Genomic DNA, 72,089 nt, shown 5'->3' on the forward strand with positions numbered 1-72,089 from the left:
GGTTTGGGACTTAACTGATCATTTAGTTCAATTCCCTTGTTTTGTAAATGAAAAATCTGAGGCCCAGAGAATTTAAATAAAATGTCACAGCTTTTAAGTATCAGGGCAGGATCCAGCTGTTTGAACTTTAAATCCAGTGTACTTTTCCACATTCAGAGACATTGTGATACCATATCCTGCCTTGCCCTGACCTGCCTTGCCTTGTCCTGAGGGATGGAAGGAGTTGTGAAGAGTGATAGGTAGAAATATCTGGTAGTGATATGATATATAATATGACTTAGGTTTTTTGGTTTTTAGGGCAAAATCTGGTACCTAACCCTAGGGGAGGGGCATGTTAAACATTTATTGAGCACCCATTAAGTACAAGCTACAGTGAGTAACTCAGGGTATCAGAAAGCAGAGGTAAAAGCTAGGAGCAAGGTGGATTTAGAGGAAGACTCAGGAAAAGATTTCCATTGTTTCTGTCCCGAAGCCTATCTCTTATCCCAGCTTCTGAAGAACTGGAAAATAGGGATGCTTGAAAATGCACTTGGAGATGGTTTGGAGAGAAAAAGGATAAGACAGGAAGAGAAGCTCAATGCGAGTGGGGACCTAGGCAGAGGCTAGCATGAAGATGCCAGGGAGAGTTACACGGTAGCCCAAAACAGGGCATGCCAAGGCCTTGTGGCCTCTGGAAAGGAGAGGGCCCAGATGGCAGGCTTGGGCCTATAGGCCAGAGGGAATGACTTCAGTCAATCAGTCAACAAGCATTTATTGAGTACTTACTATGTGATGGACACTATGCTAACCATGCCAAAGAAAGGCAAATAATATAGTCTTTGTCCTCAAGGACTATAGTGGAGGAGACAGCACACATACAACTATGTACATATAAGATATATATATATATGTGTGTGTGTGTGTGTATGTATATGCATATACACACATATTATTTATATATTATATATAAATATATAATATACACATTACACATATAATACATATGTTATTATACAATAATTATTATATAAATATTATATATTAGTTTATTATATATATATATATATATATGAATGGGAGGTAATCTTAAGGGAAAGGCACTAGAGTGAGGGTTGGGGTGCAGGGAGACTGGGAAAGATCTCCCCGTAGAGGAGGTACCAGCTGCTGTTGAATGTACTTCAGGTAAGCCAAAATAAATATATGCATATGTGTGTGTGTCTGCTGTCTAAGTATATAGATTCAGCTCACTGGTGGCATGGATAAGTATGATCTGAGAGCAGTACCTGTATCACCAACAGCCTAGTTGGGGGGTGAGGGACGAGTGTGAAGAAAGGGGCAGAGGGACAGGAGGATCTAAGACAGCATAAGTTTCCTCTTTCCTCTCTTCAGTCAGAGTATTAGATTGGAATGATACCCATCTGCCACCCCTTCAAATATCTTTAGTCTAGGGGTACAGTTTTAGGAGTTCGTAAAGAAAGGCTGCCTTCTTTCCTGCATACTTTAGCTTATGCTCACCAGTTTAGCCTCCTCCCACCAAAAGACCATCACAAACAGTGAATATTGAGTAAACCAAAACAGCAAACAGAAATCAGATGTTCTTATTGCTTTCAGAGTTTTTATTTTTATGATGTTGTTGTTATTACATAAATCGTTTGCATTCTAATTTGGTTTGGTTTATTTCCTTTTTCAGTTTACACAAGTCTAAAATTGTTCATTTTTGTAACATTGATGTAATAGTATAAATTGTCCTGGTTCTGCTCACTTGACTCTGCATCAGTTCTTATACGTTTGAAATCATATGCAGCACAGGGCTATCTTTCAGGGCACTACCCAAAGTGGGTGTTACATTATTCAGAGAGCAAGAACTGAACTTTCCCAAATCCCTGGCCTGAAGCTGAACAGGGAGGAAAGTGTTTAACTTCTTTATACCTTGCAAACCCAGGAGAAAAATTCTGCTGAAAGGGTGGTAGAGAGGTGGTTAGTAAAGGCTCGATGGAGTTAGACCTTAGTCTTTTTATGCCTGCATATGGTGCTGCCCCAAAGTATACATTACATATGGCCATATATATTATCTATCAAAAATAAATTGTGATTTTTATTTACCACGCATTGATCTATGAATTTGTTATACTATATACAATTGTAGTTTCTACACTAGGTAGTGCTTACCTCCATGTAACTCACGATCTTGGGTTAATGTACCCATAACTCTGCAATATGCAAATTAAGAAATATTTGAGGTACATATATAAATTGTACTTGTGTACCTGATGTGATTTGCAAATTTTACCGTGGAGAAAATAAAGGAACGGCCTTTGCGCCTATAGCTGGAATACTGGACAAAGATACCTCCCCATCAATACCTCCCAAAGTGCCTCCCAAAAGCTTTTTGAAGTTTCAAGATAATTTTCATGGTCCTGAAAACTAGATGTCAGGGTTAAAAGGGAATTTACTAGCCCTAAACTAATCAGGAAGGAAAGATGGGATAGTTTCTCTTGAGAAGGGGTAATTAAATTCAGAAAAGGGTCTTTTCCATCACCCGAAGGGGGCCTTCTGTGCGCTATTCAGATGTGATATGTGCTGGATTTACCAAAGACCTAACAACGTAGTGATTATAACAACACTCCCTCAGAAGAACGGCAGATGTAGACTCTGGCTAATGGTAGCTCTCAAGGCAGAGAGGAATCTCAGCTATGAAGGGGGTCTAAGCAGCAATGGCAGGTGTAATTAATAATCATATGAACAGGACTCTAGAAATGTGAAGAGTAATGGGAAATTGTCCCCTAACATACACGGGGAGGTGGAGAATGATTCTACTATTTGATTTTCCCTTAGCTTTCCTGTTATGTCCTCATTAAATACTTTTCTCTTCGGTATCTGTCTCTTGCCTGATTTGTTGGTAGAGAACACACTGGCTGGGGACCAATGTGTGTCTGCACAACCATTGCAACCTAAAATTCCCTACACTGTTTCTGGGGTCACGAGGGCTTCCAAAACCATGTAAGACAATGAATATATTAATTCTATTCTGAGCTACTTTTAATTGGAAATTTTTTAAAAAAATGACACATAGCTTACAAAAACAACTGAGCACAACATAATTTTATTTGGAGTATCTAAAAAGTTCAGGAGGACAGAAAAAGATCAAGAACATTTCAGAATTGTGTAACAGATTATATACCTTCTAATTGAATCAATTTTAAGTATCACTTTGATTATGTTCATATGAAGAATAAAAAAAAATTACTAATTAAATTCAACATTATCATGTAGCAATGAAATTTAAATGTATCATTTTAAAACTATAAAGTGCTACATAAATTTGTTAGGTGTTTACTATTCATGTCCAAGCTCAGTGTAACTAGGAAGAGGCTTCTTTTCCATTGTTACAATGCAGAAATCACAAGCTCCAGCCTCCATCAATGATGACTTCATTACCAGTCATGTAGGCAGACTGCAACGATAAAAACAGGGGATAAAAAGGATTAAACAGATTTGTTACCTGGTGTTTCTCTCTCTCTGTCTCTTTCTTGCTCTAACACACACACATTCAAAATTACTCAAAACACTCTCAGCAATTAAAACCCAAGAATTAACGTCAGTAACTCAACAAGTGACTTTCTGAGTCAATCCCTTGTTGCTAAGGTCTCATGTTTGGGTGAGCCTTGGTATTTACAGATTTTTTTTACTTGAAGTCACTACAACTTTCCCTGAAAATTTCCTATAAAGATAAAATGCTTTCTTTCCATCATGAAACCCAAGCTACTTCAGAACTAGCTGACAGCAAGCTTTTGCACCTATGTGGTTTTGCACAATAATCAGGAATTCCTAAATTCTGCTTGGCGCCCATAATTTTCAAAGACAGTTTATGTTTACTTTGGTTCATGCACTTTGCCCAATGAATTGGGGGTGCCAGGTAGGGTAAAAGGAGGTGCAGCATCATCTGTAGATTCGTGAATAAAGAAATTCGGAAAAGTGAGATGATCAGGACTGATTAGAGGTGGTATAAGGAACAGTCATGGAGTCTCGAAACTATAAGGCCTAGGTTGACAGATTTGGCTGCCGTGACAAATCCAGTATAAAAGAGGAAATAAGCCATCTTGGCAATGGTACTATAGCAACAGCATTAGACCCCTTTAACATTAATTGGAGTGCTCTTTTTGCCAAAAGCAGAGCATATGCTAACTTACTGACTTGCCTTGGTAATAACTCCATTCTTTATAGAATCAACAAGGGGAAATTGTATTCTGGGCCTGGTCCTTACCTACAAGAGGGAAGTAATTGCTGGGATAGAAATTATAGGAATTTTGAGGGGAAGTGACTGCTCCTTCCTTGAGTTTGTGATAGAGAAGTAGGGGAAAGTGAGGCAGAGTTAGTCACGCACCTTAGATTTTGGGAGAGATTTCAGAGGGGTCGAAGAATAGATAGGCAAGGTCCTATAAACTATAATTCTATAGGAAAAACCAGGGAAACTCTCAAAAAAGAAATTCTTAAGAAACAAGGAAAAGCAATTTTCATAAGATGTTTCTAGAGAAGAACAGATGCAGGCTAGAAAGCATAATCAGGTGAATTTGGAGGTGATTAAATGGTCAAACTCATACACACACACACTATACATTATATGTAATATATAATATAATTACATAATTATTATGTATTATGTAATATTATATATGAAACACATACATTTTATCACTAATATAGACGGTAGACAATGAAAGCACACGAGTGAGCGTAGGATCCGAATTTGACTCCAACCTCCAACTCTTACATCCTGTGTGACGGTGACCAAGTCACTTAACCTCTCTCGTTTCAGTTTCCTCATCTATAAAGTGAAGGGGTTGGCCTAGCTGGCCTAGGAAATCCCTTCGAGCTCTTGATCTATGATGCTGTGAGTGCTGAGTGCCACAGTTAAGATATTAATAAGCTGTAGAAGATCCAGGAAGGCAACCAAAAAGGGAAAATCTCTTAAATCTATTATATCAAATAAAGATCAGTTAAAGGAACTAGAGATGTTTAGCCTAGAAGAGAGAAGACTTTGCAGGAATACAACAGGTGTCTATAAGGAGTTTAATAGTTGTCATTTGCAAGAGGGATTAGACTTACCTTATTTGTGTCCAGAGGACAGAAGTAGGAGGATGGAAAGTTACAAAAAGTTTAAACTCAAGAAATCTTCCTAATAATTGTAATTATCCAAAAGTGGAATAGTATCTGGGGCTAGAGGCTTCTCCTTCATGGGAGGTTTTCAAGGAAAGGTGATGATTCATTGGGCGTGCTGTAGTGGGGATTCTTTTTTTTTTTTTTTTTGATACGAGTTGGATTTGATGGCTGCCAAGGTCCTTCCAACCTTGAAAATCTGTGATTTTGTAAAAACCTATGGCTTCATATGTTTATATACAAATGTAGAAAATTTGAGACAGGCTCTCATTAATTCAGAATGTATGATAATCAGCACATGAATGGAATGTTTTATCTCTGCTTAGCAAACTCTTCCGGGAGTACAGATGTATTTAATGACTTAATCACATATAAAGTACTTTGTAAACCCTAAAGGGCTATATAAATGCTAGCTATTACTATTAATAAATGTTAACAGAGGCATTCTAGTGCAAGGTGACAAATCTGAGTTCACAAGTATCATTGAGACTTGAAAAGATGGTACTCGGTAACACAGTTCTGGAAGGTTCATCTTATTCAATAGATAAGGAGAGGAGAGTAATCGAATAATTTTATATTGGGAATACATGTATACATACCTACACACACATGTAGATGTACATGTGCATAGGTCTATTTCAAGTACATACAATAACTCATCCTACGCTCACAAAGCATTATGTCATAAGCATCTTCATCTGAAAATACATGGGTTGCACTTCATGGTATCTAAGTATCTTCTCAGCTCTAGGTCAGGGATCTATGAGATGACCACTTTATTGTTTTCAATCCTTGATTTCATGATTTAAAATGAGAATATTAAGTGATTTGTATGTAAATGGATCTTTCAAGGCCCCGAGAATATGTAAAAAGGTTGACCTCTTAAATTTACACTTAACTTACTTTTATTACTAGTTTGTACTCATCAAAAAATTTGCTAAGTAATGGTAAAACATTTCATTTATATCTTGATTGTCACTTAACTTCTCAATGGGCCAGGCAACTCTCTAAATTATAAGTTGCAGAGAAAGTGCTTACATGCACTGGTAGAGGGAGTATCCTTATCTGGAGGTTATCTATAATAATGAAATCACAAATCCAGGCCCTATCCCTATATGAACAGGCTCTTAAGTCTAAAAATATTTTTATACAATTTCTTTAAGAAAATAGATTTTACAATGCCATACATTATATATTATATTTATTATATAATATAGAATGTTATATATAATATGAATATATATTTAAGAAAATATAATTTCTTTAAGACACATATCAGGAGAAAGACACAAATGAAATGTAAACAAGCTAGATTCTTTTTTTCTACTCTCCCTCAAAGGCCTGCTGTATTGTAGACGCAATTCAACTGCTGCCCAATTTTCAAAATGTTCTTTTAGATCTATCTTAAAGGAAAGCCAGACGTACTGGCAGCATCCAGCTTTCCATTCTCCATGCAGCTCCCACTGTACCTTCTAGTAATGAAGTAGTCATTCATTTTTATATAGTCTGTGAAGAAGTGACCTTATGCTAGCCGCCTTCTCTGATGCCTCCCTGTGACGTGGAGGTGACCCTAGAGGTTCAGAGTAGAATCTAATCCTGGAAGTCCTACTCATCTGGAAAGTCTTTAAGGTTGGGTTTGGTGATAGACTTGTCTGAGACCTGCCTAATTAAGGTTGGACACAGCACCGGATTGTCTGTGGGGTGATCAATTTTTGAGCCCTAACAGCTTACTAAGACTTTCTACTTAGTCAAAGAAGAGTAGTGATTTACATCAATGGAGGCAATACTCACACTATTGAAGTCACAGGTCACTGAAGTACTGAAGAGGTGGAGGAAATCTCCAAAGTGCCTATTCCATTTATAATTTTGTAAGGAATCTGTCTAATCACTCCCTTTCATATCTAAGTTTCGGAGATAATATAAGGATCACAGGATCATATATTTAGTTCTGAAAAGGACTTTAGAGGCTCCCTAAATTCTCTAAATCTAACCCCTTCATTTTGCAGATGACAAAATTGAGGCCTAGAGGTCAACAACTTGTCCAGTATCCCATACCAATTTTCAGAATGGTGAATGTGAACCCAAATCCTCTGCCTTCAGAGTCAACACTCTTTCTACAATACCAGATGACCTCTTCTTTTTCACTTAAATCAGTTTTAGGTCTTTCTGATAAGCAAATAGTATAAGGTAATTCCTTGCCATGAGGCACTAATTCTACAATCCCACCATCCCCTCAAGCCTACTTTTCCTTTCCTATGTCTCGCTCCTTGACCATTGAGTTAGTATGTGTTCTCTTATCACTTAACAATAAAACATGTAACATAAAGAGGGACAGAATCTTTTAGAGTCTTATAAGATTCTTTTCTTCTTCCTAGTTCCACACCACTTAAGAAATGAATACTAGTTATTAAGGAAAAAATGGACAGGAAACAGTCAATGTAGAGTGGAAGAAAAATAGTAGTCATTTCCGTACATGATGACACACCGGTCGGAATTCATGAAAACCGAATGGTGGAATTTTCCTAAACAAAGTACTCCCTTCACTACACCCCGATCCCCCAAGCTGTAAATCTTCTGAGCCAAAACTATCCTCTGGGCATAACTAAAATGGCTCTCTCAAACTGGCTAACCCCAAAGTCCTCATTACACAAGAGGTTAATTGGTATGGCTTACATAATTGTGTAATTTTTGCTATTTGTCATGTGAGGCAGCTTGGTGGTATACTGGTTAAAGCACTGGAGGTAGGAGTAGCAAGATCTGAATTCAAGTCCTATTATTTACTAACTGTGCGACCCTGGACAAGTTGCTTAAACTTTCTGAATCTCAGTTTCCTCATCTGCAAATGAGTTTAGACTTGATGACCCAGCTCTAAATCTGGAGTATTGTGTGATGACCTCCTTATTGTTTTCAACCCTCAATTTCACTTCGTGAAAAGCAGTGAGGAAGGGGTAAAGACCTGAATCAAAAGAAGGAGTTCACTGGCTTTTCCTTGAACAAATTATATTGTGACTTGGCCTTTTTGGGTTGCTACGGCACCATGAAGTTTGCAAGTTCCCTAAAAATGTCGTTTTTGGTGGGCAGATTGCCGGGGACGCAGGACACATCGTCCAGGAGGAGGAAACACTCACTTCATCAGAGGCCAAGTACACACACAACAGGGCCACTTCTTCTGCAGTTGCTATTCTTCCCATCTTCTGTCTCTTTAAGAAATCATCCATTGCCTGTGGACACAGATCATTTGCAGGAATGATCAACAACCCAAACCGAAACATGTACATGCACTTTGTATCATGTCAAAGCAAGCATAGTAAAAGGAATCTATACGTGGTCTCATGGCAGTGATCAATGATGCATGATACAGAAAGGCACTGTTAGCCCTAAGCTCCATGACACTTTTTATTCCAAGCCGCTAAACTGGATTATTCAGCCACTGCTAACAAGGGCAGCAGGGATTCAGGAAAAGGGCTAGATTTTACCAAGATACATAAAACAAAAATTATTGAGAAAAGCATAATTACCTTTTTGGGGTCTGGACTAGCCTGGATTCTGTCATGCAGAGAAGGCGTATCAACAGTTCCTAAAAGGTGAAAAGATTCAGCTGAGCCCTATACTGACAAACAATATTCGTAAACGTAAGTTCAATACATTGTTAGCCATTTAAAGCCCTGAAGTCCTTTTCCACTGGTGAGGATCAAAGCCTTTACAAGGCCTAGTGGAGAAAAGACTATACAAGGATTCAGGCTCCACTCCCCCTTAATATATCTGTTTCAGCAAGTAACACCTTAATATTTTTTTAAGGCTGGAAGAAGGGGGAGGGCTGAATAGTGGAAAGATCCAAAGGTGAGACTTCAGGAGAGGTTGCATGTGGGAAATAAGAAACAGAGGGTCTGTGAGTTGGAGGTGTTTATGTCAGTCGGAGTCAGGAACTTTACTTTTTTTTTTTGCTTGTTTGCTTTTTGGTGAGGCAATTGGGGTTAAGTGACTTGCCCAGGGTCACACAGCTAATGTCAATTGTCTGAGGCCACATTTGAACTCAGGTCCTCCTGATTTCAAGGCCGGACCTCTATCCACTGTACCACCTAGCTGCCCTGGGAACTTTACTTTTTACCAAAAGTCTTTTGCCTTGATAGGGATGGAATCTCCTCTTGTGGTCTTCAGTTGGCAGCGATGCAGACAGCTCCCTTCAGGTTCTTTCCCACTATGGGCTCCTTTCAGTTCCAAGGCTTCTTTAAGCTCCTGAAGCAGCCACAGAGGTGGTGACTTTGGATCTGGAGGGTGAAATATTCTTCACCCATTAGCTTCTTTTTAAACTTGGGGGGTGCTACCAGGGATGTGGGAAATGTACACTTATTGCTTTAAGAAGATGGCTGTGGGTTGGGACCTCTCTTCTTGTGGAAATTTTCCTGTTCTGTCTGAAGGTATCTTCCAGGGCAGGCATATACATGTACTTCAAAGCTCTGACGTTCAAGGTACTGAATGCTGGCGTCTTCCAGGATTACAATGGGGAGGATCGGGTACCAGTTCATGGCCCCCCCCCCCCCAATCAGGAACTGCTAAAGCTCTGTCTCTAAATCAATGGTCCTTTAGGCTCAGTTACCCTCTAGGACCAAATCTTCAACTCTTTCTGCCATATAGTCTGTTAAATAATCCATTTAGTCTGCATGTCTCTATTATCTCCACAAAAATAGCATGGAAGATGTAGGGATTCTGCTGGGGATGGAGATCAAAAATATCTATTCTCAGCAAACAATGACCATGGCTCAACACAGGTCATCCAACCTGGGAGATAGTAAGGGATCCATGAGAATCATGTGGGGATCTGTGGGGACTTGCCTGGGATATTTTTTAAATTGAGTCAGCCTGATTAGAGTTTTGGGTCAAACCAAGATTATCTAGTCTAGCACTGCAAAGATCCATAGAATATTTTTAATTTTCTTTCTTTTTTTTTTTTTTGGTAAGTCATAATTTTACATCAAAATTTCCTAATAAAAACTCTTATAATCTAGACTACTTGATTAAATGAAGCTATAGTGATATGTCTGAAATTTTGCTGGTCATTTCTGAAGTGACATTATGAAACTGTTCCTGTACACTATACATAGCAATCTGGTTATTGTAGAACTGATGCTTATAGGTGGGAAGCAAACCTCATAAAGGACATTTTGGTTTCAGACCTATTGACTGGGAGGATGACCTTGTAAGGCTCTGCATTGGACATTTCAAAATAAAGTAAAATACTAGATAAAAAAGAAAGAAATTTGGAACCATGCCCCAAAAGTTACTACACTGCAATCCAACAAGAGATGAAAGGAAAAAGAAAAAGGCCCATATGTGCAAAAATATTTATAGCAACTCTTTTTGTGGTGGCAAAGAACTGGAAACTAAAGGGGTGCCTATCAATTGGGGAATGGCTGAACAAATTATGATGAAGGAATAGACAAAACATTATTGAGAAAGGAATGTTTAGAAAGAGAAATCTAGGAAGATTTGTATGAACTGATGCAGAGTAAAGTGAGTAAAACTAGGCGAACAATTTATACTATAACAACAACATTGAAAAAAAAACTTTGAAAAAATTTAAGATCAGTGTAGTGATCAACCTTGATTCCAGAGGACCAATGGCCAATATGGTAATTTGTTTTGCTTGATTCTGTGTATTTGTTACAGGATTTTGTTTTTCTCTTTTTACAGTGAAGAGAGAAAGTAAATAAATACTTGATAACTGAAAAAAAAAAATTAATTTAGAAAACTACACAAAAGACCAGTTCTCGTTGAAGCCATACATGCTACCTTTTTTTGTGATTGCTTCCTTTTCTAGACATGTCTAAGTATTTTTTTCATAATTAATAGGTATTAGAATTTGTCCAGAATCAAAATCAAGTTCACTGGCCTATCATTTTCCAATTCTACCTCCTTCCCTTTTATAAGAGTTAGGTATTTTCTCCTCTCCACTCCTGTGGCCCTCTCTCCCATTCTCCACATTTGTCCTTTTTAAGATCATTGACAATGGCTCAGCCATCACGTTTATTAGTTCAGGGATTCTTAACTTGATATGCATAGATTTCAAGGGAGTCCAGAAAAAATGACATTTTTATTTTCACTAACCTCTAATTGAAATTTAGCATTTCCTTCAATTTATAATTTTAAAAATCCATTATTCTGAAAGGTGGTCCATAGATTTAACCAGAATGCCAAAGGAGTCTACAATAAAAGAAAATTTAAGAAGCCCTGCACTAATTCTTTTTCTGTTTGTTTGTTTGTTTGTCTTGTTTTGTTTTTCCTACACTAATTCTTTCTGTGCCCTAGGACATACTTCATTTAGTTTGGTGACAGGAATTCATCAGGGTGGCTGGATAATTCCTTACTATCTCCCCCCACTTACCTTCAGGCTCAATTTCTTTCCAGTACAAAGACAATTTTCCTTGGCAGGAGCAAAAAACAAATAAAATTCTTTCTTTTGTCCATTATCAGCATCCCATCTACTCAGAGGCATATTTCTATGCCTTTTGAAATTTTCTTCTTTTTCCCTAATGTAACTAAAAATTCCCTCCCCCCCCTTTTTTTGTCTTCCACATTCTTAGCTAGATATTCTGAACTTCAATACACCTGACATCATTCTTATAGGACCACACCATACTTGTAAACATCCTTTCATCCTCTTTCTTAAAGTCTTCTGAGGATGTATTTAAAAAAAAAAATAAGTTGACATGATTTTCCTGTCTCTTTAGGTCAGGGTTTCTTACTCTGAGATTTATAAACCTCTTTTTAAAAAAAAAAATATTTTGATAACATTTAAATATAATTGCTTTCCCTTGTAATCTTATCTATCTTATTTTGCATATTTAAAAACATGACTCTGAAAAGGGGTCCCATAGGCTTCAACAGACTGCCAAAGGGGTCCATGACATAAGAAAAGTGAAGATCTCCTGATCTCCATCATTACAATTTTTTCACTCCTCATCAGAATTCTTTTTTTGCACGGTTTCCAAACCTTCCTGGGTTGACTTTCCCCAGAGATATGCACTAAGTAGGATTAGTTATGAATGATATGATACTTGCAGATCATGGTAATTATAGGAATTAAACATTAACAGTGCTACTGAGTTAGCAGTAGTCATATTCATTATATTGCTCCTTTCCTGTGACCCCAATAATCCAGATGGACTACATGACCCCCAAATTTCTTTCCAACTTGAAGTTTCTAGAAATCATTCTACTTTCACAAATCCAAGAACCAATTTCTTACCCAATGTTTCATAATCCTTAGAAATACTTTGTAGATTTCTTTGGGCATTATTGTTTGTGATTTCATGACTCCTCATAAGTGGATAGTAGTCATCCAGTTGGACAAGTCTTGGGAGATTCTGATACATGTTGGATACAGACCTCAATTGTTAATGTCAGGTCAATCTGCTGCCTCCACTTGTCTCTGCAGGGTCATCATCTCTTGACAACACCTTTGGATCGGATCCATATCTCCTCCCCTGGAAGACAGACTCACCTAATACTTTGAAATGACCAGTTCAAATCCTACCTCACAAACTCTTTTTTAGCGGTATGACCCTAAGTCAATGAACCTGCCTCAGCTTCAGTTTCCTTATCTATAAAATGAGGAAAATAATAGCACCTACCCTACGGGATTGTTGTGAGAATCAATGAGATAACCTTAAAGCATTCTATAAATGTTAACCATTATTATCATTACTATTACTATTCCCTTTCTCCTCTATTTCATTCTTCTATCCTCTCATTCCCTCACAAAGGTCAGTATTGCCTTCTCCCTCTTCAGATCTTTTTTCAACTTTGTTTTTATATTAAGGGATATATCACTTCCCTGAACCTCTTTACCTTCTCTTCTAGGAGAGGCTAGCCTTCATTTTGACCACAGCAGCAGTTACTTGGCTATGACAAAGAAAAACATACTACACAGCTCTCTGTAAACTTTACCCTGCTCTACCTTTCTGGTAACTGGATACCAAGACATTTGTTATGATTATGATTATGATTAGGAGTACTGGAGAACAATTAAGTGGAAAGTTTTTTTTAAGGCTTTGCCTTTCTTTCCTATAAAACTTCACTAATTAAAACTACTTGGGAAGAAGTTGATGTTTGAGTCAGTTAAAAAAAGAATTGAATGAATCATAGATCTAAAAAAACCCATTTAGTTTACACTTGAAAGTTTTGAAGCCTTGGTCCCATCCTAGCTGGGTGAGTGGCTTGGTCCCTTGGTAAAGAGAGTGGCTGCCACCGGCTGGAGGAGAGCCTAATTGTAGAAACAGTAAAGGAGAGGGGCTAGGGAACAAGAAAGATGATTTAAGGATCATCACCTGAGGGGAGTGGAAAAGAATGGTTAGAGGTAAACAAAGGAGGAGAGAGAGAGATGACACAGAGGCAAACACTGAAGCCAGTGGCACTGGGCTTCTACCTAGAATATTAGTCTAAGTCATAAAGACCATAAAGACCACAGGTTTCACCAGGTAGAGAAGGGAGGTGCTTACTGAGGGGTACAATTACTTTCTATGGACTAATATACAAGTTCCATTAACTTATAAATAAAACTCTACATTTCAAAAAAGTAAAGGGGAAGCAGTGTGGCACTATGGAAAAGAGAAGAGCTGTGAAGTCAAGAATTTGGTCCTGGGTCCAAATCCTCCTGTTTAACCTTCAGGAAACCACCTCTCCCAGGCCTCAGTTTCATCATCTCCAAAATTAGAAGGTTGAATCAGAGTAGGAATTAACCTGAGACTCATGAACTTGTTTTTCAAAAACATTTTAGTAGGGGCAGCTAGGTGGCACAGTGGATAGAGCACTGGCCCTGGACTCAGGAAGACCTGAATTCAAATCCGGCCTCAGACACATAACACTTACTAGCTGTGTGATCCTGGGCAAGTCAGTTAACCCCCATTGCCCAACAACAACAACAACAAAAAAGTTAAAAAAAAAAGAAGAAAAACATTTTGGTGGTATATAAATGTAATGGAATACTATTGTGCTATAAGAAATGATGAGCAAGTGGATTTCAGAAAAACCTGGAAGGAATTGTATGGGCTGATGCTGAGTGTAGAGAGCAGAACAAGGGGAATGTTGTACACAGTAACAACCACGTTGTGTGATGACTAACTTTGATAGACTTGGCTTTTAAAGACTTGTATGGACTGATGCTAAGTGAAGTGAGCAAAAGCAGGAGAACACTGTACACAGTAACAGCCACATTGTGTGATGACTAACTTTGATAGACTTGGCTTTTTTTTTTCAGCAATGCAAGGATATAAGACTTCTCCAAAAGTCTCATGATGGAAAATGCTATCCGCATCCAGAGAAAGAACTATGGAGTTTGAATGCAGATTGAAGCACATTGTTTGCTCTTTTTTTTAAATTCTGTTTTGTTTTGTTTCTTCTTTCTTGTGGTTCCTCCTATTGGTTCTAATTCTTCTTTATAACATGACTAATGTGAAAATATATTTAATAGGAATGTACACGTAGAGCCTATATCAGATGGCATGCCATCTTGGGGAGGGAGGCGGAGAAAATATAAAACTCAAAAGCTTATGGAAGTGAATACTGAAAACTAAAAATAAATTAATAAAAAAATTGAAAAAAAATATTTTGATAAATATTTCAATACAATTGGTTTAATTTAGAATCCTGTTTTATTTTATGCATTTAAAAACATTCTGAGAAGGAACCCACAGTTTTCACCAGACTGAGAAAAGATCTGTAACACACAAAAAGGTTAAGAACTCCTTAACGAAGTAGTTTCTGTGGTCCCTTTCAACTCTCAAGCTAGAAACTTTGATTTTTTTTTTCACTCCTATAAAAATAAGTTTTTCCAAAAAATTTTTTAACCACATTTAAGTACTTTCAACAATAAAAGGTAGATTAACTGATGCATTTAATAACCCATCCATGCAGCTTTTGTTCATGTCCTCCTCCCAAAAGTTCATCACAAGGTGGGCGTCAGAGTATAACTCAACATGCTCAATTTATCTTGACATTGAGACTCTACCACTGGAGCACATGGTCTACCCATGGGCTATCCCTCACTCATGCAACCTAACCACCCCTTCTTTTTGCTGATACATTTCTTTGATAATAATGATGATGCATTATACAGTGCTTTAAAATTTGCAAAGAGCTTTACATATTATTATTTCATTTGGTTCTAACAGCAACCCTGGGAGGTAGATGTAGATATTATCACGCCCATTTCATAGTGAGGAAACTGGGGCTGAAAGCGTTTGAATACTTGCCCAAAGGCCAAACACAGAGTCCGAGGTGTTCTATCCACTATGCCACCCAACTGCTGATGATATCCTTTACTCTGGGGCCTAATAAATGTTTATTCACTGACTGCTTCTCCTTTGCAATTCCCTGTTTATAATCTATTGTTGTTGCCTACTAGGTGGTACTTACTTCCATTTCTTCAGAGACCATAGCGTTTCAAGCCTTAAAACTATAAAACTTGTTAAAAGAGTATTGGTATTAAAAAGATGTGCCTTTGTTAAGGCTTATTAGGATTGCAGTCAACATCTTTTTTTTTTTTGGGGGGTTAGGCAATGGAGTTAAGTGACTTGCTCAGGGCCACACAGCTAGTAAGTGTTTTGTGTGTGAGACCGGATTTGAATTCAGGTCCTCCTGAATCGAGGGCCGGTGCTCTAATCACTGTACCACCTAGCTGACCCTTGTTTTGTTTTGTTTTGTTTTTGCATTTTTTTTTGGTAGTCAAAATCTTAAGATCAGAAGTGTCAAAATCAAATAGAAATGAGGCCACTAACCACTTAAGGATTCCTGCAAGCAACATATTGAGGTTTAAAGTGTACTGTTACTTATGTTTTATTGTATTTTGATTGATTTTGTTAACTGTTTCCCAATTCCATTTTAATCTGGATCAGCTGGCTTGGGAGGTCATGTGTTTGGCTCCTCTGGCAAAGATGACCTTGACATTTTTCCACTTGATTTCTCCCATTCAACTCTAGGTTTAATTTATTGCCCATTTGTAGTCTCCAACAAGAACACCTGGATGTCTCCACCACCAACACACCTGATTTCAAATCCTTCTTATTTCCTAACTGTGTGACCAGCCCAATGTAAGTTGCTTAACCTCTTTCAGCCTTATTTACCTGATCTATAAAACGGTGATAATAATAGCATTTACCTCACAGGGGTGTTGTGGGGATCAAATAGCACTGTATTAATGCTAATTATTATGCCATGAGCTCCTTTAGTAGTCTGGTGAAACCTATGACCCCTTCACAGAATGATGTTTTAAATGCGTAAAATAAAATACATAAAATTACCAAGGAAACCAATTATATCAAAATAGTGTTTATTTACACACACACACACACACACACACACACACACACACACTAAAGTTCGTGGGCTCCAGATTAAGAATCCCTGAATAAGAAATCTATCTTTCACTTTCCTCATACACTGGATCCCCTCTGTGACCGTGGCAATCAGCTTTGGAGAGTACACAACTCCTTTTTTTAATGCCTTGACAGATAGTAGTTATCAGTAGATCATCAAATTTGTTACCTATCTGTTTTTAGATCTTTCAAGGAATCTTGTATAATGTTGACACATATACTGGAAACACCTTGTGAGAGGAAAAGACTATAAAGTGTTGCACTAAGCCAAGGCCCTGGGTTTATAAAGATGAAAAATAAGTCAAAAACAAGGTAGTAAGCCTGTTATAAGAAGTCTAAACAAACTATAACTGACATTCACAGAGCAAACTGAATGTCTCAACCATCCTCTAAGATAGGTATTGAAAATATTATTATCCTACTTTACAGGTAAAGAAACTGACAAAGAAAGAAATTATGTGATTTACCCATGATCACAAACTAAGGATCTGAGTCAGGATTCCAACCCAGCTCCTGCTTCCATATATGGTACATATACATTTACCATACACATACTCCATACCATTCTCTAATATATCTGAGAAGAGTTCCTTTACAGCTGGTAGGAAAAGGTTTAGAAGGTTTAGAAGAACAAGTTTAGAAAAGGGAAATCAGAGGAGAATTTTTTGGCCCCAGAGAACCAACTATTAGAATAGACTCTATGGAGATCAAAGATAGAAAAATATCCCATATATACCAACAGATAAAAACTTTGAAACAAAGTAACCATCAATTAGGGAATGGCTAACAAATTGTGGTACATAAATGGATCAGAATATTGCTCACCATGATATAATGAATATGAAGAATTCAAAGAAATATGGAAGATTTTTTGCCTTGTAGACAATAAACAATAAGCCATATGCAGTGGGGATACTATTTTCTGAACCTTTTAATCAATTGTGTAAAGATAGTAAATGGTAAAGATGAGGCTTACTTCGGAATATTCCTTGAGCTTTGTCTGTTCCCTTCAAATACACTTATTAGGGATGTCCTCCCTGTATGTGCAGATAATTTTCATAAAATTTTTATAGAGATGGGAAAATCAGCTCATAGGGCAGTATTTAATAATATTCTCTACATAATATTCTATCAGTAGCTTTTTTATTTTTCTAAACATAGTAATAAAGTCTAAGATGTTTTTCCATGCCTTTGTTATCCTTCAGATACTATGACAACCCCTCAATACCTTTAAATGCTTTTAAAATGTCTAACATATAAATAATGGAAATGTTAATTAAAATCTTAATTATTTGAGAGGTTCTCAAACAATTATGAAAACTTAATACTTCAAAAACAGAAACATAAAACCATGGGATTTCAAAGCTGGAAAAGATCTTAAAGCCCATCTAGTCCAGCTCATCTCCAAAGGAACTTCTAAGACGAAGGCATCAACCAATTGCCAAGGCAAACCGTTCCACTTTGGGATTTCTGATTATTAGGAAGCCTAACTCCGCCTCCTTGCAACTTTCACACAATACTTTTGGTTCTGCCCTTTGGGGCCAAACAGAGCATATCTATTCCTCTTCTGCCTTGTCCCCCTCAGTCTTCTCTTTTTCACACTAAGCATGCTCAGTTCCTTTAACCCAATGACAAGGGTTCAAAGCCCTTCAGCATCCTGGTTGCCCTCCCCGGACACTCTTTTCAATGTCATTAAACCAAAGTGTCCAGAATTGAGCACAGAATCTCTGAGACACACTTCTTCACACTGAACATGCTCATGTCCTTTAACCAAATGACAAGGTTTCAAAGTCCTTAAATGTTGGTAATCTAGTTTGCAAATCTGTACTCCCGTTAAAGAAAACAGTTTGCTATGTAAAAACCCCACAACAAGTTTAGTTATCATGAATTTGACTCTAATGGCGTCCACATTAGAGGTTTAACTACATTTTTACCATATCAGTTCAGTTCCTGCCACTGTGTTCAATTTCATTACCATTTGAAATTGAATACAATTTTAGATCTTAGAGCCAGAAATAATCAGACTTGGAAAAAGGAAGATTTTAAATAAAATTGGAAGATGTGACTCATAGCGTGAACCATTGTTCTTATAAGACTAAGGCTATAATTCACCCTTGTGAGGGCAGGACTTTGGCAAGGGTCAGCTGAAGAGGAGTGAACAAATGTAATCTGATTTTAGAGACAATAGTTTCTCTTTTTTCTTTGGATCAGACCTGAGATTTCAAAAGTGTAGGGAATTCTCCTTGAAGAAACTTCCTCTCCCAATGTAGAATAGCACTTGGTTGACATTTTACCATCTTAGAGAAGTGTCTGGGGTGCTAAGAAGCAAAGGGACTTGTCCACAGCATATTGTAGGGGGCTCGAGGACGATCTTCTGAGTGCAGCCTTGCTCTCTATCACAACGCCAAGCTTTCCCAGTGGGAAAATTCATGAATTGGCTACGTAATATGTACCGTTAAGGCAATATCACAGAACTGTTCTAAAACTTATCATCTGTCTTGAATCAGGGTGGGAAGAGGGACATCAAAACTCCTACTACTACTGACTACTGCTATACTATCTGGACTACTGACTACTGACTACTACTGTACTAGCTACTCCACACTGGAATTAACTTTCATAGTTGGACCATGAAAGCTCAGACCCAGGAACCTGCTGTGTTGGATCTGGAGTTAGGAGATGGGTTTTCAGTCTCCCAATAAACCCAGGGCCTTAAGTGGTCACTTATGCCAAAAGAAATACTAAACAACTCTCATTTATATAACACTTTAAGGATTATAAAACTCACAGCAACCTCGGGACTTAGGGATTGCAAATATCCTTGGAACTGAGACTTAAGGAGGTTAAATGATTTGCTCATAGTCAAACAGCCGGCCGAGTGTCAAAGCAGGATAAAGACTTGCCTAGGGATATGCTGGTAAATATTTGACAGCTTTTTTTGGGGGGGGGGGGTCAGGGGGAATGTGTGCCCAGTGTACTTTTCAGTTTAATCTACATTATTAACATTTTTCTCCATCACTTTATTAAGTCTAGACAATCAACAAAATAATAAATCAACTCCTGATTTGTCACATTTTCTGATTTTTTACAGCTCACACTGGAAATTTAACAGTCAGTTCCAGCACACCCCTGGACCTACCTCTCCTGACCCCACAACTGGCTCTCTTTCCATTATGATTCCTTTTTAGTATTGGCACAAATAGGAGGCTAAGTATAGATGTTCCCTCATATAATCCTGAATTTAACTTAAGACACTCATTAGCCTGTCATTGCTGCATTCTTGAGGCAGGATGGTTATAGAATCACCTATTTAGATCTAGTCATCTTACAGATGAGGAAACTGATCCTTCTGTCCACTCCAGTACCTAGCATAATCTCTTCTTGTTCACAATATGCAACTAATTAATCTTTTGTTACTTTCATATTTGATTATGCCTGCTGGGGAAAATGAACATTACATGAAAACTACTGTGCAGATCCCTGGCTTCATTTTAATATCCTAATCAAGAGAACACACTGCTTCTGCTGTTTGACGTCATAGCAGGTAATGAGCATGCAGGATTCTCAGTTCCAACTCAGGGATTTTCCATACAGTCCTTGATTGTTCATCTCCATACTCACATCTCTAAGTTCCTTCCAGACATGATTATACCTCCTCAGTTTTAAGGTGTTCATTCTCATGCTATCCAACTTAATGAATCATTCCATTATAACTAATCCAAATGCTTTTGAAAATATCACTTGGTATAAAAATCACATTCTCCAAACATCTTTTGTTGCCCGTTTCCCTGTATATTGAGCACCTACAAATAGTTGCATGCTCCTAGATACTTGAAATACGATGAATTACAGCTCCTCTTCTTACTCTAAACACTGACAGCAATTAGTTTAACTATTCCTTCAAGGAAAATAATTTGCTTAAATTCAGAGAATTCTGACACTTTAAGGGGTGTGTGTGCATTGCTGTCTACTTTAAGCAATAAATGCTAGCCAAAGCTATGTGAGATCTGCTGTAGTTTAAAATAAATTAAGTGCTATGTACTAACACACTGCTAGCCCTCCTGGCAGCTGCGCCACCAATTGCATGTCCAGTTTAGAGTAGCTCAGCCCCACAGGTCAGCTTTCTTTAGATAAGGATAACTACAAGAAACAGAGATTCATGAAGTTATAGATTCAGAGCTAGAAGACATGTTAAACACCATGAATCCAAATCTTCTTGTAACACCTTATATTAATCATTAGCTGGGCTAGGAGCAGTATGATGACCCCTGAGGTCCATGTGGTTCCCCCTTCTCTGAGGCTTTAGGGAATTTATTATAAATGAAAAGTCATGAATTCAACTACAATATCCCTGAACCCCAAGTTAGGAAAATTTCAGTCTTTATGCAGAGATTAGGCTTCCTGTTTTAATTTATATTTCTATCTCCAGCTAATCCATTGGTCTCTTTGTGATTGAGACAAAATTCAGGCCACCGAAAATCTGGCTTCAGACCAAACACTTGACAAGTACTAGCTGTGTGACCCTGGACAAGTCACTTAACCCCAACTGCCTTTAAAAAAAAAATTCAGGCCACCGAAAATATTTGAGTAATGAAAGGAGATTGTAATAGATTGTCTGTGGCTAGACAATTACTCCAGCAGAAGTTGGGGAATGAGCAGACTTTCAGTCCTTGAGTAAGTGGATACACCAGTGGCAATGCCTGAATCATTTATTCTAAGATGCCGGGAGGACTGTCGGCCCTTTTCGATATCTCCCCTCTCTGCCACAACCCCTGTCTCCTTCCTTCTCTTTCTCTTTTAGCTTGTTCCTCTTGGGCGGCTTTCTTCCCCTCTGACTCAGCTTTGTATGATTCTTTCCCTTCCCCTTAGTTTCCAGAGTCTTGGAATCTATAACCATCATAGCTGCTAGCATTTATATAATGCTTTAAGGTTTGCAAAGCACTGTATATGTTATCTTACTTGATTTCTACAACAACCCTGTGGAGTGGGTGTTATTGTTATGAAGAAGAAACTGAGAGTGATAGAGGTTAAATGGCTTGCCAAAAGTCACACATATATTAAGTATCTGAGGGTTTGAACATATATCTTCCTGACTCCAATTCCAACACTCTATCCATTGTACAAACTAGCTGCCTCCAGGTTCTGAGATAGTGCTTTGTGAATTATAAAATAAAGTTGCATTCAAACTTGACCTCTTTACTTCTTACTATACTTGCCTTCCAATGGAAGACATTGCTGAGACTATATTCAAAGTCTTTCCTGTTGGGTAGAACCTACCAGAGTTCCCTTCAATCTAAGTTCCACAGGAGTGTCCCAAATGGCTTTGATTGTTTCAAGGAGGTGTACAGACCCTATTCACACTCAATCTAGATCAATTAATTCAATCAAGAAGCATTCTTACCTTAAAAAGGTAATTACTTTTAAGTGGAGTGGGATAATTAATAGAGCTCCAATAATAGAGTAACTGTGGCACAGAGAAGTCAAATGGTCATACAACTAAGATGTGGTAGAGTTGGAATTTGAACTCGGGTCTTCAGACTTCATATCTAGCACTTCTCCTGTTATGACATACTGCCTCTCTAACATACGTTCTAAGTACCTGTGCTTTTTATAGAAAAATAAAATTCCGGGGCAGCTAGGTGGCACAGTGGATAGAGCTCCGGCCTTGGAGTCAGGAGGACCTGAGTTCAAATCCGGCCTCACACCAAACATTTGACACTTACTAGCTGTGTGACCCTGGGCATGTCACTTAACCCTAATTGCCTTACCCCCCCCCCAAAAAAAGAAAAGAAAAAGAAAAATTCCTTAGTAGAGGAGAAAAGCAGTATGACATAATAGACATAGAGAGCCCAGAAGACATGAGTTTAAGACCTGGTTTTAAAACCTGTTGACTATGTGATTCTGGGCAAGTTACAACATCTCAGTGCCCGGGGGCCTCAAACTCAAATAAAAACAGATCCCTATAAGCAGCATATTTACTTACAAAACCACAAATTAAAATTATTTGTCTTTTTTCTCTATTACATTTTAATGGGGTTGACCTCCCTCCAGAGTTTTCTGAGTGTGAGTTTGACACTTCTGCTAGATAACTCACTAAGACCATAAGTTTTAGAGAAGGACAACTTGCATCGGTAGAGTGAATTTTCTCATCTGGGAAATCTTTATATCAATGAAATCACAGGATCCATCCCTATCCTTAGATAGGGTGACAACAGCTATGTTAAGTAACTACCTTATTCTTAGAAGCTGCAAAATATGAGTTCAAACGGAATTAAAAGAGGAAAAAAAAACCTGACGAGTTCAAACCTTGCACTAGACTGAGTATTAGAAGACCTGTCTCCATCATTAGTAGCCATAGGACCATGGACCATGGACCATGTGAAGTCATTTAATCTCTTTGAGTGTCAATTTCCTAACTAGAAAAATGAGGAAACCTGCTGTTGGAATCAAAGAGAAAATGGATGTGAAAGTGCTTTGTATATAACATGAGTTATATGAAAATGTGACTTCTCCATTCTTGACTTCAGTGGTCCTCCAATAGCAGACAGTCTGCTGCTAAGATTATACTCAAAGGCTTTCCTGTTTGATAGAACCTACCAGAGTTTTGCTTTACTGGTATAGATTTTAGGCACCCGGGGTTACTGGCACACCAAGATGAGACATAAGAACAGGAGAAATGTAGAGAGGTTGCTTCTGTACTCCCTGTCTCTGTACTTCTTAGCACCATGCCTGCCACATGATACACGACTTAACGAGAGCCTCCAAACCACATTAATATGTCTTGATTTTTCAGAGACATCTAAGCAGATTTTAAGAGGAAGCATGTTCTAGGCAAGAGGGCATGAGAATGTGTGTGGCAGGATGAGGGGAAGAGGGAGTAGGAGATGAAATGTGAGGTTCAGGGAAAGGCAAGGAATCCAGAGTATGTGAAATGGAGAAATCTGAAATAAGTCTGGAATGAGAGGCTGGGGATATGGAGTTCCTTAAATAATAGACTTTGTATTGGCTAAAGGTTTTTTAAAGCAGGGGAGCAGGTCAAACTCGTTCCTTAGGAATATTATTTTGGCAGCTGGGTGGAGAGACTGGAGGATGGAAAGAATGGAGGCAGGGAGGTTGTTTAAGAGGTTATGATAATAGTTCAGGTGAAAAGTGATAAGAGCCTGAATCAGAGTGGTGGCCATGTGAGTAGAGAGAAGGTAATGGATGAGGCCCATTGTGGACATAAAAATCAATAAGATTTGGCAACTGCCTGGACATATGGGAGGAGTGAAAGAGAGTAAAGAGTCTAAGATAATCAATAATCAGAAACATTTATTAAGCACTTACTTTATGCCAGCCACAGTGCTAAGTGATGGGGGTACAAATACAAATAAAAAGAAAGACAATGGGGGCAGCTAGGTGGCGCAGTGGATAGAGCACAATCCCTGGAGTCAGGAGGACCTGAGTTCATATCCAGTCTCAGACACCTAACACTCACTAGCTATGTGACCCTGGGCAATTGCCCTCACCAAAAAAAAAAAAAAAAAAAGACAATCCCTGCCCTCAAGGAACAATCTAAGGGTGGAAAGACAACACACAAAAAGAAACAGACAAAAAAAACCCTAAAAAGTGGGGCAGGGAAAAGGAACTCTTTGCATGATAGAGAAGTCCAAAGAAGTCCAGAAGCAGTGTAGCTGTTGGGAAGTGGGGAGAAGATTGTATTGGGCCCCTTTCTTAAATGGAGTCCCAGAAGTCCATGGTTCTACCATCCAGTCATAGGGTCGAATCAGAGGGTGCTAATGAGATGTGGGTATCGAAGCAAGGCTGATTCAATCTTATAGGTCAATGAGGTTTCCCAATGATAAGTTTCCTAGGGCAGGAAGGTAATGGAGAGGTCCAAAGAAATCTAAAAGCCATATAGTTGGTGGGAAATAGGATGATTCTAAAGTTGAGAACGTGGGTACCTGAGAGGATGGTACTGCCCTCAACAGAAATAGCCAAGTTTAAATAAAGGATGGCTCCCAGGAGAAAGATGATAAGTTCTAAACATTTTGTTGATCTGGAGTTGAAGGGAGGTCACTACACCAGTGAAATCACAGATCTAGAAAATCCCCCTCCCCCTCAAAAAAAAAAGATTTCTATTTCTCTCACTGTGCTGTTGTCAAGAAATTGCTTGGTAAACCTTAAAGCATTAAAGAAATGTGAACTGTTTGACATGTTGAGTTAAAGGTGCCATTGGGACTTCCAGATTCAGAAGTCCAACTGACAACTTATGGGACTGGAATCATAGAGATTAGGGTTAGAAGTAGATCAAGTTATTGAGGCCATCCAGAGCTTGCCTTTCCTTTGACTTCCTCAGGAATGCATACTTCCTAGAAACTGCACTTCTCCATGGTGGTGAGGGATAGGTTTATACCTCCCAGTGTCGCCTTCTGGCTGGCTCACTGGGTAGCCTGAATTCTGTACTCTGTTCCAGAGGTCATCATCTTCTCCACCCCAGTCCCAGAATGCATTAGGAAAGCCATTAATTTGCTGAAACTGCTCTACTGTTAAGCCTCTCACTCCACCAAAAAACTCATTATAAGGAAGCAGATACATATATTTATCCAGTTTGGTTGCAAAGTGTCTTGGCATTTGCCCACATCCATAACAGTTATGACCATTTTCTGGTATATGATCCACTTCGTGAAAAATCAAACCATCCCAATTGAAGTCTCTCATTGCTTCAAGAAAGCCAACATCAAAAAGCATGGCACAATTGGAGGGTTGAGTACCAGCTTGTTCAATAACATAGAATGCCAACCGCAGATGCTGGTGTTGTAGCATAGGAATCAAGTGCCGGAAAAGAACAGGGAGATGCTCATAACTGTTTCGGAATAGAACAAGGATTGCCACCTTCCAACAAGGAATGCAGTCACTGCGCTTCCAATGACCTCCAAGTTTGATGCAGAGTCTCTAGAGAAGAATTCATGGATGTCATCCTTTCTGACTTCACTCATGTTTGTATCTATTGGTCCCTTCATAGAAGGGACTCTTTCAGAGCAGGTACGGTTTGCAAAATACAGAAAGTCTTCAGGAAGAAAAGTAGTGGTTTGCAGGAAGGTTTCACCGTGATTCAAGTCAAGAGGATAATCCAAGTCATTTACACTGCTATTGCTCCTGGCATATGCACTCTGAACCACCTGCTCATACACCTGAGCACCTGTTCTCATGTTGTCTCAGATCAGGATACCTTGGGCTTGCATCATGAAGAGGTAGGTGTTCACTACACCGGGTGCCACACGCACTAAGTAGAACAAGGTTGTGGACAGAGAGAAGAGCATGGCCAGCACCTCCGCATGGTGCAGCCAGCCTGAGCGGGGTAGGGGCCAGGGCGAGACTGACAGCGGGTGTGGGCGCCTCCTCTCCCTCCACCTCCTAGCCGCTCCGGGTGGGGAGCAATGATCTGCTTGGTACTGGCTAAGAAATAGAGTGGTGGATCAGTGGAATAGGTTAAGTATGCAAGACACAGTAGTCAATGACTATAGTAATATATTATTTGATAAACCCAAAGACCCCAGCTTCTGGGATAAGAACCCACTCTTTGAAAAACTGCTGGGAAAACTGGGAAAGAGTGGCAGAAACTAGGCATAGACCAAAATCTCACACCATATACCAAAATAAAGTCAAAATGGGTTCATGATTTAGATATAAAGGCTGATACTATAAGCAAACTGAGAGAGCAAGGAATAGTTTACCTGTCAGATCTATTGGAGAACAGAAGAATTCATGACCAAACAGGAGATAGAGAACATTACAAAAAGCAAAATAGATAATTTTGATTACATTAAATTGAAAAGTTTTTGCACAAACAAAGCCAATGCAACTAAGATTAGAAGGAAGGTAGAAAATTGGGAAAGAATTTTTACAACCAGTCTCTCTGATAAGGGCCTCACTTCTAAAATATATAGAGAATTAAGTCAAATTTATAAGAATACAAGCCATTCCCCAATTGATAAGTGGTCAAAGGATATGAACAGACAGTTCTCAGATGAAGAAATTAAAGCCATTTATAGTCATGTGAAAAATGCTCTAAATCACTATTGATTAGAGAAATGCAAATCAAAACAGCTCTGAGGTACCACATCACACCTATCAGATTGGCCAACATGACAAAACAGGAAAGTGATAAATGTTGGAGAAGATGTGGGAAAAGTGGAACACTATTGCATTTTTGGTGGAGTTGTGAAATGATCCAACCACTCTGGAGAGCAATTTGGAACTATGCCCAAAGAGCTATAAAAATGTGCATACCCTTTGACCCAGCAATAGCACTTCTAGGGCTATATCCCAAAGAGATTATACAAATGGGAAAAGGACTCACAGGTACAAAAATATTTATAGCAGCTCTTTCTAGGGTGGCAAAGAATTGGAAATTGAGAGGATGCACATCAATTGGGGAATGGCTGAACAACTTGTGTTATATGAATGTAATGGAATACTACTATGCTATAAGAAATGATGAGCAGGCTGACTTCAGAAAAACCTGGAAAGACTTGTATGGTCTGATGCTGAGTGAAGTGAGCAGAACCAAGAGAACGTTCTACACAATAACAGCCACACTGTGTAATGAATAATATTGATAAACTTAACCCTTCCTGGCAATACAAGGATCTAAGACATCTCCAGAGGCCTTGTGATGGAAAATGCTATTCACACCCAAAGAAAGAACTATGGAAGCCGAATTGTTATTTTTTTTCTCTTCTGTTGAGTATTGTTTCCTCTTTCTGATGGTTCTTCCTATTGATTTTAATTTCTACTTACAACATCACTAATGTGAAAATATGTTTAGTATGAATGTAAATGTATAGCCTATATCAGATTGTGCGCCATCTTGGGGAGGGTGGTGGGGAGGAAGGAGGAGAAAAATTTTAAACTCAAAAGCATATGGAAGTGATTATTGAAAATAAATTAATAAAAAAAAAATTTACTTAGTGTACAACTCACTGATTTCTATAGGACCTGAAAAAAATTTCCCAAAATGGCTGTTCTGGAAAGCACCAGAATTATTTTTTTTTTAACATAATGTCTATTTATATATTGTGATTGGGAATCCTCTCTGAAGAGTGCTTCATGTTTTCTTTTTTCTTTATTTGCCTTAGTTTGCTTTCTACTTCCATAGTTTTCATGGTTTACATAAGAATGTATGTACGTGGGAATTCTGTTTTTCCATTGTTGCATGTGTTTGGTTCCGTGGACATATGATTCCGATGCCCGTGGGCTGTGGGTGTGATTGGCCAAATCTGGTTGTTTTTGTTTCTTTGTCTCTTGGGGACTCAATTAGTATCTAGAAAATGTGGTATTATAGGTTGTCATACTTATCAGCTCGTATGAGAGTACCGGAAACTGTTCTCGAGAAAGCTGCTAAGCTGTCATGTTTTTGAAAAGTAGTTTAAACACACATGCTTTACAACAACTCTATGAGGGAACATTATACACAGGATTTTTGTTCATGGAGCATATAGCGATAAAGATTTGATTTTCTTCCCTTCCACCCCTTCCCCCCAAGAAATTCAAAGACCCTTTTCAAATTGACCCTACCTTCTCCCTTTTTAGGACTGGAAGTGTAAGCACTATATCTAATGTGAGGGTTGGAATATTTTGGATTGTGCTCTTCAGCTTAACTTAAATATTCTCTATGTGGTGGGTGATTTATGTGTATATGCCAAGATTTTAAACTAATTTCTATTAGTAACAAAGCTCTTTTTTGAGAATATTTACCATCTGAGAAAGATGACACTGACCCAAAAGTTTCACCTGATTGAGGGGAGGGGTTGAAGGAATAGATTGAAACACAACCTGAAAAGGTCCATTTCATTGCATAAGATAGAATCACTTGTATTCATTTGCAATTACGGATTTCTTTCTTTTCCTTTTTTTTTTGGTAAAGGTGGAATTTCTTAATGTTGCACTGTTTAGTCATTTATCCCATAAGTCAAATGTAGTAAGAATGAATGTGACTGTTAAAGAAACAAAAACAAAAACAAAAACATACAGGCAAGTGCATGTTTTGTTAATGGTGTAAAAGAAAGGCTCATTTAAAAAAAAAAAAACGCGAACAGCCAGCCAAAACTTTGAGGTTTTGGCAGCTAGAATTCTACACAGTCAATGGTGAGCCCCTCCTTCAGGAGACTGAAGAGGAGGGGACAGATGAAAAATGGAAGTCACTTTTCTACCCCAACCCAAACTTTGCCACGTTACAGATTTATATGGTTAAAAACTATTTGGTTCCAAGTTGGTTTAGAATCCCTGCCAAAGGTTCTTCCACTGATTGCAGCTGAGCAGGAGCTCCAAATAAGACTTATCTGTAGTCATCATTTCAAATGGCATCAAAATATAGGTCACTTTTGTCCATCACTAGGTTTTTTGAACTTGTCCTTTATGTTTTTAAGGGATGCCAGGGTACATTTTTGCACTGAACTCTAAAGATGTTTTTAAAAAAAAAAAAACAAACCAAACAAACAGCAGACCACACACTTTTCACAAAAACAATCCTTTGTCATTATCTTATTTACTCATTTTTGTACATTTTTGTATGTTAGTACTTTATGAATGATTTTTTCAGTAAAAAAAAATACATATAAAAAAAAGATCATTGGCAATGTGTGAGAGAGCAGGTTCAATAGTATGTCAGGTGAGAAGCCATATTGCAACAGGATGAGAAATCAATGGGTGGTGAGTAATAATGGAGGCAAGAGGAGTAGAAGATTCTGGGGATCAGGAAGGAAAAGAATGGAGAAATAAATTGATTTAGAAGAAAGTAGAATCAAGTGAAGTTTTTGAATGGTTGGGGAGACCCTAAGTATAGTTCTAGATAGTAGGGGATGAAAGAGTAGCTAGGAAGAAATCAAAGATGAGAAATCATAATGGAAAGTTCAGGGTTGAGGGAATACCCATATTGATGAGATCATGGAAATAGCTATTAAAAACTCTATTCCAAAATAAATAAATAAATAATGAAAACTCTATTCCAAACATTTGCTAAGTGGGCCAAATCCCTTTTTCATCTTAAACCAAATTCCTTCTTTTGATCATTAAGAAAACAATAATACAACACAGAATACATCTTAAAGTGAGGCCATATAGATTTCTCTATAGGCTGTGACCTAGCCTAGACTCCAAGTCTGCAAAGTGTTCTGACTCATCACTTACCTGGACACACACAGTTGCACCTGATACCCTGGTGGATGAAATCGGCAGCCACGGATTTTGTCAGTCCAATCACGGCTGCTTTGGACGTGCTGTATACGCATCTGTTGACAACTCCTGAAGGCAAAGACCAATATTCAGAAGGCCAAGAAAGCAAAATGATGATGCTATTTATTAGAAGGAGGGTACATAAACCTTTGCTCCATCTTTGGTACTCTTTCTTGCTTTCCCTCTACAACTTAATAGTTTACAGGGCTGGAGGGCAATGGATACTTTACAGACAAGGAGAAATGGTGTAAAGCATGTCAAAGAAGCATATGAGTATAAAAGAAAACAGGCTGTGTGGTGGTAACAAAGGGTAATCCATGGTTAGCCTGAAGATTCCATTGATGTCCTCTCATCCTCTCAATGGAGAACATGGGAAGACATGAACAGGAGTCACTAAACAGAAGTAGGCATGGGGGCAGCTAGGTGATGCTGGGGATAGAGCTCTGCCCTTGGAGTCAGGGAGGCCTGAGTTCAAAGACACTTACTAGCTGTGTGACCCGGGGCAAATCACTTAACCCTGATTGCTTCACAAAAAAAGAAAAGGAAAAAAAAGAAAAGAGAGGTAGGCATGAATACACTTTGATCCCCATCTGTGGAGAAAATACCCAGATTGATGAGAATGCAGATCTGACTGATGATATGAATGGAAAGGATAATGCAATAAATAAAAAGTCAGGAGTTAAAGATCAGTACATCTGGACTCCTAAAGATAGTGAAGATACCTTACCAGGACTTCAAAACTCAAGAGACCTGGGCAAAAATTTTAGTTCAATCATTTTACCAGTTGTTCAACCATGGCCAAGTTATATAAACTCAGTTTCTTTATCTGCAAAATGGGAATAGTATCCTGACTAGAATGACCAATGACAATTCAGAAGTTTCTCCAATGGGAGTACCTCTCAAGGTTCTCCTGGCAGTCTATGGCAGTCACACACGACCTGCGGCTCACAAAAAAATGTAGAGAATGTTTTCCTCTATATTGTTTGAGGGCCTTCCAAAATCCTTTGGTGGGACACAGGTTGTGTAGGCCTGGTCTAGGCAAAGGAAAATAGGAAGAAGGAAATAAGCATTTATATAGTGACAATATGTGCCAGGCGCTGTATTAAGTGCTTTTTGTGGTTGAGGAAACTGAGACAAACAGGGTGAAGTGACTTGTTCAAGGTCACATAAGTGTCTGAAGCTAGATTTGAACTCAGATCTTCCTGACTCCAGGCCCAGTGCTCTATCCACTACACCACCACTTGCCTCGGATGGAAAAGACAATATATATCCAGTGAGGCTAACTGTGGAAAAGGGCTTGGGTAGAAGTGATGTCACAAAGTCAAGTTGAGTTATCAATGCACTGAGAGACAGAATGAGAGATATTTGTAAATCCACACTCAGATAGAACAAGTGGAATTAACATCTGAAATGGACACTTTGTGCTGCTCATCTGATTAGGAGGTTCTGTGTTCCGTCTTCGTGGACCAAGTGGATGCCATTCCTTTTTCATGGGTGTGAACAAGCACCTGTAGGGCTCACCACACCATCCCTTATTCCATGGGCCTCCCCTGACCAAGGGGTAGAATGCTCTGATCAGTCGGAGCATGAAGCTCGTGGATATTTCCCAGTTCTTATACTCTGGCTATAGCCATTGCATTGACCAAGTCCTAGAAGAGTCTCCATCATTGCTCAGGGTCTAGGATTGCATGGACTTTGATGTCCTGACAATCCATGAGGACTGGGGCAGGTGAAGCTCAAACTGAGATTGGTCATGGGCAGCATCACTTGAAGGGGTAGGCTCACAGGGAGGCAGAGAACCAGAGGAAGAAAATTCCTGTGCTCACCCTATGTGGAGTGGGGAAAAGCCCAATGGCCTAGTACAATAATTTCTTGATGGGCAGCATGTTTCTAGTAGACTGTCAGAAAAGCCAGGGGTAGGTTGTTAATGTTCTCAGGTCACTCAACTATGTGACTGTTGTACCCATTTACTAAATGGTATGTTTGATATGTCAGAAAGAATTAACTGCCATCTCAGACTAGACAGGTTACTTACAAGGAGGAATTGTTTATACTTAGAGGATATGGTTACTAAATTAGTCTGTACTAATTTAGTGTACTAATTAGTGTGTTCAAATGTAGATTTGGGAACATGCAAAGTCTCCAAAAGACAAGCTTAATGAATTACAAATAATTCAGGAATTTTCTAGTCTGTGGATTTAGATCACTGCTTAATCTTCCTTCTGTTATTCCCAACTTTACTGTTCTTCCAGAATTTCCATCCACCTTAATCAAAAGGTGAGCAAGATAAGACAAAGAAGTATTTTTCAACTTATTCATAGCAGTGGTAAAAGTTCTAATATTTAGGGAAGAAAAAATCCCTTATGAACTATAAAGAGGTTTCTGGATGATCAATCATTTATCACCGCGTTAGATGTTGGGGCTACAAAAACAAAATGAATTGGTCCCTGATCTCAAGGAGATTATATTCCATGCAGAGGCCTATTATCTCTGCCACATCTGTCTCTTAATACCATGACTGAGAGCTGGCTATACACCAGTACCTTTTGTAATAAGAAGTTATGATTCCCTGAAAATTGACAACGGATTTACCTTTGATGCTAGAAGCCACAGAAGACATGTTGATAATGGTGCCAGATTTCTGGGCAAGCATCTGCAAAACAAGGTTAATATAATATGATATATATTCTACTTTGGAGATTAAAAAAAATACCCTAGCTGCAAAAGGTGCATTTTGTAAAGACACATTTTATTTTTTAATTAAATGTCAACAACGGACAGCAACTTTATAGCTTCTCACCTGACTTCTATGGGAAAGGAATGGCATGTATATGAAACCATTGCTAGCCAGCTTGCTCAGCAGTATTACTGATATGATGTGTAAGGAGATCAACGAGATAGAAAATACATTTTTAAAATAACAGAAGTATGAATGGAAACATTTATTAATCACCTACTGTATGGCAAGGAATTAAAATAACTGCCAGAATACGAAGATAAAAATGAAAAAGTCTCTTCCTCTAGGGCTTGTATTTTGCTGGATCTGATACTTTCATTTCAACTCGGCACAACATTTAGTAAGGCCCTACTGTGTGTGAAATACTGTGCCATGAACTGGGGTTACAATTATGGGGGGAAAAAGTCTCTGTCCTTAAGGAAGCTATATTTTAATTGGGGTTGGGGTGGGGCAGTGATACAAAATGTACACAGAGAAGGGAATACATGGTAATTTGAGAAAGAAAACACTGATAACTGAGGACATCAGCAAATACATCCTTAAAGGGGGAAACAAAAGATTAAGAGAAATAAAGATGAAGAGGGAATGCGTTCTAGGCAGGGGAAATGACTTGGATGAATACATGGGGATTAGGCGCAGAGTGCTGAATTCTGGGAATGGTCAGTGGTCTATTTTGTTAGAAGATAAGAACTAAGAAAAGACTACTGGATTTAGCAGTTGAAATCATCGGTAACTTTGGAGAAAGAGGTTTCAGTAGGTTGTTGGCATCAGAACCTAGATGGCAAAGGGATTGGAAAGTGAGTAGCTGGTGAGCAGGAGGAAGACGTAAATGTTCACAACATTTTCAAGGAGGTTGACAGAGGAGGATATAGGACGTTGGCTTAAGGACACAGCAGGGCTATGTGGAGGGTTTTGTGTGTATGTGATAGGGAAGATCTTAACATATTTGTGGACCATGGGGAAAGAGCTAAAAGCTAAGGAAAGTTAAATATTAAGAGACAGAAAGAGTTAAATATTAGAGAGAAAAGGAATGATAGAAGATGTGAACACCAAGATGAGATGGAGGGAGCAGGATCGAGGTCATAGGTAGAAGTGCTGGCCTTGGCAAAGAGATAAGTGCACCCTGTGGGTTTCTGGCCTTGGATATCGATTCAAAGGTAATTACAGGGCTGGGAAAGTGGCAGATGGAGGCTTACTTTGGGAATAAATGCCTTAATCATCAAGAACATGCTTCGGACATTCAGATTCATGGTAAAATCCCAGTCTTTCTCGTCACATTCCAGGATGTTTCCATGATGGACGAACCTGGAAGAGTAGTTATGAAATGAAGGACTCATTCTTTTTTTCCCCCCATTATACACATAAAATAACTATTTAATTGCATTTTTAAACCTTTGAAGACCTCTTTGTGAACTCTTGTCTTCCAAACAAGACAGGGCTGGGCAGGATTTCTTCCAGATTCTTAGTATTCCCTGGTTTTTTGCCAGGATTCCTGAGGCTCTTAACAATTACAGCTAGTTGGCACAATGGATAGAGCTCTGGACCTGGAGTCAGGAAGATCTGAGTTTAAATCCCATCTCAGACACTTGCTAGCTGGGTGACCCTAAACAAGTGACCTAACCTCTTTCAGTCTCAGTTTCCTCATCTGTAAAATCAGAATTCTAACAGCCCCGCCCTTACAGGGTTATTGTGAGAATCAAGTGAGATAATACATGTACAGCACTATATAAATGCTAGCTAATATCATTAGAGACAGATATCTATATAGAGAGATATAGCTTACTGTCATGGAATAATTTATAAAACAGGTTGGGTGTCATGGACATTAATCAATCAATACCTGTATTATGCTAGGTGATGAAGATAAAAAGACCCTAGCTGCCCCTGTTTACATTCTTTTGAAGAAAATAGTGTTCACACATATACCCTTCGGTGAAGACAAAGAATGTATAAGGCAATACAATGTAATTTTGTGAAGATGCTAACTTGAGGTTGATCAGGAAAGATGTCCTCTAAGAGTTAGGATTAGAGCTGAATGTTGAAGGCAGCTGGCTATTTATTCTAAGAGACAGAGGTGAGGTATGGGGGAACTGGCTGGAATGTTGAGTGTGTGAAAGGGAATAATGGGTAATAAGCCTGAAAAAGGAGGCTGAAGCCAGTTTGTGAAGAGCTTCAATTCATAGGCAAAGGATTTTGTATTTGATTTAAGAATTAATACGGGGACAATGAATATTTTTGATTAGGGGAGTGGAATAGTCAAACCCGTTCTTAAGGAATATCACTTTGACAGCTGTGAGGAGAGAAATTTGAGACAGGGAAAACATTGAGCAGGAAATTATAAGTTTATAAGTTTAATCTTGAGATGTGGATTCTTGTTCTGGCTCCCCCACCTACTAGGTTCAATCATTTCAGGTCTTTGGGACTCAGTTACTTTAGCTATAAAATGAAGTGCTGGATCAGAAGATTTCCAAGGCACTTTCCTGGTCTAATATTCTGTGATTAAAATAAACAATCCGTACCCTTCTTTCTTTTTTTAAAATTCAGTTATTATATTCTCATGCAGCATAATGATCATCATAATTCATCCCTAAGTCATCACCTAAGCTTAAATGTGGTTATAAAGATGAAGACTTAAATTAAAACATCAATTTATGATGGTATTCCACACTATGGGTCAAAAGGCCTGGGACTGGCTTGCTTGTGAATCTTCGATAAAATGGAAATGCTCTGACAAAGTCCCCACCTAGCCAGCCTCCTAACCATACCTCCATATTGGATATGTCCACCATGGTTAAAGCAGGCCAATCTTTGTTCTATTCTGTTTCCCTTTCCTCTCTATTCTCCTTTGCCCTTTTCTTCTCTCCTGCCTTTCAATAATGCCTTTTTGTATTTACATACCGTTATTTCTGGAAATAACTTCCCACCCCAAGAACTCTCCCCCTAGGACAAATTTCCATTGTATCACGCGGTGAAAATTATTTTAACATAGAAAATTCTCAGGAATTTAGGGGAAGTCAAGGAAGACTGAATTACCCAGCAACATTAAAAAGAACATCAACTCTCTCAATTTCCTTGGAGAACTTCTCAATTTGTTCCTTTTTTGTCACATCAAGAACTCGAGTTTGAATGCCTATGAAACAAAAAACCAGGACACAAAATTTATCAAAATATATTAAGAAAAATAGAAGAGAATCCAGGGAAAAAACCCAAAACCTTTGGGGTATAAAGACAGTTACTGGGCATGACTTGGCTGATGATCCAGCAAAGGAGACTGAGAAGAAACAGTCAGACAGGTAAGAGGAGAATCAAGAGCGAGCAGGGTCATGAAAGCCTAGGGAAGAGAGTACTAGAGTACCTCTAGAGGACAGAGTGGTCAATAGTCTCAGATAATGAAGCGGTCAAGAAGAATGAAGATTGAGAAAAGGCATTAGATTGAGCAATTACACTTTGGAGAGAGCACTTTCAGTTAATTAGTTCAGAAGCCAGAATGTAGAAAGTTAAGAAGAGAATAGGAGGAGCAGAAGTATAGAAGACACTTAGGAGAAGGAAATAGTGTGATGGACTCTAAATTACACGGAAATGAAAAACCAGCTGTCTTTAAAAAGCCATCTGAACGATATTCAAAGAGATTTAGATTTGATTTTTAGGAGGTAGGGAGAATAGAAAGATTAGTAGATGAAGGGATTAAAAAAAATTTGCTCCAGAAAGTCTTGCTTTTCTTTGGGTTACTTTAGCAAAATTTCTTTGCTTCTAATTCATTTAGAATGAAAATTTAGTACAGTCTAGTACAGGGATGGGGAACCTGCAGCCTTGAGGCCACGTGAGGACCTAGAGGGCCTAGTTTGCCTCATGTACCCTGCCCACCTAGGGCTAGCTAGGTGGCATAGTGGATAAAACACTGGGTCTGGAATCAGGAAGACATGAGTTCAAATATGGCCTCAGACACTAGCTGTGTGACCTTGGACAAGTCACTTAACCTTGTTTGCCTCAGTTTCCTCATCTGTCAAATGAGCTGGAGATGAAATGGCAAACCACTCCATTATCTTTGTACCTACTATGTGCCTGGCACTGTGCTAAGTGCTGCATAAGCATTTAATAAACTCTCATTGGATTGGATGCAAAACTTTGAAAACAAGTGTACTAAATGAGCCTTTTAGTCATTCCATGGCTGGTTAGCTTCATTAAAGGACTCTTCTAATTAAAGACCAAAGTCATATATTTAATTACCAAATGAGCCTGTTCTATTTCCCTCTGTTCCACAGCCATAGTTTGTTCTAGGCTTGCTGTCTTATAAAACATCTGTCTGGACAAAAGAATATGGGGAGTGGGGAAAAAGAGAAACCCACAATTAACTGAAAACTCACATCCATACCCTTTTGCGCAAAACACCATTCTAGGACTCAGTAGATACATTTTTGAGTCATGGCTCTGCCAAATTGGCCTTAGACAAGACATTTAATTTAATTTCTCTGAACTCCATCTTCTTCATCTGGAAAATGGGGCTAATGATACCTATACTACGTGCCCCACAGGGTTGCTGGGTAATCAAACTAAATTAGGGCTTAAAAATGAGCTATATAGGAATATGGGCTATAATCATTATTGTTGACTATGAAGGACAGAGTGTATTTTGCTAGTGCTAAGATTACTAGAAATGATATTAAACTGTACACTATTTAAATTAGTCACAAATATGTATTTGTATAGCTAGGTGACATCGTGGCTGCTCAGTGATGCAGGAGATAGAGCGTCAAATCTGGGGTCATGAAGACCTGAGGTTAAATCTGACCTCAGACACTTACTACCTGGGTGACCCTGACAAGTCCCTTGACCTCTGTCTGCCTCAGTTTCCTTATCTATAAAATGGGGGTCACTTTTCTCCCAGGGTTGTTGGGAGGCTCAAATGAGGTAACATTTGTAAAGCACTTTCTAAATCTTTTATAAATGCTAACTTTTAAAAAAAAAAGCGTCGGAAGGTTTGTGTTATCAGTGCTTCCAGGGTCATAATGACATAATAATAAGAAACAAGAAATGGTTTAGGTTAAATCCTGTTACAAATACCATTCCAATAAAAATTATTCCATAGCAAAGATTTCAAAGCCCCAGTCTATTGATCATTTATTAGAATATCCAAAGCAATAAATCCAAGCATAGATCAAGAATTTAGAAATCCTTCTGAGTTTGTTATACTATGAGACATGTAGAAAGGGGGACAAAAAATAAAATTGGAAGATATTATCACGAGTTGATAAAGTTGTTGTTGTTGTTCAGTTATTTCAGTCATGTCTGACTCTTCATGACTCCATTTGGAGTTTTCTTGGCAAAGATACTGGAGCAGTTTGCCATTTCCTTCTCCAGCTCATTTGACAGATGAGGAAACAGGCTTAAATGACCTGCCCAGGATCACACAGCTAGTAAGTATCTGAGACCAGATTTGAACTCAAGAATATGATTCTTCCTGACTCCAGGATGGGAACTCTATTTACTGTGCCACCCAGCTGCCCCATAAAGTTGACAAAGTACTTAATATCAATTCATCTTCAAGTACACAGACATAGTCTGATGAAATGTAAAGATTGCTGCTCTAGAGTAGGAGGACATGGGTTCATATTAGGTCTCTACCACTTACAAGTGACTTTGGGCTTAATCTCCCTGGGCCTCAGTTTACTTATCTGTAAAATGAAGAGGGTGGACTGGATGGCCTCTGAAATTATTCTTTTAACACTACTATGACTTTTAGCCTTAGGAAAAAAACAAAAGGTTAGAAACTTTTAAAGTGCCCACTCAGGATGGTCAGCGTTGGGCAGTACTCACCCGGATGCTCATTTAGCTCTTGAAGTTTGGATTCATTGATGTCTGTTGCTATGACTTTGGCCCCTTCTTTGGCAAACACCTAGACACAATACACAAATAATTTTCTTCATGAATGGACATGACTGTACCTCACTGTATTTCATTTTCAATTTCATTCAATTTCATTTTCAATCTAAGCTAACAGAAGACAATAGCCACTAGGGTTGCCCTGACCCCCAGCTCCCTGTGGAAGCTGTGGAAGAAAAATGTGGAAGAAATGCGGAAGAAAAACAAATATTAATAATGTATTCTGCATTTTAATCACAAATCTTCCAGAAACAATTTTTATTAATTTAACATTATTCTAAATATCCAAGCATGTTGTAGCATAGACATACAGAAACAAAGAGACAAAGAGCTTAGCACAGTGCCTGGCGCACAGTAGGTGCTTATTAAATGTCCATTTATTCATTGAGACAGAGGAAGACGGAGAGAGATGTCTAAACTGGCATAGTCCTGCTACCTTGGACATCTCTTTCTGCCCCAGGACAATCTGAGATAATATTAATAGGAATCTTCAACAAGGAAAAGATTATAATACATTAAAATACAGTTTGGAGTTAACAAAGTCACTTAATCTATTAAAACTCCTGGATTCAAGTCTGTAAGTATCCATAAATATTGTATTCCTTTCATGGCCACTTCCCTTAAGACTGAAAGGGTTTGTGACATATAAAAAGTTCAAGAGACATAGTTTCTGAGTAATTAATAATACTAGGTATAATTAATAAAAGGGTTAGTGGCACTCTCAAATGCCCAAGACACCTCAGGGAACCCATTCACCCTCAACACTTATATGCCTTGAAAGATTAGGTGTTCCTAAGGGTGGCAATCAATTCTGATTGGTTAACAATTAATGAGAAAAATGAATATTATAATGAGAGGTGAACCTATTCTAATAAGGGGTTGGGGGACAAGACAGATCAGTCTCTCCCTGATGACCCCCAGCCTCAGGCAATCCAGACAAAGAATCTATCTCTATTCAAACCTGGCTGAGTGAAACACAATGGGCTGGAATTCACTTTAGATTAAATTCTTTGTTAGTTTTTCTAGCTGGGTGGGGCAACAACTCCTATCCAAGATCTAAAATTTGGGCAATCTCATCCAACAGCAATGTCCTTCAAATACTGGCTTGGCCTAGTAGAAACTGAGGATCTAGGAAGGGAAAAAAAAAACAACCTAGATTTCCCCAATAATTGGTTACTTAATAATCATTTCTCTCCAGTCTTCTCTTCAGTGACCAATGTCACATTCTTTTATGAATAACAAAGCAGGCCACTTCAGGTGATGGGGAAGCAACAATCTTAATGAAATGAGCTAAGTTTGATTTCCAGTTGAAATCCATTTTCCCAAGAAAGACCTTAGTTTTTGTTCTTGCAGTTTTTCTAAAGAAAAAAAAAACTGCAAATGATTGTAGACTGGAGAAAATTTCATTTTCAGTTGAACTAAGAAGAAAAAGTTATATATGGATAATGGACTTTGGTTTTTCCAAAGTGGTTTACTCTATTATCAAGGCCTTTTGAAATCACTGATATCCTTAGTAAATAACTTACAAGCAATTATCCTTCTGAGCAGATGACTATGTGTTTGTGTGGTTTGTCCTTTGTTCTTGAAGAGGATCATGACATCAGGGAGAGGGTAACATGACTTGCAGTTGAATTGGATTTGAGTGAGGGAGGGCTATGCGACTATGCAAAGTCACTAGCTCACTTTCTCCTCCAGAGCCATCGCAGGTGACTATATTTCAAGCAACAAGGGAAAGAATTCATGGAATGACCTTCCCTTTAGAGTTCAGAAGAACCTTCACATACATCAAACTCTATTCTTTCATCATTTTTATAGATGCATACAATCATGGGTATATCTGAGAACCATTGTGGCAAAGTCAATAGTGGCCAAGCCTTGGAGTAAGGAAGACCTGAGTTCAAGTTCTGTCTTGGACACATACTAGCTAGTCCTTAATCTCTCATAAAGTTCTGAAACTGTAAATTACAGAAAAATTGCTTGGCTGCGTCAGTGAAGGGAATTTTCACACCCAGAGCTCTCCACAATGATAAAATCAGGGCAAAGATGATATAAATTAGAATGCAGTGATGAGTTTCATTTTCTCATAGCTCTCTAGTCCCATTAACTAGAATCACAGTTTGAAATGATGGTACTCAGGGTAACTTTAGTTGGAGGACACCAATGATGGTAAACACAGAACAGTGTGACTAGGGAGGGGGTGGAGGTGGTGTGATATTAGGGGAACAGGATGTATTGGTAACCCAGAAGATGGTAAAATCAGTATGCGCAGTCTTGCCAGGAGATGAGATAAAAAAAGGTAGTACCTCCACCCCACCTCCCCTCCCCCAACCTGGTAAAATTTGTGCTGATTGGACTATCCACAGGGTTTGGGAAGATAGTGGTAAAACAAAATCATGCAACATAATAACAATGACTGATAATTACTACTGCTAGAAGAATTCTTTCCCTATCCTCCTCCCTTTGGCATCCTGGGGCAAAGCCACATTCACCTCTGGCTAATTTACACAATCCCACTTGTCCTCAAAATGGTTCTAAAGGCCAATATTTTACTCTCATTTTACACAGAGAAGCTCAGGCAAAGTAATGGTGACTTTCCAAAAGAAAAAATTAATCTAATAAACATGTCAAAACCTATCTCCACATCTCGCAGAGAAATTATTAATAACCAATGATTCCAGAGCTGTCCGCTTTTCTATGGTCCTCATTTCAAAGTTCAATCTTTTGAAGGACATTACTGATAATGAGATTGAATTAACTCTTCTCAGTCTTGGTCGAAATCTACCCAACTTGACAAGGACTTAATCCCATTTTGTTCTACTCTGGTTGCATAGGGATAAATTCTTTGATTAGATTGCCCAAGGCTGGGGGTAATTTAGAAATAAATGACATAATCAAAGTTCATTAGAATAGGTCTAGGCCCCGCCCCCAACTGTAATATTCATTCTCAAGAGAGCAAAGGAGGGACAGCATTCCAGGCACAGGAGATGGCCAGAGAAAATGCCTGAAGTTGGGAGATAAGAGCATCTTGTTCATGGAACAGCCAGGAAGCCAGTGTCACTGTAAAACGGGGATAATAACACCTACCTCCCAGGATTATTGGGAGGATAAAATGAAATATTTATAGACTGCTTTCTGAACCTTAAAGTGCTATACTAATGCTATTATTACCATTACAATATGAAACTTACTAAAGCAGCTGCCCGACCAATTCCTTGTGCAGCAGCAGTCAAAACGATGACCTTGCCATCAAGTCGACCCATGGTGCCGTCTGCAGGATATCTAGAGACATTAAGACACATGTGAATCTAAAGGCAACATAGCATACACTCGGAGTAGGTGATTCTATCCAAAGCCCTTCGGTAAAAACTTAGACTCTCTCCAGGAGTAGACTAATCCTCTAGGCCAGAGGTATGACCCTCTAGGGCCCAGGTTCCCCACCCCTGTTCTAGGCATTCCCACCCCAAACTTCCCTCTCAGTGAGATCTGTGAGAGGAGGAAGAAAACAAGCATTTATTTATTGAGTGCCTACTATGTGGCAGGCACTGTACCTGTACTAAGCCTAGCTTTATAAATATTATCTTGTTTGATCCTCACAACCACAGGAGGTAGGTGCTATTATCCTTGTTTTACAGTTGAGGAAACTGAGGCCAATAGAAGTTAAGTGACTTGCCCCAAATCACACAGCTAATAATAACAATATTCATATAGCTCCTACTTTGTGCCAGACACTGTACTAAGTGCTTTACAAGTATTATTCCAATTGATCTTCCCAAATTCTATCTCCTCACAGGTAGGTGCTATTATTATCCCCATTTTACAGATGAAGAAACTGAGGCAAACAGGGGTGAAGTGATTTGCCCAGGGTCACACAGCTAGGAAGTGTCCAAGGCTGGGTTTGAACTCAGGTCTTCCTGACTCCAAGTGCTCTATCCACTGCACCACCTGGCTGCCTCTCTGTGCCTAGATCCATGTCTAAACTCTGAAGCAGAACCCTATCACATTTGTAGCCACAGAGAAATTTCTCAAGGATGTGTATAGGACTCATCCTCTGAGCTACCTTGTCCGAAGAATTGTCCACCAACCCCTTCCCTCACAACCCCAAAGTGAAAAGAGTCAAAGGATCTCAAAGAGATCGTAAAAACAGGAAAAGGACCCACATGTACAAAAATATTTACAGCAGCTCTTTTTGTGGTGATTGAGGGGATGCCCATCAATTGGGGAATGACTGAACAAGTTGTGGTATATGAATGCGATGGAATACTATTACATAAGAAATAATGAGCGGGTGAACTTCAGAAAAACGTGGAAAGATTTATATCAACTGATGCTGAGTGAAGTAAGCAGAACCAGAGAACATTGTACACAATAACAGCCACATTGTGTGATGATTGACTTTGATAGACTTAGCTCTTCTCAGTAATGCAAGGATCTAAGACAACTCCAAAAGACTCATGATGGAAAATGCTATCCACATCCAGAAAAAGAACTACAGAGTCTGAATGCAGATGGAAGCATGCTATTTGCTCTTTTATTTTCTTCTATTTTGTTTCTTCTTTCTTACGGTCCTTTCTATTAGTTCTAAGTGAAAGTATGCTTACTATGAACGTATAATTAGAGCCTCTATCAGATCCTTGGGAGGAGGGGAGAAAAGGGAGGCGGAGAAAATTTAAACTCAAAATCCAATGGGAGTGAATGTTGAAAACTAAAAATAAATTAATTAATTAGAAAAAAAGAATCAAAGGACCCCAGCCCACCACCACCCTGCTGTCCGAAGGCAATCCTTACCTACCCCGGCTTCTTAGGCTTTCCTCCCAAAGTTGTTTCAACTGCAACAATAAAGGGCTAGGGCTTCTTCACCAGGAGGAATAACTGCTGCTCCCAGGTTTTATAGGGCAGCTCCAAGGTGGGAGGGTTGTACAGATGGAAGATAATAGGCTTCAAACAGTGCAAACAAAGGCCTATGGAAATGAAGGTCATTACCTTGAGAGTTTAGGGAGGAATCAGGGAGTTTCCTGGAGAACATAGAGTTGACTTTAATGGATAAATAGGACTTTAACACTTTGGGGGAGGGGTGGTAAGGATTAAGAAGAAACACAAGGTAATAGATTAGGCAGAGGCACCAGTTTTGGGGAGAAGATGCTGAGTTTGGTTTGAGGCACATTGAGTTTGAGGCACCAGGGAACCTTGTAGGTAGGGATAGGAGCCTGGAGTTTAGAAGAGAGGTCAGGGTCAGGGCAGCAAGGTGGTTGGCCTAGAGTCACCAAGACCTGAATTCAAGTCTGGTCTCCGACACTTAACTAGCTAGGTGACTTTGGGCAACTTACTTAACCTCTGTCTGCCTTCGTTGCCTCATCTGTAAAATGAGCTGGAGAAGGAAATAGCGAGTCATTCCAGTATCCTTGACAAGAAAACCCCAAATTAGGTCATGAAGAGTTGGACTCTGAAAAGGACTGAACAAATAAACTGATGGTGATGAGGTGTAGAGGGTTAGGGGTGCTGGGACCCCCCAGATCACGACGCGGACCCTGCCTGAATTCAACCCAAATCTTCTTTCAGCCAGAGAAAAAGTTTATTAGAGATAAACCATATAGGCCAGAGTCTTAAGGAATCTGAACATTAGTAATGGCCATAGGGATGAGCCGGCATGAGAAAGTCTCAGCCTTTTGAGCATGAGAGAGTCTCAGCGTTTAAATGGGGGCCAGGGTGGATCTTACATACACTAAAGTAACTTTGGGTGACCAGAGGAGAGGCTGGGAAAAGGGTCTAGGTGAGAATTCTGATTGGAATGTCTGAGAGATTGAAGAGACAATGGGAATGGATGAGAAGAACTGGAAGGAAGAAGTTTGAAAGGCATCAGAATAAGATCAAAAGGTGGGGCAAAAGGTGGGGCTAGGGCTTTCCAAGGGAGCTGGGGAGCTGGGGCCCATAGACAAATGGGAGCCAGATTCCCTTTGGGACAAGGGGAGGTGGCCAGTGGAGGGGCAAGAGAATGAATAAGCATGAGAGAAGGGCTGATTGCTGGGGCAAAGCCTCTGGCAACACTTTGCACTATCTAAAGCAATGTATTTTGCATTACATATTTGACGCTGCCCACCCTGGACATGCCAGTGGCCAGCAAATAAGGTCTTGGAGGAGATGGGAGAGGATGAGATCAAAGGTATAGAATTTAGGATTACTTTATTTTTGTTTGGTTTTTGGAGGTCATGGGGTTAAGTGACTTGACCGGGGTCACACAACTAATAAGGGTCTAATAAGTGTCTAATAAGGTCCTCCTGACTCAAGGTGCTCTATCCACTGTGCTACACCTAACTGCCTCTAAGAATGACTTTAGCTAATAAAAAATAACTTCTTCCAAGATGGAAGGGTAAGAAGAGAATGGTTAATGATATCAAGAAACTGTAGGAATATGGGAATGAAAGTTGAAGGAGCCCTTTTCAGACTCCCTTAGGCTGCTTGATGAAGTAGGACATTAGATCATCTGGAAATGTGGCTTCCAGCCGGAGACTTGAAAAGCTAGCAAGAAAGCTTTGGTTCATTAGTTGCTTGGGGAACGGGACAGGAAGCCAATTTACATGGATGGTACATACCCTTAGTAGCAAAGGCTCAGCTCAGGTTATGTCACATTATTGTACAGTGGATGAAATCTGCTCCGTTGGTATAAGAGAAAACAAGTTATTTCCCTTAGGCCTAGAACCCTAGAGATCTAATACAGCACTATAATGCCCATTTAGCCTGAAAGGTTAATAACTGGACAACAGATAAAGTAAAAAGTAATGCAAACTTACCTCTTAATCTTTGAATCACTTTTCCCCACAAATTTCCACTTAAATCCACATGAAGGCAAATCACTTATGGAAGGCAAATACGCGGCACTGGCTACATGCCTACGATCTTTGCCCAGGAGAAAAATAAGGCTCCAAAGTGCATTTTGGGATTTGTAGTTCTGCTCCAGTGTTTTGGTTTCTTTTTGCTTAAAAAAATGGATTCTCAAGATCCTAAACTTGCTTGAGTGCTGCCATCTTGTGGAATTCAGAACGGGCACATATGTCATTAAATAAGAAAAAGGAAAAAACAGGATAAAGGATGATCAATGAATTAGTCCATAGATAGCAAGTTTTTTATCCTCATTCATGGATTAAAAACTTATTTTTATTTAATCATACCCATCTTTTCGTGCTAATGCTTTCCCCCCACTTAATAGTATTTTATTTTTCCTAATTACATGTAAAGATAGTTTTCAAAATTCACTTTATGAGATTTTGAGTTCCATATTTTTCTCTCTCTCCCTCTCTTCCCCTTCCCCAAGATGGCATGCAATGTAACATAGGCTATACATGTACAATCATATTAAACATATTTCCACATTAGTCATGTTGTGAAAGAAGCATCAGAACAAAAGGGAAAACCATGAAAAAGACAACAACAACAAAAAAAAGAAAATCGTATGCTCCCATCTGCATTCAGATTCCATAGTTCTTTCTCTAAATGTGGATAGCATTTTCTATCATGAGTCTTTTGGAATTGTCTTGGACCGTTGTATTGCTGAGAAGAGCTAAGTCTAGAAAAGTTGGTCATCACACAATGTTGCTATTACTGTGTACGATGTTCTCTTGGTTCTGCTCACTTCACTCAGCATCAGTTAATGTAAGTCTTTCCAGGCTTTTCTGAAATCTACCTGCTCATCATTTCTTACAGCACAATAGTATTCCATTACATTCATATACCGCAACTTGTTCAGCCATCGCCCAATTGATGGACATCCCCTCAATTTCCAATTCCTTTGTGTTAATGCCTTTTTTCCAGTGGTCATGGGATAAGAATTTTTATTATTACTATGCCTTTCTTCCCTCCCAATTAGAAATCTTTAGTTTGAAAAAAAAGTAACACTAGTAATGGTCCTTCGATCCCAAATGCAAGTGTGGCCAAAAAATTCAAAGTATTTGCAATCGTCTCCATGTATGAGTCTGGGTTGTTGCTTTGGTGTGATGCTACTTTCATAGCAAGAAAAAGGTATCAAGTATGTTGGAGAAGAGATGCTTTTTGGTTCTGGCTTGGACTTTATTTATTAATTTATTATACATTTATTAATTATGACCAATTAACCAAAATTCTTTAATTCTGTAAGTGGGAAAAAGAATTGGCTTTTTAGGTATACTTCAGAATGCTAACTGCATTATTTCATGGTCACAGGTGTCTAGGTAAAAGGAATGGTTTGTTTCATAAACAAACCTTTGTTGTTCAACAATGTTGTTCTTCAACAACAAAAACTACAAGCACAAATTTTACAATGAACATTTTTTTATTTTGATAAGATATATATGGAATTTATTGAAATTGACATTCATCGACTAGACTTTCTTAGATTAGCAAAATCTAAGCAGTAGTCCAATAGTAAATAATGAATATTTCAAATAATGATTGCAGCTAGGTGGCACAGGCTAGATATCTGGACCTGAGATCAAGAAGACTGAGTTCAAATGTGACCTCAGACACTTACTAGCTTTCTGTCCCTGTCCAAGTCACTTCACTTCTGTTTGCCTCAGTTTCCTCATCAATAAAATGGGGATAATTGTATCACCTACCTTCTAGGGTTCTTGTAAGGGTTGACTGAGATAATATTTGTAAAGCACTTAGCACAGGACCTGACACATAGTAGGCACTCTATAATTGATAGCTATTATTATTATGATCAACACCATGCTAAAACACAAAAATAATCTTTAGTAACATAGAATTCACACATTTGAAAGTTGGAATGGATCTCAGCTATCATGAAGTCCAGTAATTCCCAATGTTTTTTGTTGTGCAAATCCCTTTCAAAAACAAACAAAAAATGAGTTATGAACCCTTAGAGTAATTTAACCTACTACTTAGAATATTCCTTCAGATTTATTCATTAAGTGCTTACAATTACTACAATGATGATTTATCCCCAACTCCAAGTTAACATGTATATTGTATAATTATAAAACATAAGAGTTTACTATATATACAATTACAAAAATTCTTAATATAAAATTATAATTATAAAATAATTATGAATATTCTATGTAATTTTTTCTAATTTTTCCTCAATCATTCTTATTTGATTTTTAGAGTCCTTTTTAAGTTCTTACAAAAACTCTTTTTGTGCTTGTGACCATTTAACATTTCTCATTGAAAAAGGAGTGACTTTTTTTTAGCTCCACTATCTTATTCTGAATATGAACCCAGAGCTTCTCTATCCCCATAGTAGCTCTCTATGGTTGGGTTCTTTCTCTTTTGTTTATTTACTCACTTTTATTTTGTTTTGTTTTGTTTTATTTTATTATTAGCAGCTTATTATTATAGTCAGGTTTTAGGCTTGAGGTGTGGGAAATGATGTTCTAGGCCTCAGGACCTTCTCACTGTTATTTTCTGAGCTCTGTCCCAGGGCCCAATCTTGGAGACTTTTCTCAACCCCTAATGCATGGCTAGGGCCCCTAGATGTGCTGTCCTGCAAACGTTCTTGCTCCCTGTGGTTGTTCCAGTGGCTGCCCTGGAACTGAAACCAGGGGCTCTGCTCTCCTGCATACCCACAGCCAGTAGGGTTCCCAGCCCTCTGCCACAGCACTCATCAGGTGTGTGCTAGTGTTGAGGTTTAGGAGTCTAGGGGTGCTGGGACCCCAAAATCACAACAAACGGGTCCTGCCTTCTTTCAGCCAAAGATAAGGTTTATTAGAACATCCGTCATATTGGGCAGGCTCTTAAGGAGTCTGAACATTAGTGACCTAGTGGCTAGATTCTAAGAATCTGAGCATCTTAATGGAGACAAGATGGACCATATATACAGAAAGACTATGGGAGGGATCTAGCAGTGGCCAGCTAGTCTATGAGGTAACAGAATGCCAGGGACCTGGGCCATATGGCCGAGGGAGAATGGAGCCTAGCTAGGATTAAGGGTGAGAAATGGCCAGGGCCATTGGGAGGTAAGACAATGGAGGGTTAGGCTAGGTTAAGGGGAACAGAATTGGGAGATTGGGTGTAGACACAATGAAAGGCCAGTCGATGGGATTATAGCCTCAGGCTAGTGCCAGAGATTTGGACACGTGGGAAAATCCAGGGTTTTTCCTTTTTCGGGTCTAGATCCCACCCTCATCACTAGCACTTTTGCTCCGCAGCTATAGCCCGGGAGGTATCTGGCAGGCAGAGCTGTGCCTGTAGTCCCCGGACAGTGGAAGGTCCTTCAATCTTCTTTTCAGCCATCTGACCCCGGTCCACGATGTGAATGTTCCTGAGGCTGAGGCTGCCTTTCAACCCAGCTGCCTCCTAAGGCTGTTTGTACTTCACTCAGGCCAAATGACCACCTCTGAAGGTTGAGTCTTTCCTGGGGTCCTCTTAAATTGTCTTAGGACAACTGCTTTACCCCAACTTGGGTTTATTTCTGCTGTTCCACATTCACTCTGAGGCATTGTTGCCTTTTTTTGCGGAGGAAATTTGGAGAGCCAAAAGTTTTCTGACCTATTCCCAGAATCCTCTAGGCATCCCCATAGATTTTTATTGGCTGTTCATTTTGCAGGTAGCTTTTCCAGTTCCTTAGGGCATGTTGCCTTCCCTTTTGAGATCTTCTATTTTGTATGTAGAGTTATCCCTTCCACATTGTGGGGGTTAGGGGCGCAGCACCCCTGCAATCTTAAAAATCCATGTAAAGTTTTTTGGCCTTTGTACCGGAGGAGTCCAAATTTTTTCTTTTTCTTTTATGGAGTGTTTACAGTACCTTATTGTAAAATTTGGGTTAAGTATTTGGTCATAGACTATAGACAGGCCAGTGTTAAGTAAATATACTATACATATATTTTATGCATTTCTGAGTTTCTAAAATTTTTCTGTGTCATCTCCTGGCCTTTGTGTGTCATCTGTGTCTTCCGCAAAACTCGCCCCAAAATTCCCATTTCTTATGCCAGCCTTTGATTTAACGAAACCTTGATGTGGAAAGTCACTATGTGGAAGGGATAACTGTATGTCATATGTACTTAGTTTTATATGTTATCTCCCATAGTAAAATTAAAGGTACTGGAGGGTGAGTAATTCTCTCTCTCTTTCTACACGTGTGTGTAAATATATCTGTATATATGTGTGTAGATATATATGTATATGTAGATATGTGTATGTATATATGTATATGTGTGAACACACACACACACACACACACACACTCACACCACCAACCCGCCCCCCAGGATTTAGCACACTAATATATGGTAAGTGCTTAAATTCCTTTTTCATTATTCTTTTTTTCTCCCTGAAAACCAACAAAACAGAAAAAAAAAAAAGGTTCTGAGTTTGTCTCACTTAACTCTCTGTGTGACCTTTGAAGACAATAGTTTTCTGACAGGATTCTGGTCTCCTTTTCCCATTAAGCGCTTTATCATCATTTAGCACCTCCCAATCACTTGAATATACATGAGGTTTCATAAGTCTGAGTAAATTTTCAAGCTATCCTTAAAAGTACACTAAGAATTTGGAACTTGATGGAGTATTTTGCCTTTCTATATTTTTTTGATTCCTTTGTTTGTATTTGCATTTCAAAGATTTCCTTTGTTCTTAGTCTTTTCATCAGGAATGCTTGAAAGTCTTCTATTAATGATCCATTTTTCCCCTCTCTTTGGTTTTGCAGGGGTTTTTTGGTTATGTTTTTGTCTTTTGAATTTTGAAATATATTATTTCAAAACATTCTCTCTTTTATAGTAATTTCTGCATGTGATCCTGACTAAGGTTTCTTTCTGTCCTTCTGTCTTCTTGCAGTAATTTTGATTTTGATTTAAAAGGTCTAGTTTTTGGTGATAACATTCCTGAGTGTTTTCAGCTTGCGGTTTATTTCAGGAAGTGATTAGTGGATTCTTTCTATTTTTACTTTGTTCCCTGTGTTCTAATCACCTGGATAGTTGTTGAAATATAGTGTTCAGTATAAATGTAATGGAATACTATTGTGCTGTAAGAAATGATGAGCAGGCAGACTTCAGAAAAACCTGGAAAGACTTGTGTGGACTGATGCCGAGTGAAATGAGCAGAACCAAGAGAACATTACACACAATAACAACCATGTTGGGCAATGACTAATATTCATTAACTTAACCCTTTCCAGCAATACAAGGATCTAAGACTTCTCCAATGGTCTTGTGATGGAAAATGCTGTCCACATCCAAAGAAAGAACTATGGGGTTTGAATGCAGATCAAAGCATACTATTTGCTATTTTTTTTTTCTTCTGTTGAGTTTTGTTTCCTCTTTCTGGTGATTCCTCCTATTGGTTCTAATTCTTCCTTACAACATCACTAATGTGAAAATGTGTTTAATAGGAATGTATTTGTATAATCTATATCAGATTGTGCGCTGTTTTGGGGTGGGAGGGGGAGAAAAATTTCAAACTCAAAAGCTTATGGAAGTGATTGTTGATAAATCAAAATAAATTAATTAAAAAAAAGAAATACAGTGTTCAGGTTTTTGGTTTGGTTATGGTTTTCAGGGAGTCCTATGATTCTTAAATCATCTTTCTTTGATCTGGCTTCCTGGTCAGCTATTTATGATAATAGATACCTTATTTTATATTTTTTCATATAAAAGTATCCATTTTGTTTGTCCTTGGTTTTGCTAGCATATAGTTGTGTATAGTAGGTTTTGGTAATTCTTTTTACTTTTGCTTATTGTGAATTTTTTTATTTTGATAATTTGGTTTTCCTCTATTTTTAAAAATGTAATTTAATTAAAGGTTTTTAAATTTTGTTTGTTCTTTCAAAGGACCAGCTTTTTGTTTTAACTTGTCCCCTTGCCCCATTTTGCCTATATTTCTCCTCTAATTTTCACAATTTCTATTTACTTATTTTGGTGAGGCAGTTGGGGTTAAGTGACTTGCCCAGAGTCACACAGCTAGTAATTGTTATGCGTTGGAGGCCAGACTTGAACTCAGGTTCTCCTGAATCCAGGGTTGGTGCTCTATCCACTACACCACCTAGCTGCCCCTACCATTTGTGTTTATTAATCTGCTGATACTTAAGATCCATGTATATTTTAAAAGATTTTCTTCCCCCTCAGGACTGCTTCAGCTGCATCCCCAAATTTTGGCATATTGTCTCAATTATTCTCCCTTACATCTAGTCACTTCTGATTTATTCTTTGACTCATTCATTCATAATGTTCTGTCTCCATTTAGGTCTGTATCTTTGTCTTGTTTCTTATATTCTTGTTACCTTTTTATCTTTTTTGTTAGATTTAGCTAGGTCGGAGAGGAACATTAAAGTCTCCTATGAGATTTGTGCCATTTATGTAAGTCTTTTTGCAATTGTTAATTTCTCTGCCATCTAGAGCTATTAAGTTTAATAATCACACTATTTCCTTCTTTATGGTATCTTAAACATAACGTAGTTTCCCCTGTTTATCTCTCTTGGCATTAATTTTTGTTTTTCCTTTGTCTGATATCATTGATGGGGTTGGGATCTGAACCCCAGAAAGGAAAAACCCTGGACTTTCCCAAATGGCCAAATCTCTGGAGTTCCCAGAGGCTATAATCCCATCAACTGGCCTTTCATTGTGGCTACACCCAATCTCCCCTCCATTGCCTTACCTCCCTATGGCCCCCAGCCATTTTCCACCCTTCATCCTGGCAAGGCTCCATTCTCCCTTGGCCACATGGTACAGGTCCCAGGTGTTCAATTACCTCACAGTCTATTGAGACCACTTGGCCACTCCTAGATCCCTCCCACAGTCTCATTACAAAAAAGGTGTGTACCATGGAAGCAAGTAGGGATAGAGGGCTGGTAGTAATGAAACCTTATTCTCGTTGTAATTGGGTTTAAGAGGGAAAAATATATACATATATATATGTATTATATATATGTATAAAAAGTCTTCTAAATTTAAAAAGAAATAGGATGGGGGGGCAGGATAAGGAGAGGGTTCTAGAAGGGTGGGTAGATCAAGAAGTAGGAGGGTGAGAGTATAAGGGAGGGATTTTTAGAGGGGTGGGGAATTTAAGAAACAGGAGGGGAGAGGATAAGGAAGGGATTCTTACAAAGGGTGATGATTAGGGAGGTAATGGTTAGAAGTAAATCAGATTTGTGAGGAGAGAGAGAGTAAAAAGAGAGGTGAGAAGGCTAATAGGAAAAAATAGGATGGAGAGAAATACACAACTAGGAATTATAACCCTGAATGTGAATGGGATGAACTCACTCACAGATTGGGCATAGATCAATATGTTACACCATTTACCAAGATAAAGTAAAAATGGATACATGATCTAGATATAAAGGGAGACAGCATGAGAAAATGAAGCATATTACCTATCAGACTTATGAGATAGAAAACACTGTGAGGTGTAAAATAGATAATTTCAATTACATTAAATTAAAAAGGTTTTGTACAAATAAAACCAATGTAGAAAAGATAAGAAGGAAAACAGAAAATTGGGAGAAAATTTTTATAGAGTTTCTCAGATAAAGTTATCATATTTCAAATATATAAAGAACTTTGTCAAATTTATAAGAATATAATCATTCCCCAATAGATAAATGGTCAGGATATAAACAGGTAGTTTTTTGATGAAATCAAAACTATGTATAGTCATATGAAAAAATGTTCTAAATCACTATTGATTAGAGAAATGCAGATTAAAGCCAATTTCATCATCTTACACTTATCAGATTGTCTAGAAGGGAAAGCGACAAATGTTGGAGGGGATGTGCAAAAATTGGGATACTCATCCCTGTTGGTGGAACTGTAACTGATCCAGCCATTTTGGAGAGCAATCTGGAATTATGCCCAAAGAGTTATAAAAGAACGACTTTGAATGACTAATCCATTTTCATAAATACTCAATTACAAAGAACCTATGAAGTAAGATGCTTACTCACCTCCAGAGAAAGAACTGTTAAACAGAAGCACGTATGGTTTTACATATATATTCATATATATGTACATATATTATTTTGTTTAATGATAGCCTTCTTTAGGGTGAGAAGGTGAGGGAGGGAGAAAAAGGCACAGCAGAGAACAAAAGAGAACTTGGAAGCACAGAAAAACAGGGCAGCTTTGAAATGATGTGTAGTATTTATTAGACAGTTGCTTTTTTTTAAAGTAAACAGTGTGAAATGGAAATTCATGGTTTTATATTGAATCCTCTTTCTGTGGTTTTATATTGAATCCTCTTTTTGTGGTTTTATATTGAATCCTCTTTTTGAGGTACGTACATGGAAATGTTCTTTTTTTTGTCTTTCTGTATTTAAATTCAAAATGATTAAAAAAAGAACTCTTGTATTCTGATACATACTTTAACAGTCCTTTAAAATTGTTCAGTTTTGGGAATGTATCATATTCTCAACCTCTCCCCTTCCTAGCAAAATCAAACAACTCAACAAAATTGCTATGGATAAGTTTTTATTTTGCAGGAAGGTGGTCTGAAATTCCAAGATGTGATTTTTTCAGACATATTGAAAGGATAATGACTCTTCTCTTTTAAATCCATTTTTAGAAATGAATTTTTGTGGATACTGGACAATGCAGTAGGAGAGATCATTTGTTGATCAGTATTTATTGAGTAGCTCCTAATGCTATATGAGGGATACAAAGGAGAATTAAGACACAATTCCTGTCATCATGGAGCTTATATTCTAGAAGGGAAGGCAACATGAGGACAGATTTTATAATACAAGTTATAATATGAAAGGAAAAAATTATATTACAATTTTACATGTGTACATTAAAAAAAAAAGATGTAGATAAAATGTTAACCACATAAATTAAGTCATCTTTCCTCACCTTCAATTGCTCAGCCTGAGGAATTCCTTCCATAATTTGTATTCCACAGAAGCTCCTTTTAAATAAAATCTATTTTAAAAGTATTCCAACATTTAAAAACGAAATAAGCATTTTGATACCATTCTGAGCTAGCGCCTTGTTTCCTATTCATTTATCCAATAATATTAGTGGCATAGTGAGAGAAATAATAATAAAGTTTAACTAAACTATGATTGCAGTGGTCGGGATAATGATACAAAACTATATCTAAGTATTGTGAAGAACCTGGAATGTGCATGATGAATAAAAGTCAGATTATTGGGTTCTACATTCAGGTGCATCTTTTCCTGAAGAGGTCTGCCATTGATCCAATAAAGAACCTGTATTTTCCTCTCCTGGAGTCTCTGTGAAAGAAAAAAAAAAACCCAAAACAACTAACCTTAATAATATTCAAAATACTATGTTATAAATGTATGTACCTACAATCAAATTATAGCTGTAAGGAAGTTAGGTAAAGAAAGGGAAATTGCAAAATTCAGATAAGATATAGACCCACAGAAAGTTTCTAGTCTAGTTGGGGGATAAGATACCAACACAGAAAGATCTAACTCACAATTGTGCATGGTCAGTTCTTTAAAATAAAGTTTGTTTGTGGGCAAAGGTCGTTACCAGGGGACAGATCAAGGAAAGTTTTCAAGAGGTGATACTGAGGAGGAGACTTAAAGGAGATGAGAATGGGCATTGAGCAAAGACACTAAATAAGGTATGAGAACAGGGTATGTGTTGAGCAGATAGAGAATCATCCAGGAAAGAAGCAACAGAACAATATATGTAAGGTGAAATGATGTCAATTTGTGCAGTGCCTCAAATGGCAGGTCAAAGAATTTGAGTTTCATACAGGAAGTGAATTAACAGTCTTTCAGGGCAGAAGTGACGGGAGCAGATTTCCAGGTAAGAGATTAGTCTAAATGCAGTATGAAAAGCAGAGTATAAGGGGGAAAGAAAAGGTGGGAAAATCTATACAGAGAGTACTGTAATAATCCAGGCAGATGATCATGAAGGTTGAAATGAGGATGGTGGCCGTGCTCATTAAGTGAAGAGGAAGGATGTGAGAGGTTTGGTGCTTCTGCCTTCTGCGCCTCATTTTCCTCACTTGTAAAATGGTGTTGGGGCTTCACGGAATGTCAGTTCTCTACCAAGCTATTGTCTGAAGTGATTATCCTGTGACGTAGGATCCTAAGACATTGGATGAATGTGATGCAAGGGAGAGGGTAATATCAAATACAACCTCAAGGTTATGGAAATGGAAAATTAGGGAAATAAAAGATGGCATTGCAGATAGCTTTAGAGAAGGGGAAGAAAAGTAAGTTTAGGGATTCAGTTTCAGGCACATTAAGTTTGAAAATACTCATGGACATGAAGCAGTACAGATGTTCCAAAGTGATATCAGGCTACAGATGTTGACTTGGGTGTCATGTGCAGGGAGGAGGTGGTAATAACAATAACTGTCATTTTGATGATGTTTTATACTTTACAAAGTGCTTTAGACACATTAGTTTTTTTGAACCCTACAGCCCTATGAAGTAAGTAATACAATTATTCTCATTTTACAAATAAAGAAAGTGAGGCTCAGAAAGGTGACCATGTCACCTTTAAATCCAGGCATTCCTGACTCCAAGTCCAGTACTCTAACCATTATGTTCTATTGCTCAAAGCCACTGCAGTAAATGAAATTGCCAAGGGAGAAGAGACGTGGCCTAAGGCTGGTTCATCGCGGAACACCTACATGAAGGGTGAGGGAAGAAGAACAATCAGTAAAAATGTCAAAAGCTGCTGATGTCAAGGAGGCTGGAAAAAAAAAAGAGACTACTGGATTTTACAGTCAGGTGCTCACTGAACTATAAGGGGTTGAGAAGAATAAAATTGCCATGAGAAGAAAGGAAGGGAACAGGTCAGGTGACTACTCAAATGAAATTTTAGAGATTCATGAACTTTTCTTCCCCCATTCACCTATTCTATGATAAACTGAAATTCACCTTTTGTAGAATCATTTGTAGAACTGAAAGCTATTTCTGTAAGAAAAAAAATAACACAAATTAGTAATTGTCAGAAGCCCACTGAAATACCCTCCCTTAGTCTGAACCCCACGAATTTGTTTCACAGTAATTCAAAATATGGTTACCTTTGTATTATCTTTGCAAAAATAAAAAGCTTGCTAAATAAATTATTTAATATAATGAATCAACTGAAAAGAGATTACAGGGGGTGTCTGAACTTGTCATGACACTTCCTTCCCAAGCCTAAAAAACCTAATGCTTTAACAGAATCTATTTGTACCGTTAAAAAAGTGCTAATTACAAATGCTTCTCACCTATCTATGAAAGTAGGTCCAACAGAAGCTTTACCTAGCACCTTGCTTAATTTGTTAAGGTAGTTCAATTAACTGTATGTACTTGAAAGTAATAAAATTATATTTAAGTAATTTTATTAATTTTTATTCTCATTATTATATGAATCTCCCTACTACTTATTTTTAGAGTTCAAAAAAAAAAATTCCCCAAAGTATGGCTGCAGGAGATCATCTATTTCTTATTTTAATAATATTTTGTCAGGGGCAGCTAGGTGGCGCAGTGGATAGAGCATGGGGCCTAGAGTCAAGAGGACCTGAGTTCAAATGTCTGGTTGACACCAGCTGTGTGACTCTGGGCAAGTCACCTAACCCCAACTGCCAAAAAACAAAAAAAGAATATTTTTCATCCCTTCAAAAAGATAATTCAGTTCTTTTTAGTCATTTTACTTAAATGAGCATAATTACCAGAAGACAAGTTTTAAGGAGAAAATAGTATCTATAGCTTTCATGTGATCATGCTACCCTTTTTATACAAATAATGAAAAGTTAGTGCTTTGCAAACTTTAAAGCATTATATCAATCTGCATCTGTTGACTATCACAAATAATAATCTTCAAAGGTTTTAAAGAAAAGTTGCTTCTCTATCTATCAGGATTATGAAAGAATACAAAGTTGAGAAATGTCTATGGAGTTGAGCAGATAAGTGATATGTATGAATCCCCCTGGAGTTGACCATCTTCTGCTGTGATCTATTCTTACTGGGTCAAAAAACTGAAGTTTCTTGCACGGTGTCGTGAACTTGCATGCTCCATTTCTTGTCTAAACTTGCCATCTAAGACTGAATAGTTAAAAAAACCCAAAAGGACCAGATCTTAGCCAATGTTTCTCCTTCTCCCTCCACTGTATTACATACCTGGGAGTAGACCTAGGCCGGAGTTGTCAAAGAAGTTATTATGACAAGCGACTGGCAGAGACTTTGACCGTCCATCATATGCCCAAGATTTTGGTGAATCCTTTGGTAAAGTTTCCTGTGAAGCCTGCTCTTTATACAGAGGTGACATACATTGCCTCTTTAGGGATGTAATTTCTGTCAATTTAGGAGATTTTGGAGAATGGACACGAGTAAGTTCTTGGGCTTCCTTTTTAAGGGCTCTCTCTTTCCATTTTTTGACTTCTCTGGCAAGATGAAAATTGTTGCTTAGAAAGAAAACAAAATGGATAAAAACATAAAATAAATACTGAAATGAAATGTACCTACATTTACATATTAACCTCAATTGTATTAATACTTGTTATTTAAGAAATCTTTTCTAGTCCAGAAAGTGAAAATAATTCTCTACTGAGTAAACAGGCATAGGTTCCCCCCTGCCCCTTTGGAGACTTCTAATGTGACATGCCAGTCACAGTCAGTTCAAGTGACCAGCTCTTTTAGGTTGCACATCTCTGTAGGCTGGTGTACATGGCACTTGAGTTTACACTCTCTTTAACTGCCATCCAATATCTTTTCTTTCCTAGGAGATATGAGCCAAAAAGGTGGTGACCTAGAAGAAGAAGAATGTTATGTTACTGTGAGAGATGATATGCCTCTCTATAGTACAGATCAGGGAATGGCGAGAAGTTGTAGGGAACTTGAGCCAGGAAAGCTGGCGGTTTTCTAGCTTGCCTGGAACAGAATCTTAATTTTGTCATAAGTGTAATGTGAATTCCGAGCAGTATATGGAAGTTACGTACTGCGAAAAGATAAAAGCTCACCACATAATGGTACCTAAGTCAAATTGCAGACATTTCTAGAGTTCAAGGATAGGCATGGTACGTTCTGCCAATGAGATCCACACACGGTGATAATATAGAAAGAGAATTAAAACCTGTATCAAACAATTTAATTACTCTTTTTTCACACCTAATTAAAACTAGCAAAAAGCATATACTTAATCATGACCTTTTAATATTAATTTCAAAAAGAAAAAGAAATTGTAGAATTAAAATTTAAATCATAAAGATGAATGAACTATGCAGAGAAATATAATTTCCTCCAAGGCTTAGCACATTGCATGGAATTTTCTGAACCCTTGGAATCCTTGCTTGTTGCATCAAAGACTAGAAAGGAAGAAAATATCTCTGAATCTTAATAGTACAAACATTAAAGAAAGCCTAATTTACTACTGAAAAAGGGAAAAAAAAATCAGTGTCAGATCAACCACAAATACTATTCTGTCCTTTTTTTTTTTTTTAACAGAATCTTAGTTTAACCAAGTATTCCATGTCTAAACATTTGGAACTGATTAAAAGGACATATACAGTGATGTTTAAAAAAAAAATCAACATCATCAAAATAACTAGAGCTTAAATATCTAGCCTATGTTTCTAGTCTGTTGTTATTAATGGACTATCTTTATGCTAAATTAAGGTGCAGGCCCTATGCTCTTATAAATATCTATCCTCTCTCTCCTATGGTAATTCAATTTTATGTTTGCTATATAGTTTGCTATATAAAATTCAAGAGGATTAAAAAATACTTTTTTAAAAAAATTTTTTTTTGCTAGGCAATAGGGTTAAGTGACTTGCCCAGGGTCACACACCTAGCTGCCCCTAAAATAGACTTTATAAATGAGCTATGATGAAAAGACAATAAAGGACAATTATAGAAAAAAGATATGGTTTTAATATGGTCACCTGTATAACCAAGAGGACATAAGAACATGAGACATAAACAGTTGTGGGAAAAATAATTGTACTCCTGGTCCAGTGGAGTGCTGCATTTGGGAATGTGGGGAAAGCCGGGGTGGGTCTCCCAGACTTTCTAGATGTGTGACCATAGCTACATCTCCTAACCTCTCTAAGCCTCAAGTTTCCTCAACTAATAGCATTTACCTTGCAGGGTTCTTTTGAAGATTAAATAAGATACTTTATACCAAGTGCTATATGAAATATGAAACATCTATAATTAGTTATTTACCGAAGAGCAAGGGAAATCTAGCTTTCTGTCCTAATCCAACACATTCAAGTGTCCTGGAATCAGTGTGTTGGGCAGGGAAACTATGGAGGGGGTCATCCTTCAATATGTCCCTTCTTCCTATTCCCAGTAGCTTTGCCTATAGCAGCTTGTGTGCCCCCTTTACTCTGTTTATAATTAAGTAGCTTAGTAGCAGACTGCACTCTGAGAAATGCTGGACCAGATGGTGTCTGGAGATCCATCACAGTTTTAACACTGGGTGGCTCTCTTACCAATAAAGTGTGTGAACTTCAGGGTATTGAGGTTGGCTGCGAAATGGTTGAATTTAAAACAGGTGTTTCGACCCTCATCCCTAAAGCAACAGCATTTGTAATATGAGTTCTAGATTTTAGCCATCATTTGCAGAGAAATGACTGAATAGGACCCAGACTGTATCTACACAATACAGGAAACAGATTCTGCTTCAGTGGTTCTTACCTTGACAGCTGGCTCTGGTGATTTGTCAGATACTCATTCTGTTGCTTTAACTTGCTAATCTCTCTCTCCAGCCTCACACGATCCGCTTTCAGAATCAGTGCTTTTGTGCTCTGTACGATACCACTGCCGCCCCCACAGGTCAATGGTGTGTGGGACGCCTGGGCATGACCAGGTGGCTCTACCACTGGTGAGGGAAACAAACACATTTAAACCAGAAACCAGAGACGCTTTGTGTTGTGCGAAGGTACCACATAAAGAAAAGAGTCTGTGGGGGTTTGATGTTCTACCGAGGAAGCATCAGAGACTTTATAAAAGCACCACATCAAACTATGTCTGGACAGAAAAGCAAAAACCAGTTCCTGCCCTCAAGGACCTCATAGTCTCGGAAAAAACTATGTGCGCACAAGGTCTATATTGGATTCATTGGGAGTAATCTCAGAGGGAAGGCACTAGCATCGAACAGAACTGGTTAAAGGTTTTTTGCAGAAGGTGAAATTTTAGCTGGGATCTGAAGGAAGCCAGGAGGCAAACATGAGGGGGAAGGAGAGCTCCAGGCAATGGGAGACCGAGAGAGAAAACGCCCAGAGTTGGGAGATGGAGGATGAGGCCAATGTCAGTGTAACACAGAGTACATGGAAGAGTAAGAAGACTGGAAAGGAAGGAAAGGGGCAGGTTATATAAGACTTCGAAAACCAAAGAGAGGAATTTATATTGATCTTGGAGACAACAGGAAGCCACTGGGGGTGATATGGTCAGGAAGAACAAATTTTCAGCTGAGTGGAGGATGGATTGGAGTGGAGAGACACCTGAAGGAGGTCAATCAGCCAGCAAGCTATTGCTACGGGTTAGAGAGGAGATGATGAGGGCCTGAGGGTGGCTGTGGTCGGCAGAAGAGAGTGTGTGGTATACAAGAGATCTTACGAAGGAGGGGTGTGACTGGGGAGGTGGGAGTATCTCCTACCTGTCTGACTACTCCTTCCCTGCCTCTTTGGCTGGCTCACCATCTACATCATGCCCTGAACTGTGAGCCAAAGTTCTGTCCTGGGGTCTTTTCTCTTCTCCTTCCATATTCTCACTCATGGTAACATCATGAGTTCCATGAGTTTAACCATCATCTCTATGCAGATGACTTTCAGAACCAATGCCGGCCCTTCCCCTGAACTATAGTCCTGTATCACCATTTGTCTAGTTGACATTTCAAACTAGATATACCAGAGATCTTAAAATCAACATGTCTAAAATGGAACTGATTAGCTCACCTCCTAAGCCCGCCTCCCTCCAGAACTTCCCTATTTCTGTGACCAGAAGGCACCCCCAGGCTTCTGGTCTCCCAGATTCATTCCCTGGCATTAAACTGGACACCTCACATATCCAATCAGCTCCTAAATCTGCCTTTCTAACCTCTTGTGCACCTGAGCCATTGTCCCCACACACTCCAGTTCCAGTCCTCCTTACGTGTTGCCCGGATGACCGTCATGGCCTCAAGTCTCTCCCTGTTCCAGATTCTACTCCGTGTTATGCACTGCTGCTCAAGTCATTTTTCTTAATCCCAGATCTGACCACGTGACTCCCCTATTCAACCAACTCTAGCGGCTTCCTAATTAACGCCTTTAGGATAAAATGCAGACTTCTCTATTCAGCATTTAAGCCCTACACAATGTATCTTTTTGGCCTCATTTGACATGACTCCTCCACTCTTGCATGATGAGATACAGCTGGCCTGGCTTGGCTTTCTCTGTTCCTCACGTAAGACACTCATTCCCTCTTTCGTGTCTATGCTTTCTTACTGGCCAACCTACGAGGCTGGAATGAACTCCCTTCTTAGCTCCCTCTTACAGAATCCCTTCTCCTTTTTTTTTTCTTTGTTTTTGTTTTTAGGCAATTGGGGTTAAGTGACTTGCCCAGGGTCACACAGCTAGTAAGTGTCAAGTGTTTGGTCTGAGGCTGGATTTGACCTCAGGTCCTCCTGAATTCAGGGCCGGTGCTCTATCTACTGCGCCACCTAGCTGCCCCGTCCCTTCTCCTTCTTAAAGATGCAGCTGAGGCACCATATTCTGCTTTTTCTGACCTCTCCAACTGCAAGTGCCCTCTCTGCCAAAGTACCATGGACTGAACTGCTCTGCACATGTGCACATTAACTTTATATTTATGCTTTATGTTTTAATATGTACCTATCTCCCTCAGTAGGTGTGTGCTCAAAACAAGTAGGGATTGTTTTCATTCTCTGTACTTTCTAAACCCCCAGTGCCAGCACACAACAGGTGCTATTATTAAATAGGCAGTAAAGCCATGATACACTAAGGAAAACTACATCAGTTCAAATAAAGACGACAAGACAACAGTATAGATAACCTTAATAATAATTGTTGACCAATAAGGGAAATGAACCCAGTGTGTTTTTAAACTCTAGCTCTTTTCAATCTCAAAGCAACCTCCTGAAGCAATATAAAAATGTACATGGAGGATATAAGCACAAAAGAGAAGGGATCAAAACACGTCCACTCTGTACTTACTTGAGACATCATTGCTCTGCTGGGCTCTTCTAAGATTTTCCTTCAGTTGGCTTATAATTTCTTCCTGATGCTCTATTATGGCAGCTTTAGAAGCAATTCTAATAAAGGAGCATAAAGGAAAATAATGAGTAATAACACCAGTCCAACAAATTGGCAGTAAGTAGCAGCAGTGAAGGAATAAGTATGATGGTAGTAACCCTGTGCTAATGACATGATATCTTTTAAAAAACAAAAAACCACCCAATCATATTTTTATCTTTTTAATATCATAGGACAAATTCTTCTGATATGCTTCCTGCTATGGCCCCCCATTTGTTTTTGTTTTTTTCCCCAGCCAAAAGGGGTGTTATGGTGTAGTGGAGGGAGAGCTGGCCTCGGAGCCAGGAGCCAGCACTGCCTGTGATGACACTTACTGGCTGTGTGACCTTAGCCAAGGCATTTGTGTTCTAGGCAACTCATTGAGACTATTGGTTGCAGGAGGGTGTTGCACTGCTTATGTTATTCTACAAAAGACAATCATGATAGAAGTAAATATGGTAGGAAGAAAAAGTATGAAGGATTTAAAACAGCTCTACAACCTAAATATTAAAGATTAATGTGGACTTGTGTGTAGTTAATGATATGTAAATGGGCAGCCAGGTGGCATAGTTAATAGCGTGCCGGGCCTGGAGTCTGGAAGACTCATCTTCCTGAATACAAATCCGGCTTCCAACACTTACTAGCTGTGTGACTGTGGGCAAGTCACTTAACGCTCTTTGCTTCAGTTTCTTACATATAAAATGAGCTAGAGAAGGAAACTACTCTTTGCCAAGAAAATCCCAAATGACACAACTGAAAAATCACAGAACAGCAATGACAACAATACATAATTTCAGATGTAAAAATGAGGACCATCTCTAGCTTTTTTATGTAACATAAAGCAGGTCATAACCAACACTACTTATAACGGCTTGAAGATCTGATTAGGATTCAAATTTGTCTTTAAATAATTAAGGCATAAAGCAATATTTATAAGCCACGGATCTTTGCTGTGAATTTTCTTACACAAGCAATAAAAAGGTATATAATGGCTACCTTTTCTTTTACCAGTTATTCCAGGTAAATCCTTGTGTCTAAAAATTAAAGAGTTAGACCGTTAAAACAATTATAGGCTACAAGGAAAAAACCAAAAACATACTCTTTTTCGAACTTCTTGGCCTCATTCATTTTTTCCATGTTCAATTTCACCAGTTTCATCTTGAGATCATCAATTTCTTTGCTGAACACAGCTTTGACGTCCTTTTAGGAAATTTAAGGAAGAACAAAAATCAAGAATCAAATCTGAGGAGAAGCTAGAATTTCAACGCTGCTGAATAATAAGTATTTTTATTTTTCTAATTTTTAAAATAATTTATTTATTTTGTTACGAACTTAAGAAATAAAAAAGCATTTGCATAACAAAATAGGATGGGAAAACAGAGGTTTCTACCTGAAATTGCAGATCCATTATGTACAACCTGGTCCGACGCCACAGGTTCCTCACCCCTGGCCTATAGCCTTTCCAAGATGATTAGGGAAAATGGAAAAGAACCTACATGTTCCAAAATATTGATAGCAGCTCTCTTTGTGGCGGTAAAGAACTTGAAACTGGGAAATGGCTAAAGTCCAGGGGTGAGGAACCCGTGCCCTTAAGGGCACATGTGGCCCTCTAGGTCCTCAAGTGCAGCCCTTTGACTGAATCCAAACTTCACAGAACAAATCCCCTTAATAGAAAGATCTGTTCTGTAAAACTTGGACTCTGTCAAAAGGCTGCACCCAAGGACCTAGAGGGCTACATGTGACCTCAAGGCTACAGGTTCCCCACCCCATTCCAAATCTCTCTCCAAAATGGTTGGATCAGCTCACAGATCCACTAACAATGAATTCATGCCCCAATTTTTCCACAGCCCCTCTAACATTTGTCACTTTCCCCTTCTATCATTTTAGCCAATTTGATAGGTGTAAAATAATATCTCAAAGTTGTTTTAATTTGCATTTCTCTAACCAATGATTGAGAGCATTTTTTCATGTGACTATAAATTGTTTTGATTTCTTCATCAGAAAACTGCCTATTCATATTCTCTGACCATTTATCAATTGGGGAATGACTCATATTCTTATAGATTTGACAAAGTTCCCACATATATAATTTCAGATATGAGACCAAAATGATCAATTTTACACCTCACAACACTCTCTATCTCTTGTTTGTTCATAAATTGTTTACCTATCCATAGTCCGATAGGTAATATATTCCATGTTCTTCAAATTTTCTTGTAATATCTCCCTTTGTAACTAGGTCATGCATCCATTTTGCTCTTATCTTGGTAAATGGTGTAAGATATTGTCTATGCCAAATTTCTGCCATACTACTTTCCATCTTTCTCAACAATTTTTACCAGATAAAGAATTCTTATCCCCAAAACTTAAGTCTTTACACTTGTCAAACACTGGGTGAGTATATTCATTTGTAGCTGTAGATTGTATGTCTTACTCTGTTCTACTGATCTACCTTTCTATTAGCCAGTACCAGATAGTTTGGATAATTACTGCCTTAAAATATAGTTTAAGACAGGTCTACACCACACGACTTGCAGCAAGCCAAAGGATTGCAGGCAGCTTGTGAAATATGTAAGGGAAAACATCCTTTGTATGCAGAGGAAATCCTTTGGCTTATGTAAGCAGCCCGAGGGCCATAAGTGACCTGCAGGCAACAAGTTGTGCAGGTCTGGTTTAAAATCTGGTACTGCTAAGCCTCCTTCTTTTACATTTTTTCCCATTAGTTCCTTTGATATATTCTTGACCTGTTGTTCTTCCAAATGAATTTTGTTATTATTTTCTAGCATTGTAAAATAATTTTTTGGTAATTTGATTGGTACGGCATTGAAAATGTACATTAATGTTGGTAAAAATTATAATTGTTATTATATTGGCCCTGCCTACCCACAAACAATTAATACTTCTCCTTTTATTTAAATCTGATTTCATTTGTGTACAAAGTTTTTTTATGGCTCTGTTCATACAGATCCTGGTTTTGTTTTGGCAGGTATATTCCCAGGTATTTTATACTGTCTAGAGTTATTTTAAATGAGGTATCTCTAGCTATCTCTTCTTGCAAGATCCTGTTTGTGACAAATAGGAATGTTGATGATTTATGTGGGTTTACCTTATATCCTGCTACTTTGCCAAAATTATTAATTATTTCAATTAACTTTTTAGTTAAGTCTAAAATTTATTTTTTTAAAAAGGACACTCTATTAAGATGCACATGGAAAGAGAGAACAATAGTTATTCTCGGAGCTAGTAGTAATATCAATATTTAATAGGTATTATACTTTTTTTCGCCCAAACAAAAATGTAATTGGAAATGGGAAAGGGAGATGAAAGGGGAAGAATGGGATAAATGAACTCACGTAAGTGGGATGTTTAAGTAGAAATCTATACAACAAGAAAGAAGCAGTGGAGGGGATGGGCCTGGGTGACACTTAAATCTCCTTCTCATCTGAACTGTTCAAAGTAAAAAAGAATAAACGAACACACGCACACACACACACACACACGCACATGCACACCCCTCATCCAACAGGAAAATAGCAGGAAAAAGAGTTAAGGGAAATTCCTAATAGGTGGAGGTGGTAAGAAGAGAATTTAGAAGTGAAAATAAAATTGATTTTTTTTAAGCTACTATGTTTCTGGCCTTTCATGGAAAAGGAAATTTTAAAAATGGAGCAGCACACCTTCCCAAAAGTTGGTTGTGAAACAAGTGCAAGAAAACTTCTCTAGAAGCTCACCTGACAACTCTGTACTGCTGGTTGTTGACTCTGAAGGTGTTTGTTACTCACAACTTTAGCCACTTCAAGGTTTTTCTGCATTTGATCAATTTCCTTTTGTTCATGCTTGTTTTCTTTGTCTTCATGAAATGCAGTTTCTTGAATTTCCTATCAATAAAAGTCCACATTAAAATGATTCCTATGAGGTTTAAGGTAAAGAAAGAGTCAAAATATAGTTATTTAAACTTAAAATAAAGCTGACAATATGTTCCACTTGGTAAGTATTTTTAAATAACTTTTACAACTTCGTATCAGCTGAGGCCAGAAAGTTGAGAAAAGAGGCCAAATTTAATCTCTTATCTGGATGTCATGGTCCTTTTTCATATAAAAAAGCTGTTTTTTTAAAAAATCTAAAGTAAAAAATGCAGGAATATAATTTTCTGTTACATGATTTAATGTATAAGTAAGACACTGCTAGTTATGCATGCCATAGGCACATATTTGTTAATTAAGAGGAGTACAAATTTTCATTAAAAAAGTGACTAACTGGGGCAGCTAGGTGGTGCAGGGGATAGAGCACCGGCCCTGGACTCAGGAGGACCTGAGATCAAATCTGGCCTCAGACATATAACACTTATTAGCTGTGTGACCCTGGGCAAGTCACTTGACCCCATTGTCTAGCCAAAAAAACTCCCAAAAAGTGACTAATTACCTATAAAATAGAACTACATAGCAAATTCCATTTATTTCACATATACTGGTAACCAAAAACATTATCACCAGTCCATAAGACATTGTGTTGCCACCAACAATACACTGATAGCTTTACTAAATTAGTAATATAGTAAATTAGTAGACTGTATTTGTCCTGGTTAAATAGTAAATTTATTTTGTATTTATTCTTTCTCCTCCACAAAATTACAGTGCATTTAAAAAAAAAAAAAGGAAATCTCAAACTTACTTTTTATGCACTAAGAATGCCTTCAAAGGCAGTTAAGGAGGAATCACATTAAGAAGTATAAATCCAAGAAAAATCAACTGCATTTACTGACTGTTGGTTGACACCAGCTGTGATGTTATACTGGCATCTGTATAAGGTTTATTATATTTCGTAATCAGAGTAATTCTTGCCCAAAGTTCTACAGTATATAAAGACCAGTTCACTCTTTCAGTAGACCACAATTCCTTTCTGTTGGGGCACAAATTTAAAAAACAAATAAACCAATATCTAAGACTACAATTTAAAATAAATTTAGCTTTTCAGAAAAGCATAATTAAAACACAGACTGCTCTCTGCAATTATGGAGGAAGCACAGTGATACATATACATATTGCTAAGGAATATCAAGGAGTCCCCTGAACTTTTCTTTCTGAGTTGCCATATTTTGCAGAAACACTGGCCCCAGAGCATGCAGGAGGCCCTGAATATGTCAAGGATGAAACCCCACCTGGGCTGACATAACGTGTTGTTTGCATCCCAAGGTGGACTGTGAGTCCTTAACAGCCAAGACAGGTGCCAGTCAGTCTGCACTAGCCTGAGAAACTGCTTGTGCAGCTGGGACTCTTGTAGATAAGCGACCATCTTATTTTCATGGTCCAGCAGTTACAAAATGTGGTTTTTGCCATTACCGTGTTCCTCCCCTTCGGGAGGGGTTTTGTCCTTTACTGCATCTTTCCCCTTCCTATGCCACATCATTTTAGGTGACTTCTGTGTTTCCTCCTCCTTCCTTTATCCAACTGTCATAAATATGTAAACTTCCGTATGGATTGTGAACTCTTTGAACATGCATGTTCATTTCCCTTGTAATAAACCTACTTTTCACCTAAATTTCTTGAAATTATGATTGCCTGTTGACAATATACATATATAAAGACACACACACACACACACACACACACACACACACACGTAAATCTGTTTATTTTAAAGAAAATCATGTAGGAATCTAACCCTAAAAGAAAGGTTGCAAGTAAGTGTAAAAGTGAGGTAAAGCTGTGGGTTTTTTTTTTTAAATACCTCTGTGGTCTGTCTCATGCGTCTCAATTTAAGATGATGTTGCTTATTTTCTCTTACAGTAAGAGCATCTGGATCATCCAGTGGCAGAAGGGTAGTCTTTATGGTTTGGAACTTCTTTACCATTTCTTCATTCTTGTCCTTCATTTGTCTCAGTTCAAGCTCCCATTCTTTACATACAACAACACTTCTGTCCTCAAACTCTGATGATTTGTTCATAATAGCCTATCCAACCCAATTCGACAAACATTTATTAAGTACATTTTGTTAAGGGCATATTATTCAAAGGTCAAGACACTTTTCTTGAAACGAGGGGGACACAAAGATGACCCCTCCTCCCCACATGCACACACCAAAACGACATAATTTCTGCCCTAAGAAGCTTATTATTATGGAGGTCAGATGTATTCAACAATTGTAATATGATAAAACAAAATACAACTATTGCAACAAAATAATAAATTAAAAATGACATCTGTAGAGTAGTGTGGGAGATTAGAGGGAAAGTTGACTTAGTTTGGTGTGTGAAAGGGTTAAAGAAAGTGGTATATCATTAAGAAGACAACACAAAAAGTGAGTCCTGAAGGAGAAGAAATGTCAGGAGAGAGATAGGATGGATTGAGGGGTCCACTTGAGGGATGGAGAACAATGTGTATGAAGAGGGGGCCAAGGAAGAGATTGAAGAATAGTAAAAGCTTTGAAAACCAGGCTGATGAATTTGTATTTTATTCAGGAGGATGATTAGGGAGGTTGAATAACTTTTTTAAGTTCCCATAAGTATTAACGACAGAGCCAGAATCTGAACCCAAGCTCTGCCCCCACACCCTGTGCATGTTCTAACTTTCCACATTGTTTCTCTATGGAAGCCAGATCACCACACTTCAAGGCAGGGGGCTGAAGTGTGAGTGGCTGAGTGTAAATAATTCTTTCTAACAGTGAAGGAGACAAAGAAAGATTTCCACAATGGACGTGGGACTAACAGCCACACTATCTCTTGAAGGTGCGCATGGTCAAGGAAAGCCTCTCCACTTGCATATGTGAGGATGTGATTGAGCGTTACAAGTGGCCAAACACACAGGTCATTTCAGTTGCTGTGAAGGGCATCGTAATGCCACCACGAGCACATCCACCAGCAGGGTTCAAGAGGGTTAGAGAGGCCTAATTACTGGATCCAGGAACAATGACAAGCTAAGTCCTAAGTGAAGTAGAATACTGTATTGCAGCCTGTACATGTGTAGGCACAAGAAGCACTAATTAAACTCAATTTCTAATCCTGTCAAGCCTAGAACCAAACCCCTGGATGGTGGTGATCCTGTCAAGGAAGACCAACTCTTTGGGGCCTGGGCCTCAGCAGCCAGCTGGGCCTTCCTTCTCACTTTCCTGCATAGCAGGAGTGCTGTACAGTGAGCTTTGGGGGTACTGGAATGTGCAGGTGGTTTGGGGGGGCGTGGTACAGTGAGAAGAGCTCTGGATTTGGAATCAGAACACCTGGGTTTGATTCCTGGCTGTGTCAACTTTGTGACTTTGGGCACTTAACCTCTCTGGCTTCTCCCTCTTTTATAATGAAGGGGTGGGTACAAGGTAATCTCTCTCACGCTGCTTCCACCTTTAGATCTAAGAGTCAATGCTCCCATAAGCTTCAGGTACTACAACATGGTGGGGAAGGAAAGTAAGAGGGAATGAGATTTGTCTTCAATATTTTGCACACATAGAATTTGTTCCCTGCTTTTAAAGACCATTAACTGTGATTGTAATTGTTATGTACAAAGTAACTACCTTTACTGTATTACATAGAAGCATTTGTTGCATAAAGTAAATTTTTCATTAGTTAATAAAGAAAGAAAAATGGGGAAAAAATCACACTCACCTTTATTTTACTATGATACAAGTTATTCACGTGAACAATCCTATCATTCTCCTCCTGTATTATTTTAAGGCTTTCCACATCAAGATGTGTGCTTAAGCACATTTCCAGGGACAAGATAATTTCTTTCTTAGCATTTAACAGTTGTTGGAATTCTGCTACCATATTGTTGATGTCATTTTGAGTCTCTGAAACATCCTTGAGAATTTGCTGTGTGGAGAAGAGTATTAAATTTCTGAGTTCTGAGAAGACTTTATGTAAACACTCCATCAAATTTCATCACTGTTCTAAATGATAAAAAGGAAGGCCAATACCAAACTAAAATCCTGCAGATATCTTAATATTTTAAGGTAAATTAAGAATGTTATTCTAATGGGGAGAACTTAATCTAGTAATTTATAGTATGTACTTTGGCAGGGAACATGAGCCCTAACTTTAGTTGTCTGATTTAAAATCTGCCAGAAATGTGCTATATTATAACAAACCAGTGAAGTGATGAGGCAGATTGGAGAGGGGGTAATGGAATGGAAATGAAAAGGATCAGGCTTGAATCCTCATTCCTACTGATTGTGAGAGTGACTTACCTGTAAAATGAAGGGAATGGGCTAGAGGATCTCCAGGGTCCTTTCTACCTCTAAATCCCAGCCCATATTTCATCAACAGGATAACAAACCTTATGTTTACTTATCCACAGTGTCACTAAGTGGCAATGCTAACTCCATGAGGCTCCTCAAACCTGGAAAATGGGTATTTCTGTGTGGAGACACAGTAGATGGATTCAAGGGGCATGCATTATATTGTTAAGGGTCATCATGGAAATGGAAACTTAAGGACATATATAGTTTATTCCATGTATTCATCTAGATTCTCACCTTTGGTTAACTCTCATGATGATAATGATGCAATGCAAATAAATCTAGATTTGGAATCAAGCGTCTGCTATTTACTTACTACTTGTATGACCTTGGGCATTTAAGCTCTGCAGGCCTTTATAAGATCAGAGGGTTGGATAACGTTTTTTCTAAGGTCCCTTCCAATTTAGACTCTATGATCTTATGGTTAATATTTGTGACATTCTACATATCTTAAGGGCTTTAACATTTCTAAAAGGAAACGGAGTAAATATGGAAAATTTTTACTTTAACGCAAACTAGATTATTTTAAACTCAACTATCAATATTCTTCTGGGCCTGGCTTTTTGTCTGACCCACACAGAGGTTGGGATTGCCAGTCTAAGGGGTTAGGGGTTTGTTGAGAAGTAGGGCTATAGCCTTTTTTACAATGCTAAGACAGGTAGGACAGGGTCATAGGGATGCAAAGCTCCTCAGCTTTGTAGCTATTGATAAAAATATTGGAAAATATTTTTTTTTTTTTGGAAAATAATTTTAAGAGTTGTTTTTTTAAATTAAAATTGTCCTCATGAGAGAGCTATCTGGTCACTGTGTACTTGGGGAACTCTGAAATGAAGCAGTCTATTGCTCTCAATACTAGGGTTTAACAGGATATAATTCTAAAAATCTTTTGCTTTTTTGTTTTGTCCATATTAATAAGTATAGTCGTATTTTTCATAAATACACAAAGCATTTAAAAAATTCTTTTTAACAAATCATACCTCAATATGTAGATGCATCTTTTGGCTCAATTTTTTGTAGCCACTTAATTCCTGGGATCCTATCTCAGAGTGTTGTTGAAGATGCTGTATTTTAATAAACAAATCATTCTGCTTTTCTGTCTCCTCAATTAAGTCCATTTCAATTTTGTAGATGGTATTATGATGTTCTCTCCTTATGTCTATAACACGCTTTAACACGCCCTAGCAGGAAGAAAAGGAAACAAAACAGGAAATTTGCTTCAGATAAAGATATTTATCCATTCCTTCAGTTTATGAATGTGGTGCCTATAAGATAGAAGAGTAGAAGGAAAACATTCTTTTTTCTAATTAGAAGAGTTCTACAACTGCAGAAGGATATAAATCCAAGGCACAAATACTAAAATCACACATAAAGTGCAATTTGGTGTAACTCTATTCTGGCTTTGATGGCAG

The 72,089-nt window shown here is 38.3% G+C and overlaps 2 protein-coding genes and 1 pseudogene across 6 annotated transcripts in view; all 3 read right to left on the reverse strand.

Annotated features, from left to right (window-relative positions):
- Positions 1–3,076: 3,076 nt before the first annotated feature.
- Positions 3,077–45,244, reverse strand: BDH2 (3-hydroxybutyrate dehydrogenase 2). 3 transcript variants are annotated; one of them, XM_027837346.1, is made up of 11 exons: positions 45,126–45,209; positions 43,130–43,298; positions 41,529–41,619; positions 38,275–38,353; positions 35,494–35,590; positions 33,657–33,765; positions 32,316–32,376; positions 29,679–29,792; positions 8,655–8,713; positions 8,265–8,357; positions 3,077–3,433 (listed from the first exon to the last, which is right to left on the reverse strand). In XM_027837346.1, the coding sequence occupies exons 3-11, from the start codon at positions 41,598–41,600 to the stop codon at positions 3,380–3,382; spliced, it is 738 nt and encodes a 245-aa protein (XP_027693147.1). In that variant the 5' UTR covers positions 41,601–41,619; positions 43,130–43,298; positions 45,126–45,209; the 3' UTR covers positions 3,077–3,379. The 3 variants fall into 3 exon arrangements, with proteins under 3 accessions (XP_027693147.1, XP_027693146.1, XP_027693148.1); XM_027837345.1 differs by having other exon boundaries at positions 43,126–43,298; XM_027837347.1 differs by lacking the exon at positions 43,130–43,298 and having other exon boundaries at positions 45,126–45,244.
- On the reverse strand, positions 24,787–28,841 carry LOC114024358 (annotated as a pseudogene).
- Positions 45,245–53,593: 8,349 nt separating the features above from the next.
- CENPE (centromere protein E) overlaps positions 53,594–72,089 on the reverse strand; it is an 89,626-nt gene continuing 71,130 nt past the window's right edge. For all 3 annotated transcript variants that reach the window (XM_027837558.1, XM_027837559.1, XM_027837557.1), the window contains 10 exons: positions 71,658–71,858; positions 70,049–70,255; positions 68,185–68,406; positions 66,189–66,335; positions 63,557–63,657; positions 62,380–62,477; positions 59,867–60,050; positions 57,350–57,633; positions 56,123–56,158; positions 53,594–54,490 (listed from right to left, as the gene is read on the reverse strand). In XM_027837558.1, the coding sequence (XP_027693359.1) occupies positions 54,402–54,490; positions 56,123–56,158; positions 57,350–57,633; positions 59,867–60,050; positions 62,380–62,477; positions 63,557–63,657; positions 66,189–66,335; positions 68,185–68,406; positions 70,049–70,255; positions 71,658–71,858 (1,569 nt within the window). In that variant the 3' untranslated portion in view covers positions 53,594–54,401. The remainder of the gene's footprint in view (positions 54,491–56,122; positions 56,159–57,349; positions 57,634–59,866; positions 60,051–62,379; positions 62,478–63,556; positions 63,658–66,188; positions 66,336–68,184; positions 68,407–70,048; positions 70,256–71,657; positions 71,859–72,089) is intronic.

Source organism: Vombatus ursinus, unplaced genomic scaffold, assembly GCF_900497805.2.
Source record: "Vombatus ursinus unplaced genomic scaffold, bare-nosed wombat genome assembly UNPS02014821.1, whole genome shotgun sequence".
Lineage (NCBI taxonomy): Eukaryota > Metazoa > Chordata > Mammalia > Diprotodontia > Vombatidae > Vombatus > Vombatus ursinus.

Excerpts from the sequence above, each read along its gene's own strand:
- BDH2 (XM_027837347.1), bottom strand. The coding sequence starts at position 41,600 with ATGGGTCGACTTGATGGCAAGGTCATCGTTTTGACTGCTGCTGCACAA. Across the intron at positions 29,793-32,315 it reads TGTGGCTTCTAGCATCAAAG|GAGTTGTCAACAGATGCGTA; the intron begins GTAAATCCGTTG and ends CTTTGCCTTCAG. Across the intron at positions 3,434-8,264 it reads TGTACTTGGCCTCTGATGAA|TCTGCCTACATGACTGGTAA; the intron begins GTGAGTGTTTCC and ends TTATCGTTGCAG.